The sequence below is a fragment of the Akebia trifoliata genome, chromosome 6, assembly GCF_017979445.1.
Source record: "Akebia trifoliata isolate Shusen 1 chromosome 6, ASM1797944v1, whole genome shotgun sequence".
Taxonomy (NCBI): domain Eukaryota; kingdom Viridiplantae; phylum Streptophyta; class Magnoliopsida; order Ranunculales; family Lardizabalaceae; genus Akebia; species Akebia trifoliata.
The window spans coordinates 20315061-20387149 of record NC_141380.1 but is presented as its reverse complement, the minus strand read 5'-3'; the positions used below and the strand labels follow the sequence as shown (position 1 = coordinate 20387149).

Here is a 72089-nt window from a genome sequence, read left to right as displayed (position 1 = left end):
AATGAAAGACTGATTAAATATTTTCACTAAGTGCTTAAAAGATACAAGCTAAGACTTTGAGAAAAATACAACAAAGTTGCCAACCAAATATTTTTCAAATTTTTTTTTTGTATAAAAGAAGAAAATAATATGTGGAAATCCAACCTATACACCCACAAACTTAAACATTATATTGTCCTCAATATTTCAACATATACATGCAAAGGTAAAATTGAAATTGACAAAATGAAATGAAGTGGGTTAGATAACACCTGAGAAAGACCTTATAGTCCTGTTGATATTTAACACAATGTCCCTTGAAGTGCATGGATTGTCTCCCAGAAGCGCTAAGTTTAACGTCTTTAGCTAGACGAAAACATAGTTAATTTTGATAGACGGGATCATCGAGAAAAAGAACTTCCTCCTGCGGAACATACTCGAGAAACGGTTTGAGACGTTGGCCATTCACTTTGAAAGTGGATCCGTCCTTAGGATTAAGGACTTCAACAGCACCATGGGGGTAAACTGTTTGGATAATATATGGGCCAGTCCATCGAGACTTAAGTTTTTCAGGAAAAAGGTGGAGTCTATTATCATACAATAAAACTTTTTGATTAGGAATGAAATTCCTCCTAAGAATGTGCCTATCGTGAAAGAATTTGGTACGCTCTTTGTACCTTTTGGCACAATCATACGAGTCATTTCTAATATCTTCTAACTCGTCTAGTTGTAACTTTTGCTTCTCACCGGCTTTATCAAAATCAAAGTTGAGGCGTTTGGTCGCCCAATATGCACGATGTTCTAGTTCTACAGGGAGATGGCAGGCCTTGCCAAAAACTAACAGGTAGGGAGACATCCCTATGGGTGTCTTGAATGCAGTCCTATAGGCCCAGAGTGAATCACTCAATCTCAAAGACCAATCTTTCCTTGAAGGATTGACTATTTTTTCTAAGATAGTCTTTATTTCCCTGTTAGAAATCTCCACTTGTCCACTTGTTTGTGGGTGGTAAGGTGTGGCAACCTTATGCGTTATGAGGTATTTCTTCATCAACGCAGCAAAGATCTTGTTGCAAAAATGCGAGCCACCATCACTTATGATAACTCGCGGAGTACCAAATCTTGAAAAAATCGTCTCCTTGATGAATTTTATCACAACCTTGTGATCGTTAGTTCTACATGCCACAGCTTCGACCCATTTTGACACATAGTCAACGGCAACTAGGATGTATTGATAACCCTGGGAGATAAGAAAAGGTCCCATGAAGTCTATACCCCACACGTCAAAAATTTCGATGATCAGTATAGGATTTTGAGGCATTTCATTTCTCTTAGAGATTTTTCCTAATCTTTGACATTTATCACAAGATTTGCTAAACTCGTGGGCATCACGAAAAATACTAGGCCAGAAAAAATCGCATTGTAGGATTTTTATGGCGGTCTTCTTACCACTGAAGTGCGCTCCGTAGGCATGATTATGGCAGAACTCTAGGATACTCACTTGCTCACAGGTTGGAATACAACGTCTAATGATTTGATCAGGACAATACTTAAATAAGTATGGCTCATCCCAAAAATACCATTTTGTTTTTGACAGAAGACGGAGTTTCTCTTGACTAGTCATTTCGACTGGGAATTGACCTGTAACTAGGTAGTTGACAATGTCCACATACCATGGAACATTGGCTTGAGAGATTTGCATAAGTTGCTCATCGGGAAAGGATTCAGAGATGGGTAAGGATTCCTCGGATGGCTTGTTAACTATCCTAGACAAGTGATCAGCTACGACATTTTCTGCCCCTTTTTTATCTCGGATCTCGAGATCAAACTCTTGTAGAAGTAGAATCCAACGGATTAACCTTGCTTTAGCATCTTTCTTTGATAGAAGGTACTTCAATGCTGCGTGGTCTGTGTAGATCACGACTTTAGATCCTATGAGGTAGGGGCAGAATTTTTCAATGGCATAGACCACTGCTAGCATTTCCTTCTCTGTTGTAGAGTAATTAAGCTGAGCATCGTTTAGGGTTTTACTAGCATATTGGATAACATGAGGTTGTTTTTCAATTCGCTGACCCAAAACAGCGCCTATTGCATAATCTGAAGCGTCGCACATAACTTCGAATGGAATGCTCCAGTTTGGAGGTTGAATAATGGGTGCCGAGGTTAACTCGGACTTGAGCTTGTTGAACGCAGAGAGACATGACTCTGAAAAGTCGAAAGGAACATCCTTTCCCAATAGCTCACATAAAGGCTTCGAGATTTTCCCAAAATCTTTAATGAATCTACGATAAAAACCCGCATGGCCTAGGAATGACCTAATTTCTTTGACCGTTCTAGGAGGTGGTAATTTTTCAATTAGACCTACCTTTGCCTTATCTACCTCAATCCCTTTAGCAGAAACAATGTGCCCTAGCACAATCCCCGATGTTACCATGAAATGGCATTTTTCCCAATTGAGGACTAGATTGACCTCTTTGCAACGTACAAGGACCAAAGTCAAGTGATGGAGACATTCCTCAAAACTTGGTCCGAAGATTGAAAAATCGTCCATGAACACTTCGAGATATCTTTCTAGCATGTCAGAAAATATACTCATCATGCACCGTTGAAAAGTAGCGGGTGTATTGCATAATCCAAAAGGCATGCGACGATACGCGAAAGTTCCAAAGGGACAGGTGAACGTTGTTTTCTCTTGATCGATTGGAGCAACAGGTATCTGGTTGTACCCGGAATAACCATCTAAGAAGCAATAATAAGAATGTCCTGCTAGACGCTCTAACATTTGATCAATGAAAGGTAAGGGGAAATGATCCTTAGGAGTCATCGAGTTGAGTTTCCTATAATCGATACACACTCTCCATCCATTTTGGACTCGAGTGGGGATTAATTCGTCGTCTTGGTTCACTACCACAGTGATACCAGATTTCTTAGGAACTACTTGTATAGGACTCACCCAACGACTGTCAGAGATAGGATAGATAATACCCGCATCTAGCAATTTCATCACTTCCATCCGAACCACGTCTTTCATGATAGGATTTAGTCGTCTCTGAGGTTCTAAGGAAGGTTTAGCAAAATCCTCTAAACGAATGTGGTGCATCACCACAGATGGACTAATTCCCTTGATGTCAGCTATGCTCCAACCAATAGCTTCTTGATATTCCCTTAATACTCCTAACAACTTTCCCTCTTGGACTTCATTGAGGTGAGAGGAAATGATCACAGGCAAGGTTTGATTCTTGCCAAGAAATGCATATCTCAAGGTCTCTGGAAGAGACTTGAGTTCCAATTTTGGAGGCTCGACATGAGAAGGAACAAGATTGGATGTGCGTACAGGAAGACTTTCAGCTTTTGCGTGCCACTGCACAGAATCTAAGAGTGGAACGGATTCAAGCAAAGCATTGACTTCGCTTATAGACTCTTCTACGTCCAAGTCAAGGCCAAATGAGCCAAACATTTCGTTAGGGGATCAGAGTACCCTAATTCTTGATACGTTTGATTGACTAGCGTATCTATCATGTTCACTTCCTCCATACCATCATCTACATCAATTCCTTGGAAATTGTGGAAGACGTTCAGTTTCACTTTCATATCCCCAAATGCTAAAGTCATAATTCCGTTTCTACAACGAATGACTGCGTCAGACGTGGCTAAGAATGGACGTCCTAAGATGATAGGAATATGACTGTTCGAATTGATGACTGGCTCTGTGTCTAAGACAACAAAGTCAACAGGAAAATAGAAATCTTTGACTTTAACTATCACGTCCTCAACTATACCCTTTGAATTTTTATGGACCTATCGGCTAGACTCAACGTGATATCTGTGGGTTTCAAAACCCCCAAACCTAATTGTTTATAAATCGAATAGGGTAAAAGGTTCACACTGGCCCCTAAGTCTAAGAGACATTTTTCGACCACTTGATTTCCAATATGAATAGAAATTGTCGGACATCCAGGATCCTTAAATTTTGGTGCAATCGTTTGTTGGATGAGTGACGAAGCTTGGGCTGCCATAATAGCTTCCCGAGGAAATGGTGTTTTCCTTTTAGCTGTGGTCAAATCCTTTAAGAATTTCGCATAAGAAGGTATCTGCTTAATGGCATCTAGGAATGGGATATTGATATGCACATTTTGGAAGACTTCTAAGACACCCTCAAACTGCTTACCTTTTTTAGAATCTCTAAGGCGATGGGGAAATGGAGCTTTTGAAATTGGCAAAATGATAGGAGGATTTTCCAAATCTTTCTTCCTCTCTGTTGGAGACTCTATGGCTTCTTTTTGAACTTTGTCCTTTTCTAAGACCTTTTCTCCCGTGTCAATAGGTTGGACCTTGTTGTCTACCTTCTTTCCCGAACGCAAGGTGTGGATAGCCTGGACTGAGTCTTGTGGAGCTCCAGAATGGCTTCCTACTTCGTATTGACCTTTTGATCCGTTTGGAATCAAAGGTTGACCTCTAGGGTTAGGGATAGTCTGACTAGGAAATTGACCTTTCTCTCTCCCACTCAAGGAAAGAGCTAACTGCCCCAACTGAACTTCCATCTTAGCTATGGATTGCGCAGTGACCTGGTTAATCTGAGTTTGATTTTGATGGGTTTGCTGTTGAGTTTGGATGAACTGCTGTTGCTGCCTCATCAACTCGGCAATCATAGATTCTAAGGACGACTGTTGTTGGGCAGGCTGCTGGTAATTGGTCATGGGATCTGGTATGATGGCTCTGCAATCGGTAGATTGTTGGGGTTGATAAGGGACTTGAGGAACAATGGCTTGGTTTGTGGAAGAACCAGATTGCCTAGGAAAACTCCTATTGTAACCTGACGGACCACTAGATTGAATAGGTTCGTTCTGTCTGTATGAGAAATTAGGATGAAACCTATTATCTGGGTGATACGTTTGGCTAAAAGAGTTTGGAGTTGGCTTCTTAAAAGCACTATAGCCATTAATCGCATTTGCTTGTTCAGCTTTGATTTGAGGCAAGGTGGGACAACACTCGACCAAATGGTCATTGCCGTCGCATATGACGCACAAAGAACTCGGTTCTACAGTCACTTGCGAAATTGTACGAGGGTCTAGGTGAGGTTTGGATGCTGAGATGGTAAAGGCATCTAACTTCTTCGTGAGATTATTCATCCCACTCACTAGACTACACATGACATTTTTGAGATCAGGGTCTGCCTTCATCTCATACATGCCTGTCTTCCTAACCGGATCATCTCTATCAAAATCTTCTTGGTTAGTACTCCAGTTTTGAGCACTCTCAGCTAACTCTACGAGGAAATCATACGCTTGGTTGGGAGTCTGGTTCATGAACTGACCCTTATGCATTGACTCAACTAAGGTACGTTGATTCATTGTTAATCCTCTATAAAAACTTTGCACCAACTGTGCTTTGTCAATGCCATGGTGTGGGCATTTGACCAATAAATCATTGAATCTTTCCCAAGTTTGGAAAAATTCATCATCAGGACGGGCTCTAAAATTTCTAATAGAGTCCTTCATTTTCTCAGTTTTGGCCACGGGGTAGAATTTGGCCATAAATTTCTTGGATAGAACATCCCAGGTAGATATGGAATTGGGTGTTAGGGAGTTCAACCACGCAGTTGCGTGGTCTTCCAAGGATAACGGGAACAGAATAAGCTTGATACTCTCCTCATCTAGATTCTGATTTCTAAAAGTTTGACATATAGTCAAGAATCGATTAAGATGGGTGTAAGGTTGTTCACGCTCTAAACCGTGGAACTTAGGGAGAATATTGATGGTGGCAGCCCTAATTTCAAACTGAGGTGCATTGTTCAACGGTAAAACAATGCATGTGGGAGGAGATGCGGAAGCTGGAGCAAAGAGCTCATTGAGAGTTCGCTCTCGATCACCCATCATAACTACTGATGGTGTCTTGCGTATCCTACTGATGGTACGTTCGATCTCAGGATCAAATGGTTCTAACACGTTATTTTGTGAACGTCTACCAAGCATACAAATCACACAGTCGATCAAACAATCACGAAAAGAAAAGACTGGACCTAGATAGGTTGCCTAAAGCTAGACAGCTCCTAACTGGGTAGAAATAGCGCAACTAGCCTTCCAACTCGGTTCTATGAAGTCAAGTTTGAATCATTCGGATCTCCAGATCGGAGGAGGCGCATAATGCATAAGCAAGAGCACGCTTAAATACCTTCCTTTCTTAATAGACTGAGTCTATCCCCTCAAAGGGTAAGATCTTACTAGATACAAAAATGACCAAGAAGCACAATTGGCACAACTTGAAGTGGAATTTCTCCTATTGAGCTCGTGGGCCCTATAGTCAAGTCTAATTGATTTTAATTAATTTGATTGGATGACTAGTGAATTGATTATCCTAATTAGAGCAAGGAATTAGTAATGACTTCCAATCCTTATCTTATCATGCCATCCCTAGGAGAGGGGTGCTCTTTACTACTTAATTAACTATTCCAAGTGTGTGCAAATTGGAAAAATAACATACAAAGGCAAGGAGTAACCCACTAGCAAAGAGAGGCGTGGGTGTTTCGGGATTACCTCCCGTGCTAGACGGGGTGAAGACGGTTTGAGTCGACTTAGGCCACCAACTCCAATTTTGGTGTGCGAACCTAAGGAGCCGTGACGGTATTGTCCACCCGTCGTCCTTCCTTAGTCTATTACAATCCAAGCCTTCTTGGATAATTAATAAAAATTACAAGAAATCCTATACAAGAGTTTCTAAAATAGAAAAATAAACCTAACTAAAGATTAAAGGAAATTGAAATAAAAGAAGAAAAAAGAAAAAAAAAATGTTCACCTACAAGAAGCAAAACAGAAATGTTAGCAGAAATGATAGTAAATGGACTCAAAAACAGAATCTGACTTACCGCTATCTTGCTGACTATGTCACATTTTATAGAAAATTTCGTTCTACCCCAAATCGATATACACTAATAGATAATCGAAGATCGGAGTAGAAAGTTACAGTCAGTTTAAGTTCTACTGTCAAGGGTGAAAAAGAAAACGAGAATGACCTTTTTTTTTTTTTTCAATGTTTTTTTCTTCTTTCTTCTCTCTTAAAATCTCAAGAACACTTGAACTTATAGAAAGAAACAAAAAGAAAAAAATAAAATAAATTAAAAATGAAAAAAAAATAAATTTTAAATCAAAACTTACCACTACTACCTTTACCTTTCCCCGGCAGCGGCGCCAAAATTCTGATGAGACTATCGTTGTTCTTCTCACCGGAGTTAATAATAATCTTAGTTTTACCTTACTTGTGGGGCAAGTAGGGGATCGAACCCAAGAGAAATGAGGAATAGAGCTAAGCTAAGAAAATAAAATTCAAATTAACTAAAAGGAATTAAAACTGTTTTTCTTTGTATTTTTGAACTTATAAGAAGATGTAAAATTGCTAGAAAATAAACTAAAGTAAATGAAATTAAAAGCAAGTAAACTTATGAATTAAAACACCATTGGAGGTGGATCTACCTAAAACATGTTAATGAGCAATTTCTAGTCTCTAGCCTTTTTATAACTCAATCATAAGGGCTTGGGACAAGCTCCTTAGATCGGAAAGTTTTGCAATTAAAATGAAATAAAGGAACCAAAACAAAGTAGAATTTCTTGAGAATTTCTTACTACAAATTATCTAATTTAAGCATACTTTATCTTGATCTAATCTAAGCATAAAGTATCTATATTAAGAATAAAATGTACAAGAAACTTAAAGAGAATTCATAAGCATTTTAAATAAAAGAAAGGCATAAAATTAGAAATAACACAAGAACTTGCTCTAGGCTTTTCCACTCTCCAATGGAGGGGAACTTAGCCTAATGTCATTGCAAGAGAGGGAAGATAAGAGATGAAAGAACTTTTCTTCATTTCATGGAGAAAATTACAACTTCTTCTTCTTCTACTTCTTACAAGACTATTTAACCAAAAGAAAATAACTAGAAAATGAAAATACAAAAAATAAGAGAATAGGCTAAGAGCCTTAGATTAAAGGAGTCTTGGATAAGAGAACCAAGATGGGACCCTTTATCTAGAAATGAAGGCTCTATTTATAGAGAAAAATGTGTGTAGAAGAGTCTAAAAGTAGCCTCCACTTTTCTTTGCACAAAAAGACAAAAGAGGAGAATATGAGTTAAGGATTAGGGCATTCCAAAGTGTTAGGGCATTCCAAAGTGGGCCCAAATGCTTTTGCCTTGAGATTTTGATTCCAAATTGTTGATTTTCTGCACAAGAAACACACGTAATTAGATTTATCTAGTAAATGAATTTATTTATATATAATTAAGCCTAATTAATATGCAACGTGGTGGTTTGAGGCTTATCATGATTATTATCTTAATATAGAGAAATAGGTATAAAAATCAAGATAAATATCCAGAAAATGTGCGTATAATTGAGTGTTTGGAGACACTCATCAAAGGGTCTTTAGTAGAACATCTTATATTCCTTTAGGTGTTAGAAAATAAAGAACCGATAAAGGGTTGCAAATATGATCACCATTTTTCCTAAATTTTTCAGGGTATCTTCTAACCTCACCATGAGAGGGGCTTTCAATTGACCTAAAATAAAAAAATATATATAATAATAAGGTTATCATTTTCTTGAAACTAAAAATGGATCTTTTGTCTTTTTCTTTATATAAGGTACCTACGCTTCAAAGCAATTTTTTGTACTAAGGGTGCAAATATTGGGCATCTAAACAACAGAGGATTGAAAAAGAGGGGCTATAATGCAAATTCGATATCATCTCAGGTCTAAGATTGCCAACATGGAGCCAACAGCTATAACTGAACCCTTCAATTATAGAAAACCAATTTATTATAGACAATCTGGCTGGCAACCATCCGGTTAATGAAGAAGCATTTAAAAAACTGATTGCTCAAATAACATCAATTGGGAACATGTTATCAACACTAATTCAGATTCTGGGGGTTACTTAAACTGTTTAGAATCATGCAAACGGTTTAGGACGTCTAGTCAGCAAACACCCATACAGACCAATCCAACAATGGTACCTCATCCAATGGCACCAAATCTTGATCCTACGTCGACACAAGTTCAGAACAATGTGCCAGTACCAGTATCGGCACCAGCTTAAACCACAAACATTCCACCCTTCATCTTTACTCAATGTCCACCTTTGCAACACGTCAAAATAACACATAAGGGAGAGTCAAATTGGGTTAGAATGCCCGAGAGGAACTACGCTAAGGACAAGCTGTCAAGTTGCATAGATGCGATTATGGAAGACTTGAACTGACTAAAAGAAGGAGATTCGCAAGATAGCTTCGGGTTTGATGATCTATGTTTCTATCTCTATCCAGACTTCGTATCACCCATGGACTTCAAGTGTCTAGAGTTCGAGAAATACAATGACATTGGGTGCTCATTTACCCATTTGAAACTGTATTATGGCACTATGTGTTAATATGAAAGAAATGATAAGCTCCTAATACAAATGCTCTAGAAGAGCTTGACCGGGATAGCACAAAGATGGTTCACTCAGTTGAACCATAATAAAATTCGATGTTGGAGAAACTTGGCCACCGTCTTCATGGGTAACTACAAATTTAATATAGATGTGGCATTAAACAGATATGGTGTAGCCAAGATAGCAAGGAAGCCCAAAGAGACCATCCTCGAGTATGCTCAACAATGAAGGGAGTCCACTTCGTAGGTGAGGCTGTCTATGATAGAAATCAAGATGAACACAATTCTCATCTCAACATTAGGGTAGCACTACTATACTCATCTCATTAAGCATGCCGCGTCCAATTTTTTCCTCATTGGTTCAGATTGCTAATAAGATAGATGATAGTTTGAAGTAAGAGATGATTATAGATTGGACAGCTCCACAACAAGGTGCTTCATCCAGTGGAGTAGTACAAAAGAAACTAGTAGCTGCGACAAAAAAAATGATGAAAGGCATGTTAATTATGTGCAACTAGCTCAAGTACCATTTCATTTCCTAACTACAGCATCAAAAACACCTGTGACTTTTCAAGTACTACCGAATCGTCTGTATCAAACACAACAACCCCAAGCAAGGCCATACAATAATCAACAATAGTTTCAGTTTCAAGCACAACTGCAATAGCAATATTGACAACCTTGCAACAACAATCAGTACAATAACAACTAGCAACAAAGAAGAAGAGAGTTTACTCGATTGCCAATGAAATTTTCGGAGCTCTTGCCTTCCATCGTCAATGGAGGTTATGTTACACTGAGATAGCCACATCCAAAATCTAAGAACACATTCGAGTATGATCCTACCACCAACTGTAAGTTTCATATGGGAGTTCCCGATCACCCCACAGACTGCTACTGGTAATTAAGAAATGTCGTTAAAACCCTTATAGATAGAAAGCTTATAGTTCTGGATCCTGCACTAACGTAGTAGAATATCAATAAAATTCCATCCAGCTCATAATGATAACAATAATGGAGTAGGGCTAGCAAATGCAGTAAACATAATCATCGATAAAGAGTTAGATTTTGGTCCCTTACAAATAATCATTCCTTTAGGGTCAAAGGTCAAAGTTTACTTGAAATACAACACCTTGATCACCTCAATCAATACTATCCTCCCTCAAAGTCAAAATAACACTCCTATTCTTATCTCCACCTAGTTCGGAGGTCTCTTCCTAAATCCCTTACCATTTGCTCTAAACCCACCACCTCTCATTTTATCCTCAAATTCTATCACTCCGTCCAACTTCATACCATTCTCATTACCTTCAAATCCTCCACCATTCATCATTCGTACACCCATTTCTTCTTCGTCCACTACATAACTACCACCTCTCATCCTTCATATTGAACTAGAGTTTTCTCAACTCACTTTCAAAACTCTTAAAACCTTCCTTTATGTATCCAACAAGGTTGTGCCTTGGAGTTATCAAACGGGTTTAATATTTCTAAAAGGAGGAGGAAAAGTTAAGGAGATAGAAAAGACTAAGAAATTGGAGAATGAAGAGGAGTCCAAGGATGTAGATCACATTGTTAGGGCAGACGGTAAAATGGTGAGAACAACTGAAAATGGGGCAACATGAAAAGGGAAAGACAATGGGAAGAAGACTGAGAAAGAGAAAGGGAAGTAGATAGTGACAGAGGTTGGTCAGAGCAGCAAAGAGGTACAGAATGAATAGATTAAGAGGTACAAAATGAAAGTCAGCTCAGTGACGCACCCAAACTTCGGACAAATCAAATTTCTTTGACCTCCACTCGATTAGTAGGTCACCCATGTTCATAGTGCGTGTACCCTCTTGATCGACATCACTTAATCCATGGATTTTGGTGATTCGGGGCTTTCGAATTCGAATTTGACCCAAATTAGACTTTGTCAGCTGTAATCTTCGTAATTTCGAACTCAATGTGAGTTCTTAGTTTTATTTCTCCATTAATTTCATTTATTTGTACATTGCATTGCTTATTGATGGTGTACTTTGGTGGGTTTGGGATTATTTAAGTTAAAATTTGAATTTTCAGATTGGATCTTTAAGGTGATTTTTGGGTGAAATTGGGTTGGCTAACGGGTTTGGACTGGTGTGGGGATATTGTGGTAGTGAAATGGATGGACTGGATTGGGTTGATGGGTATAGCATCAGATTTGAGAGTTGATTTTTCATTGGCACACCACATGCTCGATGGAATACTTGAATGGATTTTTAGTAATGAGTATGGTGTGCTAGAGGTTAGATGGGATAATGGATTGAGTATGTTATGGCTTGGGATCACTTTAGGTAAGGTTTTTGGTGGGTCGAGGTAGTATGGCATTGAATTTGGGAGATGGTTTTCTATGGTCACACCATATGTTTGATGACTTTATTCAACGGAACTGAGTAATGCATATGGCATTGAAATCGCCTCGACCCTTTTTCCACTAAACAATGAATAAAGGTCCGATTGGTAAATTGGGGATTTTTAGGGAATTGGGAGTCGCCACCTAGTTTAGGTCTAGGAACTATAAATAACTCCAAAATGGATCGAGTCGGTCCATGAGTAAGAGAAATGGGTAAGGGGTCAGATTATGGGTTTCGGAAGGTGTTAGGCACCGAACCCACCCGATAGAGATGTTCAGTCTCTACTATGATCCAAACTATCCTACGGTCAACGAGTAAAGACTAAAGTCAGGCTGGGGTCCCATCATCATCAAATTATATTAAATGTGCTAAAAAAATCTTATGACTAATATTCTCTTAAATATTACATGATTATCGAATTCCGCACAAAATGAAAATATTTGAAGAAGCCTTAATTCTAACCTATGCTCCAAAGTTCACATGGCAATAAATTTCAATCACAAATCTAAATCTGTGAATATTTTCCAAATCAACTAAAATAGGAATTTATGAAAGTTTTTCAAATTGAAAAGTTATAAACGTGAGATTTCTAAATCGGGGATGTGAAATTATCCAAATTAGAAATATATTAGATATGACTTTCCTAAAATAAAAAAATTCAGATATGACGAGTCCCAAATTAGAAGTTTGTAAAAATGATTTTCTAAAATAGAAAATTATTCACAAATGATAAATTCCAAAATTAGGAATTCACGAATACGAATTTTCCAAAATAGAAGGTTATGAATTTTCAAATTAACTTGACAAGGACTTTTCAAATTAGCAACTTGCAAATATGAATTTTCTAAAATAAAAAACTATGAGTATTCATTTTTCACTTCTACTTTGGAAAACAAAGAATTACTATGCGTGCCACGTGCCAATTTTATGGAAAAAATCAACTTTAAACCCCCCATATACACAAAAAAAGTGAGTTGACTCACATGACAAGTTAATAAAAAAAAACTCGATTTTAAACCTCTTATGCGCACAAAAAATCAGTGAGTCAACTCACGTGTATATTTTATTATAAAATCCGATTTTATTTCCTATGTGTACCAAAAAAAGTGAGCCAACTTAGTAGCCAAGGCTACGCATCAAACAATTTTTATTGATCCCTTACTCACACAAATTCACTGACTCGACTCACTACTTTACAAAAAATCGATTTGATGGATTTCATGCTTATGAAAGATTAGTAAATCACCTCCTAGGACATTTATGAGGAGTAAGGAAAAAGAATATGAATTTTTTTTTCTTCCCGATAACCGAACATCAAGTCGACTCACGAAAAAAACAAAAGGGTTGAGTTATTTCTTTAACACTCTGAGCCCATGGTTATTATCAGGTTGACTTGATAACTTAGGCTTTGTTGGGCTGGGTCCACCTCATGTGGGCCACCCAAAAAAAAATAAAGGAATAAGGGCAAAGCCCATTCAACTTAACACAAAAAAAAAGGGGACAGCAACTAGTTCTTTAGTTGGGGTTGCTATTTTTGGGTTACAAGAAGGGAGAAAAGAAAAGAGCAAGGTTGAAATAAAGGGAAAAGGAAGAGGGTGGACTTTGGAGAGTTAGGGCAAGAAGGTTAAAGGGCAAACGTTGCTCGATTTGGCTCAAATTTGGAGTAGAGAATCCTTGCAATATACTCTACAACTCTACCAAGTTATTTTTCCAGATTAGCTTCTCTTTCTCATCTCTATTTAGAGATTTCATTGGTGAGACCTAAACCTTCCCCTTTTTTGTTTTCTTGTGAAATCCATCTTTATTAGATGATGTTTATTGTATTGTTGAACCAAGAATATGTATTCTTGATGTTGATTGTAATCTTGTGAGCCTCTAGATTGATCTTGACAGAACTTTGGTGTAACCCATTATTGTTGATAGTGGAAGATTTTGGTGTGGACTACCGAGACAAGTCCCGTGGTTTTTACCTTCACTTTGAAGGATTTTCCACGTTAAAACCTTGTGTTGGTGCTTGTGATTGTTTATTTTGCTTGGTTGGATTATCTTGCACTTAGATTGGTATTATTCGGTATAATGGTAGTGTTGATAATGGTTGGATACTTTTAGCCTATTTTTGTCACTCAAAGAGGGAAAAGGTTTAATTTTCGTTGTGATTATATTACACATTGTGTGGTAGTTTTCCCAACAACTGGTATCAGAGCAAAAGGTTGTTTGGAGTTAATTTCTTGAGTGTTAAAAATGGAAGGGACAGATGGCATGATCAAATTAAATTCAACCAACTATTCCACTTGGAAATGTATGATGGAGGACTTGCTTTATTGCAAGGATTTGTACAAGCCAATTAAATTGGGTGATGTAAAACCAGCCGAAATGTCTGATGGTGATTGGGAAGTTATGCATAGAAAAACTGTTGGTCACATTAGACGGTGGGTTGATCCAAATGTATTTGAGGAAATTTGTGATGAAACTAAAGCCGATGTTTTGTGGAAAAAGCTAGAAAATCTCTTTGAGAAGAAAACTGCAAGAAACAAGACTGCCTTGATTAGAAGACTTGTTAACCTGAAATATAAAAATGGGAGCAGCATGGTTGAGCATACAAGTCAATTTCAGAGCATAGTGAACAAGTTGGTAGCCATGAAGATGAATCTTGATGATGAAATCCAAGCATCTTTACTTCTTAGTTCGTTGCCTGAGAGTTGGGAAACTTTAGTGGTGACAGTTAGCAATTCGGCACCAGATGGCAAACTGACCATGGACTTGGTTAAAGACAGTCTGTTAAATGAAGATGCTAGAAGAAAAGAAATGGGTGAGTCTTCTTCTAAGGTGCTCATGACAGAAAAAGAAGATAGGCGAGGAAGAAGCCAAACTAAGAACCCACGTGCAAACTTTAGAAGGAATAATTCTAAGGGGAAATCCAAGTCTAGACCGAGAAGAAACATTACTTGCTTTCACTGCAACAAGCAAGGGCATATGAAGAAAGAGTGTAGATTCTGGAAAAGGGAACAAAGTGAAGCCAAGAATAATGAAAAAGAACCAAACATAGCCATTCATGATGGTGATACAGTGATTGTTTACGATGATGGTTGTGTTAACCTTGTCTACCAAGATAGTGATTGGGTAGTTGATTCGGGTGCTTCATTCCATGTAACCTCCCACAGTGAATTCTTCATATCCTACACTAGTGGTGATTTTGGGAATGTCAGAATGGGTAACAGTGGTGCATCTAAGATTGTGGGCATTGGTGATATCCACTTAGAAACCAACATCGGCAACAAATTAATTCTCAGAAATGTCAGACATGTTCCAGATATTCGTCTCAACTTGATTTCACTGGGAAAACTTGATGATGAGGGCTTTACTAGCCATTTAGGTGAAGGTAAATGGAAGCTCACCAGGGGTTCTCTAGTGGTTGCCAAGGGACAAAAACTGAATACTCTCTATGTCACGCAAGCTACACTTTGCAAAGGAGAGGTGAATGCTATTTAGAAAGAAGCAAATGTTGATATTTGGCACAAACGGCTTGGCCACATCAGTGAGAAGAGACTTCAAACTCTTGCTAGAAAGAAATTTGTACCTCAGTTGCAAGGTATGACATTTCTGAAGACTTGTGATCATTGCATAATTGGAAAGACTCATAGAGTTGCATTTCATACACATCCTCCAATTAGAAGGCCAAATGTTATTGATCTAGTTCATACGGATGTTTGTATTATGCAAACTAGAACGCTTGGCGTTGCTCTTTATTTTGTGACTTTTATTGATGACCATTCTAGAAAAGTTTGGGCTTTTGCTTTGAAATCCAAAGACCAGGTACTCGAGACTTTCAAGTATTTTCATGCTCAGGTTGAAAGAGAAACTGGAAAACAGTTGAAGTGTGTTCGAGCAGATAATGGGGGTGAGTACAGAGGTCCTTTTGAGAGTTATTGCAAGAATCATGGTATCAGGCTTGAGAAGACTGTCATAAAGACCCCTCAACATAATGGTGTAGCTGAAAGGATGAATCGAACCATTGAAGAAAGGGTTAGGTGTATGTTGTCACATGCCAAGCTACCTAAGTCCTTTTGGGGGGAGGCTATGAGAACTGCAGTTGACTTAATTAACCTTTCTCCATCAGTTCCTCTAAATGGTGATGTACCCGATAGAGTTTGGAAAGGAAAAGACGTATCTTATGATCATTTGAGAGTGTTTGGTTGTAGAGCATTTGTTCACATTCCTAAAGATGAGAGATCCAAGCTTGATGGTAAAGCAAAGTCGTGTATTTTCTTGGGGTATGGTCATGAAGAGTTTGGGTATAGGTTGTGGGATCCAGTAAACAAAAGGATTGTTAGAAGTCGAGATGTTGTGTTTCTTGAAGATCAAGTTGGGGAAGATGTTGAAAAGGCTGAGAAGTCTAATCCCTCCACTAGCATTTCTGTTGATCTGACACCAATTGCTCCACCTCCAGTGCATGTTGATTATGGGGGAGGTGGTCAAGAAGACAATGATGGTAATGTTGATGAGAATGATCAAGCTGATGAAGAAGTTGAGCCAACAAATCAGATTGAGCAAGAACAGCCACAACCAGTTGTTGAAACTGAATTAAGAAGATCTACAAGAGAGCGTCAGCCATCTACTAGATATCCTCCTCATGAGTATGTGATGCTTACTGACGGAGGAGAGCCAGAAACTTACGAAGAAGCTATCTCACTTGAGAAGAAGAAAGAGTGGTTGAAAGCCATGCAAGAAGAGATAAATTCCTTACATGAGAACCACACTTATGACTTAGTAAAGTTACCTCAAGGCAAGAAAGTTTTAAAGAATAAATGGGTTTACAGGTTGAAGACTGAAAGTAATAGCTCACAAAAGTACAAGGCTCGGTTGGTTGTGAAAGGTTTCAGTCAGAAGAAAGGTATTGACTTTGAAGAAATTTTCTCACCAGTGGTGAAGATGTCTTCTATCCGAGTTGTTCTTGGTTTAGCAGCTCGCTTGAACTTGGAGATTGAACAACTTGATGTAAAAACTGCATTTCTTCATGGTGATTTAGAAGAAGAAATTTTTATGGAGCAGCCTGAGGGATTCAAAGTCAAAGGAAAAGAGCATCTTGTGTGTAAACTGAACAAGAGTTTATATGGGCTTAAGCAAGCACCAAGGCAGTGGTACAAGAAGTTCGACTCTTTTATGGTGAGCCATGGGTACAAGAAAACAACTACTGATCATTGTGTGTTTACAAAGCATTATTCTAGTGATGATTTCATCATTCTCTTGCTTTATGTCGATGATATGTTGATTGTTGGCCATGATGCTATTAAGTTGAAAAGTTGAAGAAAGAGCTTAGTAAGTCCTTTGCCATGAAAGATTTGGGATCGGCAAAGCAGATTCTTGGCATGAAGATTTCTCGTGATAGGAGAAATGGGAAGCTCTGGTTATCTCAAGAAAGCTACATTGAAAAAGTTCTCGAAAGATTCAACATGGGTAAAGCCAAAGCCGTGTCATCTCCACTTGCAGGTCATTTCAAACTTACTATCGAGCAATGCCCTTCAAATGAGAAAGAGAAACAAGAAATGAGCAAAGTTCCTTATTCATCCGCAGTTGGAAGTTTGATGTATGCTATGGTGTGTACGAGGCCAGATATTGCTCACGCAGTCGGAGTGGTTAGTCGATTCCTATCTAATCCGGGTAAGGAGCATTGGGAAGCAGTGAAATGGATACTTAGGTATCTCAGAGGTACTTCAAGGGTGTGCTTGTGCTTTGGAAATGGTGAACTTGTATTGGATGGTTATACAGATGCAGATATGGCAGGAGATGTTGATACCAGGAAGTCTACTTCAGGACTCTTGATGACTTTTGCAGGGGGAGCAGTTTCTTGGCAGTCCAAGTTACAAAAGTGTGTTGCTCTATCCACCACGGAAGCTGAGTATATTGCAGTGACTGAAGCTTGCAAGGAAGCTTTGTGGATGGAGAAGTTCTTACAAAAACTAGGCTTGCAACAGGGGAAATACATTGTTTATTGTGATAGTCAAAGTGCAATCCATCTTTCCAAGAACTTGACGTTTCATTCGAGATCCAAGCATATTGATGTTCGTTATCATTGGATTCGGGATATGCTTGATGCTAAGGAGTTACAGTTGGAGAAAGTGCATACTAGTGAGAATGGCTCGGACATGTTTACAAAGATTTTGCCAAAGGAGAAGCTGGAAGCTTGTAGGCGAAGAGCGGGCTTGGTAGAGCCCCCCACATGAGATGGAGGGGGAGATTTGTTGGGCTGGGTCCACCTCATGTGGGCCACCCAAAAAAAATAAAGGAATAAGGGCAAAGCCCATTCAACTTAACACAAAAAAAAAAAGGGGACAGCAACTAGTTCTTTAGTTGGGACTGTTGTTTTTGGGTTACAAGAAGGGAGAAAAGAAAAGAGCAAGGTTGAAAGAAAGGGAAAAGGAAGAGGGTGGACTTTGGAGAGTTAGGGCAAGAAGGTTAAAGGGCAAACGTTGCTCGATTTGGCTCAAATTTGGAGTAGAGAATCCTTGCAATATACTCTACAACTCTACCAAGTTATTTTTCCAGATTAGCTTCTCTTTCTCATCTCTATTTAGAGATTTCATTGGTGAGACCTAAACCTTCCCCTTTTTTATTTTCTTGTGAAATCCATCTTTATTAGATGATGTTTATTGTATTGTTGAACCAAGAATATGTATTCTTGATGTTGATTGTAATCTTGTGAGCCTCTAGATTGATCTTGAGAGAACTTTGGTGTAACCCATTATTGTTGATAGTGGAAGATTTTGGTGTGGACTACCGAGACAAGTCCCGTGGTTTTTACCTTCACTTTGAAGGGTTTTCACGTTAAAAATCTTGTGTTGGTGCTTGTGATTGTTTATTTTGCTTGGTTGGATTATCTTGCACTTAGATTGGTATTATTCGGTATAATGGTAGTGTTGATAATGGTTGGATACTTTTAGCCTATTTTTGTCACTCAAAGAGGGAAAAGGTTTAATTTTCGTTGTGATTATATTACACATTGTGTGGTAGTTTTCCCAACAGGCTTAGACAACTAGAACCAAACCTGATATAGAGGTTCTTCCCTGTACATCCAGCAATATGTTAGCCTCCAATACATGACAAGAAATAAAATAAGCATGACCTCTATAGGTCCTATGACCATGGAATTAGATTCAACATCATTCATGTGGTAATCATGGGTCTACAAGTGACGAGAACCTTACCTATGAGAACAACGAAGTTTGCTTGATATTGAATCTGACTCAAAGTGCAATTGTCACCTCCGAGTATAACAAAATATAATCGTCATAGGTTACTGTAATTTTCTTCAAGTAAACTCACAACAACGTGAGACGTCAGAGAAGGTAGGAAGATGACAAGGTGATAGTTGCTGTGGGTGATTCAAGATAAGAGAAAATAAATAGAGGATGAGTTGTGCTGTTGTTAGGACATTCTTGAGGAGAAAAGAGAATGGCAATGGTTGCTGTGGGTGGTTCAAGATAAGAGAAAAGAAATAGAGGATGAGTAGTGCTGTTGTTGGGATACTCTCAAGGAGAAAATGGGATGGCAAGGGGACTGGTTTTGAACTGAAATGTGACTGTTAATCGACTATTTTAATGGCCAAAATAGGGACTAGTTTTGGACTGAAATGAGGTTGTTAAGGGACTATTTTAATGGCCAAAATAGGGGTTGGTTTTGAACTGAAATGGGGTAATTAGAGGACGTTTAGGGCTGTGATCAATAATGGAAATTACAGGTTAATGGAGAAGAAGAGGGGGCAGCAAGGGGGATGTGATCAATGGTGGAAGTTGCAGGTTTATGGGGAAGAATAGGGGGCAGCAATGGTCAAGTTTCTTTCTTTTTCTTCTTCTCTTTTCCTCTTCGTTTTCCCTTTGGTTACTGTCCAAGAAGAGAGCCTCTTTGCATAGATGTGAATGAGAGAGAGACCAAAAACCTCTTGCTATTTTTTTTTCTCTCTAATATAAAAATGTGAAAGTTTTTTCTTTCTTTAAAAAAATGTCAGCCACCTCCTTTGGTTGTCCAAAATGTCAGATTCCTTCTTGTTTTGTTCAAGAATGTCAGCTCCCTCTCTCTTAAGAGAAAGATAGGCTTTTTATAGATGTCTTCTAGGTTTTCCTTTTAGCAACTTGCTCTTCTTTTCTTTATTTGTTTCTTCTTTTGTTTTATTTATTCTTTCGTTTATTTGCTTATTCTTTGACCGAACCAAAAAGAGAATATCTCTCTATTTGAGTTTAGAAGGAATGGGACCATGATCCCATGCTTCGCAACCTATGGAACATCAATGATCAATTTTTTTTTTATTTTTTATTTTTAATTTTGGTTTGATTAAGTTAAAATTTATTTTGATGTGTTTTTCTTTTTGATCTTGATTGGTTAATTAAATTAAAGTTTCCATTCAATTGGTAGATTGAACTTTGATTTGAATGTTGATTGGTCGAGTGAATTTTAAATTCAATTTGATTGATCGATTAGGTTTTAATTTGAATGTTAATTGGTTGATCGAATTTTAATTTGAATGTTAATTGGTTGATTAGATTTAATTTCAATTTGTTTGGTTGATCGAATTTTAATTTGAATGTTGATTGGTCGATTTTATTTTTAATTTCAATGTTGATCGATTGATTGAATTTTGATTTAAGATTTTCAAGTTAATCGTTTGAATTTTGATTTTCCTAAGAGTCAATGTCTCTATGTTCAAGTTGGACATCAAGGGGTATTTTTGTCATTTTAAGATTTTTTCATAAATTTTTTCGATTTCATCAATTTGGGTCCTGTTAGACTTGAAATCCCATTATGAGTGCAATGGAGGTACTTTCGAGACTTTTCATAAATTTTATGAGGGGTATTTTCGTTATTTTATTAAAATTTTCAGATTTTGGTGACTTTTGGAATGAGGTTTCTTTTAGTCCCAATGTGATTATTTCTAAGTCTTGAGGTCACATTTGTTTAGCATAGCGAGGTTTCTAAGTTATCAAACTTTGTAGCGAAGCTAAGCGTATATGCTTGCTAAGTTGGATGGAAAGTTTAGCGATCCTGAGCGTGTGTAATTCTATGTCACATGGTTAAGAGAAAGAAGAGAATAAAATTAGAAGATAGAGGGAATTGAAAGAAGACTTCTCACAAGCTTTCGAGTTCTTTGCGTTCATTATGAAGAATCAACAGCAACTGGGTGACGGATCACCAAGTCAGGCGGATGCAAAAAAATGGGGTGTTTACAAGCACGTTTGAGGCATGGTGGGGGCATGCTTTTGAGTGAGATTACTTGGTGGGATTTTATTGGGTTAGGGATATGGAATGGGCACACCGAGTGTTTGGCAAATTTTCCCAATGGCTGGAGGGTGGTCGGCTATGTATCTTGGAAAACTATTATTTTTGCATAGCGTTCATCTTTTATTTTTATTTTTTAATATATATATATATATATATATATATATATATATATATATATATATATATATATATAGGGAGCGGTTCAACAGCCCCTTATGGTGCCCCATATGGTGCCATGCATTTTTTGTAAATCACTTTTGATGGGGTTATAAGTTTTGGAATAGGCTGATTTTTTGTGAGGATGATCTCTACGGTGAAGAGATCATCTTCACAAAAAATCAGCTCATTTTGAAACTTCTAACCCTATTTTACAAGTTGAAGAATTGTGGACCGTCCAATTTTTGTAAATCACTTTTGACGGGGTTAGAAGTTTTGAAATGAGCTGATTTTTGGTGAGGATGATCTCTCATCATAGAGATCATCCTAAAAAAAAATCAGCTCATTCCAAAGCTTGTAACCCATGTTTTGAAAAATGCATGGCACCATATGGGGCACCATAATGGGGCTGCTGAACCGCTCCCATATATATATATATATATATATATATATATGGGTCAGGTTCAAGGGCCATATGAGAAAACATATGTAAAAACTTTCGTTTTTAATAAAATTTTAAAATATGGGTTAGAAATTTTGGATTGAGCTGATTTTTTGTGAGGATGATCTCTATGATGGGAAGATCATCCAAAAAAAAAAAAAAAAAATCATCCCAATCTAAAACTTCCAACCCCATTAAAAGTGATTTAGAATGTGGACCGTCGAATTTTTACTAATTTTTATCACTAATTTGTAAATCACTTTTGATGGATTTAGAAGTTTCTGATTGAGCTGATTTTTTGTGAGGATGATCTTTTCATCATAGTGACCATCCTTGCAAAAAATCAGCTCAATCCAAAACCTCTAACTCTTATTTTGAAAACGAAAGTTTTTTCATATGTTTTCTCATATGGCCCTTGAACCGCCCCTATATATATATCATATGGGAAATGTTCAGCACAAACATTTTGGCAAAACATTTTTCAAAACATGGGTTAGAGATTTTGGAATGGGCTGATTTTTGGTGAGAATGATCTCTACGGTGAGGAGATCATCATCACCAAAAATCAGCCCATTCCAAAACTTCTAACCCCATCACAAATGGTTTATAAAAAATGGACGGTTCACGATTTTTCAACTTGTAAACTGGGGCTAGAAGTTTTGGAATGAGCTGATTTTTGGTGAGGATGATCTCCTCACCGTAGAGACCATCCTCACCAAAAATCAGCCCATTCCAAAACCTCTAACCCATGTTTTGAAAAATATTTTGCCAAAATGTTTGTCAAAATGTTTGTTACTGAACGGGACCATATATATATATATCTATATATCTATGAATTCTGATGAGTCTATTTTCTTCCTCTTATTTTCAGATGCCTCACTTCAATCTGATTAAATGAGGAAATGGCTCTTCCAGTAAGTCTCGTGGGAAGAAGGCCGCCCTTCCTGAAGATGACGAGGATCCTGATAATGAACGACTTTGTGTTCCTCAAGAGGACTATGAGGCCATCCTGGTTCCTCACATTGAGGAAATTCCTCCTAAGGTAAAGGAGCATGCAGAGCCAATAGATGAAGAGGGCACGAGAGAGCTACATGTGATTATCTTTATAAAGGTGGTAGCACAGGTACATGATACTCCACTATTGATTGGTCTCCGATGTCATATATATAGTGTGCTCATACTGGGATTGATGTACCCTATCCAAATGGGTATTTCAAGGGTAGCTGGTATACCTTTTGCAATACTTATCACGAGTCTTTAGATGCTTTGAAAGCATAAATGGCATTAGCGGGCTTTGACACATTTGTGAAAATCTTTCATTTTTTAGTGGACCGTACTTTAGTAAAGTTGTTTTGGGAGCAATAGTTTCCACATACACACATGTTCCTCCATCCGAACGTCGAGCTCGGGATCTAGTCATATGAATTTGTTAACATTGTTGGCATCACCATGGAGGGTCAGTCCGTTCTTGTGGCTGTCTTGACTTTGGATAAGGTATGTGAGTTGCTAGGTTTGACTTGCATCCCTCGAGTATGTGGGACAGGAAGCGCCGAGTTAATTTCCCTTGATAGTCATCTATATATCTTGTTGGCAACCTTTACATGACTGTTACTCGTGACCATCCTCACTTTATGGTTATGTTTAAGCAGTTGTTTTTGCTCATGCTGAGTATTTTCTTCTTTTTTGACGATCGAACTTCTATGGATACTACCTTCTTATCTGCTACATATGACATAAAATGTGTTGGGCAGTATAATTAGGGGAGTCTCATATTCGGGATCTTTGGGGAGGGGGGGGGGGGGGGGGGGCATGACTCGTATAGTCTAGGATATCATGTCCTAATTTGGAGACAGGATGTCCCGCTCATTTCTTTTGGCCCTTCTTAGAGGTATACCTTGTGCATTATTTTCTTATTCCTCTAGTTGTTATATTTTCCTCTTTCCTGCTATGTGTTAACCTTGTAGTTGTTCAACCACCGTTACTTCTAGTTCTATTGGCTCAAGATTCCTTTTAAAAGAGCCAACCCCATAGGTCACAAGTTGGATGCACGGCCTAAAAGATCGTAGAAAAATCAGGGTTTGTCTGCCCAGTCCCATCTTGATCGATGTTTTTGAAGAAACGTGAGTGCTCTTTTGCCTTGTAGCTCACTTATTTCTTTTTTTTTTTGTATTTACCTCTTGCCATATCTTTTTTTTCCAAATTTTGAATCCCCGACCACATGAGCTTCCCCTCATGGTTTTTCGACATCTAGACTATACCCGAGCTTGACATATGGATTTCTAGAGGCTGATTCTCCGTGTTATATCGTAGGATTGTTGTATGTGTACTATATGGGAAAGGGTCATTCTTTCTAGTGCCACAGGAAGCCACGTATCCCTTGTGATCCTCTCAAGAGGATATGCTAAGGAGTTGACAATGATGAGGTGCCAATTGCATATTAAGGGGGGTGCCTGGGGAGTGATTAGTCCCTCTAGGCAACTACGATGAGTTGTTTAGCCTGGTGTCAATCGGATGCATCCTTACTCCTATAATTATGCACCAGGGACTTCTAAGGAGCTTATTTGTTGAATTATGAGGGCCAGGTAATCTTTTGCTCATTTTCGTTTTTTCTACTTATTTCCTTTGGAAGTTCTCATTCTTTGTTTATCAAATATTCCCCAGGATGTTATGTTGCGGGAGGCATAAGATGCTGCATTGCATGAGCGGGAGGAGCATAGAGAGTTGAGAGTAACTATGCAGGCTTCCCAGATTGCTTTCTTGAAGCAAGAAAGGGTATTCCCGTTATATCATTCCTTTTTCCACATTCTTAGCTACCATTTGGACTCATAATTAATGTTTCTTATAGGATTCTCATAGGGCTCGTAGGGGTGCTAGCTCGTCGTCTTAGCCATCTCTCGCACCATAATGGGTAAGTAAAAATAACGTAATTGTTAGCATTCAATTCTTCATGCATTGTGTCGTTATTTATTTATTTATTCTTATTTTTTTTCTTTTTTAAGGAGCTTTCGGAGTGGTGCTTCCTACTCCCACAGTTATGGGGATCAGACTCCTTATATCCCCGAACTTCTAGTCGAGCTGTTTCGTGCTAGTGACTTTGGACCTATGAGGTATCTGCATTTTGATAGTAGGTTCATTTGGGAGGTGGCTCGAGCCACTAATTTTGGATGTGTTGATTGTTGGTTTCTAGGGTTTGAAATATCCCAATGTACTTTTGTTCACGAGGAATGAACATGTAAGCTCCATTTCGAGCCTGAGCTAGGAATCGCAGTGGAGAGAACTACTTTACCTCCACAAATGATTATTCCTAAACTACATTATACATTGATAAGACTATCACATATCGCCATTGAATTAGTAGGGGTCCTAATTGGGTGAAGAAAAAGCGACCTTCTTACCTCTTTTGTGATTTTAGTGGTGTTGTAGGTTGAAAGATGTACCTATACTTGGATTATTAATGTAACCAAACTTGTATGTGTGCTCTTACCTATTGTTTTGGTTGTTGTACTTTTGCGACTTTACCTTGCTTGCTTCTTCTTATTTTTGGTTGACTTCCAAATGATTGATATTTTGAATCCTAAAATGCTTGTTAACTCTTTAAGGAAATTATTGGTTAGATAACGCAAATTCTATCCTCTTTTGAAAAATGCGAAGTCCCTGGGGATATTTATGAAAATGGCCAAATAGGGGTTCACTAGGGGAATATGCAACATTTCAAGATTCTTAAAAAAGGTAATGAGATGGGGGCTTCGGTCAGGCCTCGAAAAATGGCTAAAATTTTCCTTGAAAGTGTCTTTTCCGTACCATAGTAGTGAAAATGCAAATTTTCTTGTAATTTTTCAATTCATTTGCCCTAGAAGTTAACCATGGAGCCTATCAACCCCAAGAACAAACAACTATGAGATTAGGAAGGGATCTAACTCTCCTAGAGTTCGACTCCCACACTTGGATCGGTATTCTATCAACAATTCTTTTACCACTTGATGAATCAAATCTATTATTAAGAAGAGAAAGATAGGTGGGATGAAAATAAATTAGGGTTCACCCCTTCTTTATTTGAGGTCAAGGTTAAGTGGGACTTAATTGAGGCTTTGATAGCTCTTTGGATCTTGGAGGGGAATGTTTTGATTCGGGGAGCATGAACTCACCCCATCCATTGAAGAGTTCGAAAGGATTCTAGGGTTGCGTTATTCCACTAGGTGGTTTTCCCACTGCTTCGTGATGGCTATCGGAATGAAGTGGTAAGGTTTCTTGGAATCCCATGCCCTGAATTGGAGAATCTAGATAGTTCTTCCACCTTAACTCACCTAACAAAACTCTTTAATTTTGAGAAAACCTTTGCAACCAAAGATATGAGGCATCAATTTACTTTGACCATGATGGTTGAGAATCAAGTTTTATTCCCTTGATTTGACGACTTAATGGATCCCTCTCTCATGGACATCATCGTTGAAGTTCATGGGGTCAAGTTGGCTAGCTCCAATGATTGTGGTCGAATTTTATATGGCCTTGACATCTTGTGTTGTTAGGCGAAAACACTTTTTCTCAAGTTGTGCACCCTTTTTATAGGCAAAAATGCTACACTTTTTATTGAAAATTTTGCTATTTGATTTTCTTTTTTTTGGTTTTGGAAGACATTTTCAACTTTTATAGGTTTTTGGTTAGATTATGCTATTTATTAAATTACTTCCTTGCCCAATTGTAGCTTTGGGTCTTCGATCATTTGTCCGACATGAAACCAATCAAGCGTCCCTTTGCTACTAGCATCAACTTAGTACAATTGATGTCGAAGAGGGACTATCTTGAGTTCACTTTCGGGAAGGAGAGTTGGTATGGCTTCTTTGAGTCTTTAGAGGAGAGCTTCATCAACTGGGTGGGCTACTTTCAAGCATTGATTGAGCCACTGTAGTGGGCGTTTGCATCTCAATGATCGATCTTTCTTTAGTCGAGTCTAATTCAATTTCTCTTCTATTGATGATGAGGCCTAATAATTTTCTAGAGGTTGCCCTGAAAACACATTTCGAGGGATTAAGCCTCAAGCTATAATTTCTCATTCAGTTGAAAATCTTGCGTAGATTGACGAGGTGGTCTTCTTCCAAGATGGATTTGGCACACTACAAAATCGTTGATGTTTAGCGACAAATTTTTAGCAGCAGTTAAAATTTCCATCACTAAAACTCAGGTTTTCCACTTAACCAACGCTGCTCCTTATGTACCAAATCACTTCTCCGTAGAAAAATTCCCAAAATCCTTCTCGCGCGAAAATTATCGATTCGTTTTGAAATCGAACGTCTCTCTCTGTTCTCTCTGCATCTTCTCCTCTAATGGTGAAACTAATGGCGAAAATTTGTTGAAGACAAACGTCTCTCTCTTCTCTCTCTCTACATCTTCTCCTCTAATGGCGAAAATTTGTTGAAGACGATCGTCTCTCTCTGCTCTCTCTGCATCTTCTTCTCTAATGGCGAAATTAATGGGGAAATTTTGTTGAATATCTTCTTTCTCTCGGTATTAATGGCGGAAATCGATCTACTTTTGCTGACAGGTATCGTCTTCTTCGTCTCTCTCTCTGTATCTTCTCATTCGATTTAATCAAATGGAGATTTAATCAGATTGATTTGAGATCAAATCAATCTCAGTTGTTCCAGTTTTTAGATTGGCGATTTTCACTTAGTTTATAGATTGAGATCAAAATGCTCAAATCAATGATGAACTAACTAGTAAACATTAGATATGATTTAATATACTAAATCGCTATTTCGAGGCATCTGTGCTTTTAAATGTGAATAATATACTAGATTGCTAATTAGATTTTGTTGATTTCACACAGATATAAAACATGGATACAGTGTCCAGCTAGCTAAAGACGAAGCTTGATTTTACATGAAGAAGGTCAGTTCTATTTTTTGCTTTCAGCCTTCAAATGTAAACATATATTTCAATACTACTGAAAACAATGATCATGTCAATCTGGATTGTTCATTGCTTTCTCTTCTAGAAATTAGCACTAAAGGTTCAATCCATGTCTTTGTAGAGTAAATTTTCACTACAAAATTGTGAGTTTTTAGCGACAATATTATAGTGGCGACAATTTGGTTTAATTGCCATTCATTTGAACGGATTTATTAAGCAAAAGGCTTATCAGCAGATGTCTACATAAAAGTCTATTTCCTAGACAACTTGGATCAACTAATTGGTTACAAAGTCTATTTACAAGACAACTTGAACACATTTCATAAAACTAGATTAATTTGATTAAAAAGCTTTTTGTATTAACAGAATTATAATAAATATCCTATCCACAAGAAGATCATCTCCAAGAAACTGAGTTGCAATCTTGTTTAAGGCTGGCCTTTACGTCATTATTCTTTTGTTTCTGTTGGGAATCCATTTCTTTGATTACATTTTAATCAAATGGCCTTTACATTTTTAATAATTTGTTATCCTTATGTTTTAACATTTTTAATAATCAGAAAATTGAGAAGTTAGTAATCCCAGGATCATTGACCTGTTAGAATGAACATATAGAACAATTATTGGAGTACAATGTAACTTACCTTACGGAAATTAGGAACACAAGTGAACAAGATTTTTATAGAAGCATCCATGATTTACACCAATGTGCAGTTGTGTAGAAGCATCAGAGATTGGTGCCAAGTTGAAGGATTCCATGTCATAGCTATTGCTATCCAGATTTAAACTTTTTATTGTCTCTCTTATGCTTAAAGACCCATGTGGTGGTGGTGGTTGTGATAATTCCTATGGGACTTGGCTGAGTGTAAGAGTACATTGTGAACTTTGTGGATTCATGGTTGAATAAGAAGATTGATCAATTGATTTTTTTCATCTTTTGAAGAAATATTGGCATCCAAATAGAGCCTTACACTTATTGGTGATTGAGATTGGTTTGGTTTGATGAATTTGATATCAAAAGGAGTTCGATTCAATCACCACATAAGTTGCTGCTATTGCAGCCAAATGGGACCAAAGCACTAAAACAGAGATATATAGCTTTGTTCTTTAAAGAGCTGAACTGAAGAGAAGAGACTAGAGATAGAGAGGTGTATTATTTCTTAAGTTTGTGGGTGGGTCACAAACTTATATTTGTGCCAATTTACTTTTATATTCTACTTCTCATAAGAATAGACACTTGCTTCAGCTTTTCATCATTACATAGACGTTATATGCACCTACACAACTACTTAAAAGCATATTGTTTTATAGCTATCTGACACATAAGGATACAAAACATGAATATTTACTTGGCAGTTGGCTTTAGTGTATTGTTGGCATAGGATTTGACTAATTAGTTATACTACAATTAAAGAAGACAACAAAGCTAAAATCTTCACCAAGCTAGATAGTTTGATGAAACTTAAAGCACATGTCTAGGCCTGCTTTAGTCCCTAAATTTCAATTTTTTCAATATGTTTCATAGTTCATACACATGTTTGCCAGTCTATTTGGTAATTTTCACGCTTAAAACTAATTGGACCAACTCTAAGCTGGTCATTGAACACTACAGACATGGTTTGTAGATCCGATATTCAAAGAGCTACCTAAGGTCCTCTCCAATAAATATGAGCTTTGAAGTCATCAACACCCAAAGCTTATAAAACCAGTGGGGACCTCTTTAGAAGAATAAGCACTCATACATTTCTATACTGCAAATGTTTATTCGGATAATTAGTTAAATTTCTTACTGTTTCTCCAACATTTGCTTTATATGTTCAACACTTTTTACTTGATGTATTTTAGAGCAGGGACATTAGCCAACATTTGTTTAACCTGTTGTAGAACTGTACTTGTTATCATGCATGTGTTACCAAATTCGGCAGTAGATTTGATATCACATATTTTTGTGTACAACTATACTCATGGACTCCCAATCACTATGAATGTGCTATCACTGTATAAAATTCAAAAAATTTAACTTCTTTTGATGAAAGTGTAAAAAAGGATCCAACCTGCTGTAATGATGTTGCTATTGCAATTACAGATTACATCATGTTGAGAACTTCGCCATTGATTGGTTCTAGAATTCAAGATGTGTGTTCATGTGCATATGCCATTTTGCACCTTGTGTTGTATTGCTCATATTATAGCACATAATAATATTTTCTTTCAAAAATGTGTGTTCTATGTCATATTGTTTTGATCAATAATCACTTCAAATGCATGATGCCGTGTGTATATTTTGTATATGGATGGTATTTTTATGCTTTCCTCTTAGAGGTTTTAGTGATATTCTTGTAATCCTTTCAGATTACAAAATGATTGAATTTGCCTCTTTCGTTTATGACAATGAATTTTATAGTAATAACATAAGTGGAACGATTCCTAGTGACCTTGGAAACTTGACAAGCTTAGTGAGCTTGGATCTTTACCTAAACAATTTCACTGGTCCCATTCCAGAAACCTTGGGCAAGTTGACAAAGCTGTGTTTCTTGTATGACCACTTATCCTTCTCATTTACTTGGATCTTTGAATTTTTATTTGTCTTTGCTTTCTATTTTTGTATTTTTTTCCTATTTTCTGACTTTGTTTTCATTCGAAGTCTCGTCATCTTGCAGTAGGTAAATTTTACCTGGTGATGTATTTTTTATTTTAGCAAATGTGATTAGAGCAACATTGTTTTTGCTTTGAGGTAGGGGTTTCGATTCTTGTTTATTCATCAAGAAAAACCTTCATTATTGTCCTGTTTGATTAAAATCTGAAATGAGAAGATTGGTTTGTGAGCATCATCATTATTGAAAGCCCCTACCGTGTCCAAATAAAGCTGGGAATACACATTTACTTGAAACAGTTCCCAAATAACTGTTTTATGTATTTGAGAGTGCGTGGATCCTTTGATTAGATCTCGACAAAAATCCGATTGTTTTACATAATGTATCAAAAACATCTCTTCCATTTCATCTTGATTACTGTTATAAGTTCTACTCTCATTTTAACTCATTTCTAAGTTCTAATTTACTTTTTTTTTTAACAATATACTACATATTCTTTCCTTCTACTCAAATCATCTACATCACGCTTAAGAAGCAAAAGTCAAGAATCAAGGAGCAAGATTTCAGGGTTTTCGCAGCATTCAAGGAGCAAGGGTTTTCTATACAAACCTCTTTCATTGGAGTATGAATTATGTGATTGCATGATGTTGCTAAAGAATTTTATTCCCTTTTTGAATGGAGATTTTTCTCTACATCCATCTTGTGTGTTTGTTTGTTTTTTTGTTTTTTGATCGTTGATAATGACACTTCACTTTAAACTTATTTCCCGCAAATCCTTCCCTTTTATTCCCTTTACAACCACACATTTTTATTTTTATTTTATCTTTGCAATATTTGTTGTTGTATATGATGTGCTACTCCCTCGATTTATAAATATTAATTTATTCGTAAAAATATGAAATTAATGAAGTTCTAATAGTTTACAAGTTAAATATAAGAATTTATGAACCACGGGCATTTATAATTTCATCATCAATAATCAATTATTAACAGCCATTTTTAAAACCTTCATCTAATCAACCCTTTAGGAACACCTTTTTATTTTTCATGAATACTTTTGAGTAGATCACTTTGTTTCTCCATTTTAGTATACATTTATGAATAAAACAGGATTCAGATCATGGTTTACAGATGGTAAAAAACAGAGGGTTGTATATCAGAATTCAAAATAACTTATTTCTGTACTTATTTCTCCATTTTGCAGATTCCAATTCGAATATTTGGGGATAGATGAAGATGTCGAAGCCTTGGAGAGGGTTACAATCTGTTTGAAGAAGCTAATAAAGGTATGAGTTACTTCTAGTTAATTTTTTATTTGCTAATGTTCGCTACAAGGATCATCCATCAATTACATGCCAACATATGTTGTCTTCTTTATGTGTCATGAGGCATGCTAGCCAATGTACCAACTAGTTGTTGTAATCATGTAAGGTAGTGTATATTCAGATAACTTTCAAAGATAGGATTACTTTATTATTAACAAATTGAGTTATCATTCATTTACCCGTATGCTTATTATGACAGATCACCACCACATTTAGAACGTCTTTGAGATTTGAATGCTTTCAGAATTCCAACATAGGTAGGCATGCTTTGAAGATATTTGACTTGGTGTGAACTTGGCTAACTAACAATTATTACGTAGAGAATTAAAAATCTGTTGTTTCAATTTTAAAACGACATTTGTATTTTAAACAGGCTTTCTTATAAATGCACGTTCTTTTTTATCTTTTTTCCAGTTTAAATATTATTGTGTTTCTTATAAACTAAATATTATTTAGTTTAGATATATAGCTTGAGTCTTCCATGTGTCAAAGTATATTAAAGTAATGCATTTGGAATCTCTTTCCCTTAGGTATTTGTCCATAGCTACCTCATGGATAGGAGTTGGATCATTAAGTCAAGGCTTAGTCAGGAATACATTGAAGGAGTGAAAGGCTTCATTGAGTTTGCAATTACTCACGGAGCAACTATCAACGGGATGTTGAAATGCCCATGTCCCAACTGCAATAACGTGTTGTATAAAGATCAAGTAACAACATATGATCATATGATATGTGATGGTTTTGATAAAAATTATACTATATGGTGGTTTCATGGAGAAGACATAGCACAATCCTCATCCGATACGCATGTGGAGGATATTGAACCCGATGTGAGAGGTGAAGAAATGGGACATTTATTGCACGATTTGTTTGGTATGCACAATGCAACTAGTGATATTAACGTTTCGACACAGACAACAAGAAGTGGCAAGAATGCAGATGCTGAGAAATTCTTCAAGCTAGTAAATGATGCTGAACAGGAATTGTACCCAGGGTGTAGGAAACACACCAAGTTGTCATTCATCGTGAGATTATTTCACATAAAATGTCTTGCTGGATGGAGTAATAAGTCATTTACCATGTTGCTTGATTTGTTGAGAGAGGTACTCCCGGAGGGTTCTACATTGCCCGATAATTTCACCCAAACTAAGAAAATTATTACAGATTTAGGGCTCAACTATAACAAAATTCATGCATGCCTCAACGATTGTATGTTGTATTGGAAGGAGGCTAATAATAAAGATGTTTGTGACATTTGTGGAGTTTCAAGGTGGAAGGAAGATGACTCACTAGGTGATAAAAAGAAAACCCCTGCCAAGATTTTACGTCATTTTCTGTTGAAACCAAGATTACAAAGGTTGTTTATGTCATCAAAAACTGCTTCAGTCATGAGATGGCATGATGATGGTTGCATTAAGGATAGGATGTTGAGGCATCCTGCAGACTCTAAAGCATGGAAACATTTTGATAACATTAACCCTTCTTTTGCTTTAGAACCTCGCAATATTAGACTTGGATTGACGAGTGATGGGTGCAATCCATTCCGGACAATGAGTATTGCTCACAGCACATGGCCTGTGGTTCTAATTCCGTACAACTTGCCACCTTGGATGTGTATGAAATAGTCTTCTATGATGCTATCATTGCTTATTCCAGGTCCCCTTGGGCCTGGAAATGACATTGATGTGTACTTAAGACCACTAATAGAAGAACTAAAAGATTTATGGGAAACTGGATTAGATACTTATGATGTCTCAAGGAATGAGACATTTTTGATGCGTGCGGCATTGATTTGGACCATTAGTGATTTCCCAGGTTATGCCATCTTGTCTGGTTGGAGTACGAAAGGGAAGCTTGCATGTCTTAACTGTCACAAGAACACATGCAGTCGTTACTTGTACAAGGGTCGAAAATACTGTTACATGGGGAATCGTCGATTCTTATCAATTGATCACAAATTTCGACGTGATAAAAAATCCTTTGATGGCAATGTAGAGTCCAGATCTGCTCCAATTCCAATGTCTGGGTTTGATGTGTTGAATCAACTCGATGAAACTACCTTTAACTTAGGTAAACATATTGGTAGTAAGAGATCAAGACAAGCAAGTGAGAATAACATGCCATATAATTGGAAGAAGTTGAGTATATTCTTTGAGTTATCTTATTGGAAGCATAATTTATTGAGACACAATCTAGATGTGATGCATATTGAGAAGAATGTATGTGATAATGTACTCGATACATTGTTGAATATTGAAGGAAAGTCAAAGGATAACTTAAAATCTCGTCTCGACTTGGTAGATATGGGCGTGAGACACTCTCTTCACCCACGAATGCTACCTAGCACAAATAAAGCTTATCTTCCTACTGCTTGCTTCTCTATGGATAAGACTGAGAAGGAATTATTTTGTAAAGTATTGAAGAGTGTGAAGGTTCCAGATGGTTACTCTTCAAATATCGCAAGACATGTCAATATCAGAGAACGCAAAATATCAGGACTAAAGAGCCACGACTCACATGTTATAATGTAGCAATTTCTACCATTGGCTGTGAGGAAGTCGTTACCCAAGAATGTCAGTTCAGTATTGATTGAATTAAGTAATTTCGTTAGAGAATTATGTTCCAAAGTCCATCAAGAACAAGATATGATACAATTGGAAGAACGCATTGTACTTACACTTTGTCATTTGGAGAGGATTTTTCCACCATCATTTTTTGATATTATGATGCATTTGCCCATCCATTTGGCTATGGAGACGAGGCTCGGTGGACCTGTTCAATATCGTTGGATGATCCCATTGAAAGGTCTTTGATACCTTTTAAGTTATCAAAGATCTACCTTATACTTTATAAGTTATCAAACATCTATGTGACTTATCGTACTTCCATATTTTCACCTATTTTACATTTGTGTGCATATAGGTACTTATACAAACTAAAGTGTTATGTACGTAATAAAACACAACCAGAGGGGTCCATTGCTGAAGGTTACTTGGCAGAAGAATGTCTAACATTCTGCTCAAGATACTTACATAATGTTGAAACAAAGCTCAATCGACCGATACGAAATCTTGACGAAAGTGTGATAGGAAGTACCCAACCATTTTTCTTGAGTGAGATAGAATGGCAACAAATGCATCGTTATGTATTGTTCAACCACGAAAAAGTTGCAGTATATCTAGAGTAAGGCGAATTATCATACCTTTCTCATTCTCTAAATGTATACAAATCTTAACACGTGCACTACCTTGTAGACAACATGTTCGACAGCTTAAGATGCAAAATCCTCGATTACGATCACGTGTCCGTGATATACAAAAAATGCACACTGACCAATTCATAGATTGGTTCAAGAATCATGTAAGTCACACTTAATACATATAAGTTAACTGCTTAAGTTATGTATCAATAGTTATATTTATTTTCTTCATTTCTTTATATAGGTTCAACTAATACAACAAACAAATAGTATGGTACCAGATGAAATTATATGGCTTGCTAGACTCAATAGCTAAAAGGCTCAAAGGATATGTTCAAAATGGATATAGGTTTCGAACCGTATATAAAGAAAAGGGACGCATGACTCAAAATAGTGGTGTTGCAGTCACTGCAAATACTACAAGCTATGCAAGTGCTAGGGACACAAGGCCTGTTACAGGAGACTTAGTGTATTATGGGCGTTTAACTGACATTGTGGAGTTGACGTATTCTCAACGTCTTAAATTGGTATTGTTTAAATGTGATTGGGTTGATGTGAGGGCCCAAGGAAGAGGGATTAAGGTTGATGAGTTTGGATTTATTCTTGTGAACTTCACACGATTATTATTCGAAGGATCTCATCCATCTGATGGACCGTATGTATTTGCATCTCAAGCAAAGCAAGTTTTCTATGTGCAAGATCCACTTGAACTAGATTGGCAACTTGTGATCAAGACTAAACCAAGGGATTTGTTTGATATGAATGGCGAATATATTGAAGATGATGTGGTTTGGGAGAATGAGCCATTCAAAAATCAACACTTACGGGTTTTGGAACGAGATGATGATGCCGATGTTAGTTGGGTTAGGGAAGATGTGCTTGGAGAAATAGTGGATGCACATCCTCAATTGTTCTATTCGAAACCTGCTTCTTCTATTGAATCTGTTGACAATGAAATTGATTCAGATTTTGATGACGATTGTTGATACTAGAATATTTGTTGTAATGGTGACACTTGTAATGATTGTTGGTTTATGTTGTAGCTTTTTTTTTTTTGTTTTGAAGTTCTAATCTTTGTTGTAATGATGAGGAGAGTTTGTGGTAAAAATACTTGGTTTGCACTCTACCTTTTGGGGTGTAAATTAGATTTTAGAATTTGTGTTCCCTATTTACTCAACCATCTCTTATACAATGTTTGTGTGGTCATTCTAATTTGAAAAGATCAGCATATTGAATTTTTTTCATCATTTAAAGACTTTTGGCTTGATTGCTTGACCATTTGGTTCATTGTATCTATTGCAGTTGAAGGATCTTTAGATTTTCACTGTTGTGCGTGTTATCTTCCAACTTGCTGAAGAGATCCCTTGCATTTTCACAATTGTAGTTGCTCTACCTTCTAAGGTATGCCTAGCAAACAAATTTTCATATAATTATCCTTAATTATTTAGCATTCTTGTTTCAAGCAATCAAGCCAAAAGGCTTGCTGTGGGCATGAAATGGCAGCAGGTGACTGCTGTTATGAATATCATTGTTGCAAACTTAAGGCTGTGTCAAGTAAAGAGCTGAACAAACCAAATACCAATGTAGACTTGTCAGATAAGACAGAATCAGTAACATCTTTTGCATTCCATGCATTCTTGTCATTCAATTTTAAGAATTGTTTATTGGGAGGACCTATCTGAGACAAAGAAGGTCAAAGTGATAAATCTTGAAGAAAGAAATGATAAGTTTAATTGGGTCTGATCTGATTGATTGCCAACTTTATAACCTACATATTCCTTATTTCCTTTTTTCTTTCTCTTTTGTTCAATTTAACAGGCTTATCTGTCAGACGAAGAGTTCCAGACTGTTATGGGCATGGCAAAAGAAGCTTTTTACAGGCAGCCCAAGTGGAAGCAAGACATGCAGAAAAAGAAAGTGGATCTCTTCTAAAGTGCAAAATCATCGAACAAAGGTGTGACCACTTTATTTTGTTTAATTTCAAGATATAAAATTTGAAGGTTTCGAAGATTTAAAATAGAATCTGGTAGTACTTCTAGTGGGCGGGTAGTTGAAATCCACCTCTGCCACCATTTGTCTTAAACAGAACAATACCTTACTTATGTTCTCTCTCACACACAATTACAATAGAAATCACACAAGAATCAAATTAAAATGATGGAGGCCATTTTAAAATAAGCCTTCTCATGTTGACTCAACATGGACCCATCACCCAAATATATACTTATATACCATATGATACATTAATACTACCACTACTTCTACTACTAAATATAGAGGAGGTTCTGTTATTTTAGAGGTGGGGGAGGACTCTAATAGAACTGTCCTCCACTAAAAGTCTGCCCAAAGGACCAGCAAGCAGTACGCCCATCACTTGTGGTGACCTTGAAAGAGAGGCTTTGCCCATTAAGGTAAGTGTTGCTCTGCCAGTTTTGGCCCCAATTCCTTGACAATGGTTGCCAACCAGTTTTTGAACCTTTGATTGAAACAGCATGCACATCACCAACACCTCCAACTTTGGTTATGAGGACTAGATTGAAATAAGAGTGACCATTGATGGTGAACCTGATTCCTCCCCTCTTCTTCCAGTGTACCCTACAAATCCAAAAGAGTAAAAATAAATAAATAAGGCTTTAGCAATCTATTAAGTTAAAAATCAATGGAGAGGTTCAAAAAAAAAAAAAAACCACAAGACCCTTGGGAAAGAAAGGAATCCCCATTCTAACATGAAAACAAAGGAAAAAAAGAATATGAGAAGATTCACATATAAGACAAAACTCAAAATGTAACCCCACAAAAGAGTCCAAAATATGAAAATAAAAAAACAAACAAGGGTGTGAACTGGTTTACATGAAATTAAGGCTACCAAATAAGTAATCCAACATTAAAAATAGGGGGTTTTAGACCTTAAAAAAATAGGATGTATTGGAAGGGTCACTTGCTTAGAAATAAGATGTGTACTTTAGTAATAGACTCAGACCCAAAGGTCACTATGCATGATACACTAGGACTAGAGAACCCCCACAAGAAAACATTAGGGCCCAAAAGAGAAGAAAAAGATACCCACACATACCTTCTGTAAGACACAGGTACAATTCCAGCTCTATATTGAGTAATATGTTATTATAGGTACTTTGTTGCAATTAGAACCATTGTTTGTGTTATCAAGTGATTTGTAAAGGACTCAAACACCTAATTAATAAGCAAACTAATTCAAACTAGTACTCTCTCATCTTCTCTTGAATGATAACTAGAAGTTAATGATCTATTGCTGTTATCATAGGTACTTTTGTGTTATGGAAAGTTGAGAGCCTTTGTTGAATTCAGGCTTAATAGGTGGTTTATGGATATTGGATGGGAAATTAACTCACTGTGAAATCAGGTTTTAGGTCATTCCGCACATCATAATTATTTTTCTCTCTTGTTATTTTACATCATGTATTTCAATTCAGATTGAAGTGAGAGCGAGTGGATCAAGTGTCAACACATATTCTGAGATATGTACTATGAATTATTTTCCTCTACATGACTGTAAAGGGCCCATGAAGGGATTTTATGCCCGTGATGTTAATTATTAAATCTATGATAAAAAAAACTGTGTTTTTGCACACTATTCTAGATTTGATTTTGTATGCATGCATGTATCCAAACACAGTTGATTTTAAAGTTAAGGATATCCTATAGAAATGCCATAAGTTGGAAAATACTTTTTCACAATCAACATGTAACCATGAAAGGGGCATTATAAGTGGCATTATTATTATACTCCCTTTTGAACATTCTGTTGCACTTTACATTTGCAGATGGAACCTGGACAAAGTTCATCTGGTAAGAGGACAAAATCGAAGAGAAAAAGAGGCCGCACTCGATGCCTTTCATTACAGAATCTAAAGTCAGGAGAAAGGTTTGAAATAATGCGAGATAGCCATGGACAGCCTGTGGGGAAGCATATGGCTAAGCTCCAAAGATACTTGGGTATATTGGCTCGAGATGGCCATATGTTTCCCCTTGACATCCTTGATTGGCATGCAATGCCAGAATCAATGAAGGAAAATGCATGGCAAATAACATTGGTATAAATTAATTATAATATAATATTAGATAATTTATGAGTTTAGCATTGAACAATTTCGACTCATAATTTTCAATTGATTTTTGATACAGGCCAAATTTGATATCCCGCCCACGCTTAAACAAGTTGTGTTACAATCTATTGGCAAGAAGTGGAGGGATCATAAATGTAAGTTGAAAATCAAATTTTATGATAAATACAAAGATGATGCAATTCGATGTGCCAATCGTCCATCCTATGTTTTGGAGGCTCAATGGTATTCTCTCGTAGCCTTTTGGAATTCAGGGGAGGGGCAGGTACATTTATATTTGAAATTTATACATATTGAATTATGAAAAGTTGCAAAGAAATTATAAAGTACTCTATATCTCATATATTTAACTTTTCACAAATTATTTAATGTACAGTCTCGAAGTCATAGAAATAAGGCAAATTGTGCTCAACAGACAATGACCCATACAATTGGGACGAAGAGTATAACTTCTATTAGATATGATGAGGTATATGTATATTTTTATTATGTTTTCTATCAATTCCGTGCCCAATTATTTATATTATAAACTAATCTTGTTGTCATTATCTTAATGTGATGCACATAGAAATTAAAGAGTTCAACAAATACTGAGCTAAGTCGAGCAATCTTATTTCTCATGACACACAAGCCCAATGATTTGGCCACGGCAGAGAATATTGTAAGTTTAATTTTAGATAATTTTCATCAAGTATTAATCAATTATATTAATATCTGAATTTAAAGATACTAAGAATGTTTAAAATATTTTACAGGACAAGATAAAAGAACTTTTGAGTTTATTACCAGAAGACTCTCAAGATATTACAGGTCGAAATGATATATTATCTCAAGTCTTGGGTCCTGATAGACATGGTCGTGTTCGTGGTGTCGGTTTGGGACCGACTCCTAGCAAATTATTTGCATCATATTCTGAAAATTCCTCTAGCGATTCTGCTGAGATACATAGGTTGAAACAGAAATTAGAGTCTTTGGAGCAACAACAGATTATGAGAGATACTGAGGTGGAGAGACTCAAGGAATTGATCATTACTCTAATAAGAAAGGTAAATTCTCACCGATAATCGAATATGCTGTGCTTTAAAATATTTTATTAATAAATAAATGTTTATTTATATGACTAATTTGATTAATGTATATGAATTGTAGGTTGATGAGCAGCACAATCAACCTGACAATGATCAGTGTCCACAACAACAACCATGATAAATAGCTTTTGTTTTTTGAGTGATAAACATGGATTTATAAGCATCAAACATGGATTTATAAGCATTGACTCTTAATTCAATTGACTTATTATTTTGTTGTACTTGTCTCTTAACTAATTTGATTTACTAAGTAATTGTGTTTAATTAACAGGTTGTATAAAAATAGGTATTTAATTACAAATAATTTTAAAATAAAAGAAATTAAAAAATAAATAAATCTTATTAGCGGTGGCCATTATCACCACTATAAGTATTCAAAATTGTATTTATTGCTATGGTAAAAGACTAATTAGCGACGGTTTCTGACTGTCACCATAGGACTCGCTTGTATCTATAAAGACGGTAATATAATATATTAGCGGCAGTTTCTGACCGTCACTATAGGTCTCACTCATATCTATAGCGACGGTAATATAATCAATTAGCGGCGGTTTTTGACCGCCACTATAGAGCTTCATAGGTGGTGTCACACGTGGCCATCACTATTACTAATAGCGGCGGTTTTTGACCCTCGCTAAGAACCTAAAATTTTGTAGTGGCAATTATGTCATATACATAAACTTTCATTTCCTTATGTATCATATTTCGGAATAGCACAGTCATAATCAGCTGATAGGTTGACCCGGCATTCTTCAGGTTGAAATGTATCATCGTGTAATGGAAATTTCCCTAGGGTGTGATGAAGGATGTCTTCTCCTGATTTTCTTTCGTCATTTTGATTTGATTTTACCTGGAAAATTCATTCATGAATGAGAACATGCCGTGTCCTATTGTATTATCAATGAGAGTGTCGATATGTGGAAGTAAAAAACCATCATTCAGACTGGTTTTGTTCAAGTCTTTGCAATCAACACACATTCTTACTTTACCATATATCTTTAGTGCTGGCTCTATGTTTGCAAGTCGTTCTAGATACATAGAAACTGCTAGGAAATTGGCTTAAAATTACTTCATAATCTCATCTTTCACTTTCATAGTCCACTCTGATTTTAACCAACGAAACTTCTGCTTGATGGGCATTGAATAAGGAAGGATTAGTAAACGATGAACAACTAGATTTATGTTGAGCCCAAGCATGTCTTGGTAAGACCATGCGAACATGTCCTAGTACTACCGCAAGAACTCAATCATTTTGTTCTTCTAGTTAGATGAAGAAGGCTTCTAATTCTGTCAATCTTTGGGTCCTCTTTAGACCTATTGACTGAATTTCTCTCATCAACCTTCGGTTGACCACCCTCCATGTGATGCTCTATTAACTTCTTGATCTTATTTAGTACTTCTACTTCTTTAAATTCAAACTTTCCCTCAATCTCTATGAGATCAAAGTAAGGTGCAAGATCAAAGCTTTGTTCATGTTCCTTTCCCTCTAACTCAGGCATTTTTGCAAACTTTTGATTTTCTGAATTTTTTGAAGTTTTGTTAATAAAGATGTTGGACCTCTTAAAACAAATCCTCCCGAGGATGGAGGTCCATTAGGATCCTTGGGAAAAAAATGAGAATTTAACAAAGATTTTATTTAGAGGCCTGGATGACCTCACGTGTCACTAAGGTGATCTCCTAGTTTCTCAGGGAAAAGTCCTTTGTGAGATAGATGGTGGTGGGAAGAGGGTCCTCCCTGAGTCGGTGGTGATAACCATCACATTATTGTAATAGTTGTCTAAAGATGGAATCGCTTCGAATAGAGGTGGGATGGTTACTAAATCCAAATCAATATTGGATGTGAAAATGGGGTCGCCATTGCAAGCGTCATCCACTTTCAAGAGTTCTTTTTTCTCAAATTCCTCCTTGAATAAATTTCAAAAATCATCCTAAAGGAATCGTTGGGATTTGAAGAGAAATTTGGGTGTTTCATGACTTTGACCATGGAGTTGCTGCTTTAGAAGCTAGCCTTGGGATGGTTTCTCTGATGTGGGGAACTTTCCCCATATCCAAATCTCCGACTCACCATGCTGAAACCTAGACAAATTCAATTATTTATTTTTTGCGTTCATTATTTGTCTGTCTATCCAGGTAGGCTTTGATCCTAATCCTAGGTTTGCTTTGATTCTTCTTTCTCAGACCTCTTCTTGGACAAAACTCAACCTTCTTTATTACCCTACAGATCATCATAACTATCAGTGATAGGCTCCCCTTCTCAATCTTCTTATCCCTCAGGATGTAATTGACAGACTCAAGCTGAAAGGAGTGATACATGAGATGATCACTTGAGCCTTCATATCTATATATGGCATGCCCGGAGATATGTCAGCGGGTGCTAGCTTCTCTGCCAATACCATCACTTGATCTTGGATTATGATGAATTTGACATGCTGATGAAGAGATGAAGGTATGCCCCTATCATGTAAATCCACGGCCTTCCTAGAAGGGAATTGAAGATATTTAATATGCTTGTGACTTCGTAGGTAATCTGAAAAGTGTACGGTCCAATTGTAACCGATAAACATATCTTCCCTATTTACTCTCTCCTCAAGCTATCGAAAGCTTAGATTTTTCTGTTGTTGGGTTTGAGTAGTGTTCAATCCATGCCTAGTTTCTTCAAAGTCGATAGCGGACATACATTTAGTGCAGACCTGTTGTCTATCAGTACTCGAGCTACTACCATCTTCTTAAACAATACTACAATATTTAGTAGTTCTATGTGGCCACACCCTTCTGGTATAAGCTCATTTTCAATGAATGTGATGGTGTTGGATGTCGTGATCTGACCTACCAGTGTATTTCTGTTTGATGGGAGGGAGAAAAGTAATGAAGTAATTTTATTTTTTTCAATTATTGGATTTTATTCTTCATAAGATATTTGCTTGAATTACAAAGTAAATTTCTTCTTGACCCTACTCAGCTTCAATCTCAATCTGTTTTGTCTCCTCTGCCTACTCTACTTCAATCTGCACCCCACTACTTTGACTTGCCCCGACCTGTGGGATGCTCACTGTCTCAGTTTCCTTCCCTATGCACCTCCATGTCAGCGAAGTATGAATTTTAAAGTCACTACATCACGACTCTAAATTTTAATGAGTGATTTCTTCTTTATTGTTTTCATGATTTCCTCCCTTCACCTTGGGTCCCACCAACAATATTAAATAAGGAATTCATATACGGACGCTCTTTTATGTACGTTTACAAAAACATAAATCTTTGTTCTTATGTATCCCAAAGTAAAGATCTATTGTTTTGTGAAGAGAGCGTAAAAAAAGAGCGTCTGATTATCAAAAATATATATCTTACATATTGAAAAAGGTGAGAAAAAAAGAGCAGGTTCGGGTTATGCTTACAACCAAACCTACCAGCTCATATCCTTGAGGCCATTAAGTTTGCCTTGTGCATGGACAAAAGCTCAATCAACCCCACCCCCCGCATTACTTGGGTTTGGTCTATGCATTGATTGAACCTATTTCATTTATTTAAAGGCGTATATTGATTTGGATATGCACAAATAAACTATTTAATGATATGATGATCATGGGTGGGGCAATCTAAATCCACAATCTTGATTTTATAGAATTTTATAGCTCCCCATTTTTTTCTCATTTCTTTAACATAGAAACACCCTAGGATATGCATCATATTACAAAATAATAAATCAAAAAAATTGTTCGCATGAAATTTTAACAGTAAGATTTAAGGTGTTTGATAAAAAATTCATCCCAAGCACCAATTCCATTAATTGTTGAAAGTTTTAACAATTCTCAACACATGTGGTAGGAGGCCACACACCCAAGCTATATTGGATAGTGATGAGACACCTCCTTTTCGTCATACTATTAATTAATGAGACAAATTTTTAATATCTATACTATTTTAGCAACCTTCTTTTAAATTTAGGTTTCTTTTGTCAAGATCTTATATTATAATATTTGAGTATCTTATAGTATAAGATTAAATGCACATGGATAACTTTTAAAAAATTAATTAAATATAATTAAATTACTAAAATATCATATACTACAAAGGTGGCAACGTCAGTGTAATAAGCTGCTGCTGCTGCTTCTCTCTCCGATTTTGGATTTGGTTTATCTAATAAAACTATTTGCAACTTGAAGAAGAAAACGTGGGCGGTGGTAGGAATATTTTCTCCCACTGATTTATTATAATATAAATTTTCTTTTACCACTCCTTTTTTTAAGCAAATTTGTGTGTGTGTGTGTGTGTGTGTGTGTGTGATTTAAATATATCCCTCCACGTTTTGTTGAATTTTTTAGCATTCCCATTTTACATTAGTCTTTTCAATGAAATATGCCCTAGATGGTGTCATCTTCAACAAAAACAAAAAACCCTTGATTTTTCTTCTCCAATTTACCCCTTTTTTCTCGTAGTATGGGAAAGTATTTTACCGTACTCTTTAAACATTACGATTCCATCTAACTGGAAAAAAAAAAAGGAAAATATTGAAACCTTGAGAATAGATAAGATTTTCAAAAAATCTAGAAATTGAGAATGAAGGCACCAACTTAACTAAGTTGATGAAGGCTTGAGGAGTGTTGATCCCATTACCTAGGTTCAAATCCTATTGAACTCATCTTCACCTCCTAACCACTAACCTTTGCTTGTTAGCAAAACAAAATAAGAAAAAATGGGAGGGGAGGGGAAGATAAGTTCAATAGATTAAAATAATTTATAATAGATGTTAAGAAAAATCAAACGTATTTGTTTACAAGTTGAAGATGAGGACATCTAGAACATTTTCCATTAGCTTAAAAGAGAAGATGGAGGTAAAATGAGCACTTACTAGTTTGGAAAAAAAACCCAAACTGTGTGTGTCGGAATCCGATGAATGGCTTTGAAGGCCCCAACCCAGATCGTTCTGAAGTCTCTCCTCACTCCTCCCTCCTCACGACGGCCTGGTACCTGTCACAGGCACTCCGATGCTCAAGTTAGAAGGACCCAGAGACTGTAATCAGTGTCCCATCTTATAGACACAGAATTTCGTCATTACGATGACCACATCTACAATGGTTTGGAGTCGCCACCATTCATATTATAAGTGGGTGTGAATGGTCACCCGATGTGCATTTTTTTGAAAAAATGACATTTTTGACGTTTTAGTGACTCTCGATGTGTAGGAACTAATCAAACAATGAGATTCGGGGTAAGTCGCTCGATTGGAGAAAAGGGAAGGTGTTAGGCACCCTTTTCTCCCCACTAAAGAGTGGTAACCTCAACTAAACTCGGTCAATTTTAATTTAAAAAGGTGTGAAAGACAACGTGCCACGTGGGTGCATTTGTACCCTAGATAGGGATTCATTTTCGGCTTGATCATAGGGTCATTCCATTGATGGAAATGACCCTTATAGACCTTTAGCCTTGGGGTCCATTCATCCTAAAAAATAAAATGAAGGGGAGAGGGGTGATAGAAGAGGGATGAGGAGAGGGTGTAGAAGAGAGAGGGGGGATTGCCTTGAACCCACCTTGTATCTTCTTTCTTCTTTTCTTCTTCTTCTTTGAGTCTTCTTGAGTCCTTAGTATTTTAAGCAAATACAACTCTTTTTTGGTTGAAGGAGTAGAGAAGAGATGATGAGAGAGATGAGTGTAGTATGTGATTTTTTTTTTATGAGACTTGGGGGGGATTAGTGTGAGGGAATTGATGAGATTTTTCTTAGTGAGAGGGGTGATAGTTGTTAGTAGAGAGAGAGTTGGGGAGAAATTTTGTAGTGAAAGTTGGAGCATTTTTGGGAAGAGGAGGAGGGTATTTATAGATATTGAGGAGTTATTTTAGGGATATAATGGGGTGAAGTGAAGAAAAATGATAGAATGGTTATGAGTTTGAGAGAGAAGTGGGTGTAATTTAGAGGAGATTGGAGGGTATTTAGGTAAGGGGGGTTAAATGGGTGAGTTTTGACCCAAATGGTTTGGATCCTACCCAACCCATTTGGGTGGAGTGTTTGGTGAGGTGAGTTTAAGATGGTGGTTGTGATTAAATGGTATTTGATTTAAGAGAATGGAGGATTTAAAGAGGTGGTTGATGATATTTTGGGAGGGTGAGGGAGATAATGCCATGTGTCAAAGTGGGTGGAAATGAAGGGTTGAGATAAGTTGATGGGAGAGGTTGAATGTTTGACTTGAGAGGATGGTGTAGGTTTAGGTTGTAGATATGGATTTTGTAGGGAATGATGAGGGTAGATTAGGGGAGATATAGGTTAGGGATGTGGGTAGATGTGTTTGATTTGAGAGAAAATGTGATGGGTTGATGTGTGGGTAGATGGGATTTAAAACAAATTAATGGGGGAAGGTAGTTGGGTGAGGGAGGTGAGATGGGGTGATGACATTTGTCATCTTTGATTATCAAGATGGTGATTGGTTCATGTGGGTAGTGGTTGATGGGTTAGGGTTGTGGGTTGGATATGAATTGGATATGGATTTGGGCTTAGGGGTTTTGGAGTGTTTGGGCTTGGGTTATGAAATGGTTTTGAATTTTAGGAATTGATTGGGGGTTATTTTGGAATGGATTTTGAGGGTGTAGATTGGTATTAGATTTTTAGGTGATGTGGGATTGAGTTTAGGTTAGGGGGGTGAGAAAAATGGATTTTGAAGAATTAAGGATTTATGGGCCTTAGGTGGGTTTAGATTTTTTTGGATTCGGAGATGGAGCGGTGGAAGGTATAGGAGGTGGTAGGCTTCCTAAGTCTCGTTTTTTAATTTTATTTATTTTTTTAAAATTTTTGAAATCATTGGTTTGATCGAGATGCCACGTGTTGGCAAATTGGGCTTTTTAGGCCAATTGGTGAACTTTATCGAAAATTTGACGTTTTTTATTTTGGAAACGGAGTGGTGAATATTGGGAAAGTGTAAGGTAGGCCGAGTCCTTTTGGTGGCCTCCTAAACCATTGAGAGGTCTTAGGGGCCTCGGTTTGGTCAAAATGTCACTTTTCAACGACTTGGGCCCTTAAGGCCCGTTGGCCCATTTATTTAGAAAATCTGTATTTTTGGGCCTTTTCGAGTAGTGACCCGTTCAAATTGGGGTGTCTACAGCTGCCCTTATTTGTAGGAATTGCTTGCAAAGAACTGAAAAAATAGACTAAACCCCTATTTGTACGGGAAAGAGAACTTTGTAAAATACGACTTCGAATTTCATATTAAATTGATGAATTTTGTGAAAAATGGCGCCTCAAGCACGGGGTCTAACAGAGTTTTGCCTTATTAATTCCTTGATCTCGATGGCGCGGAGCTCGTGTTAGATCTTGGATTTGATGAAAATTTGATAAGTTTTGAAATCCGACTTTTTCTTCGATCGTGTTTTGACAAATCAGAGTTGAGTGCAACTCGAAAGATTTTTGAAATTCTTTTAATTTTTTTAGTTTTTTTTTCTTCATTGCCTTCTTTTGTTGATCTTGCTCTGTTTCTATCATAAGCTAACCCTCTCAATTCATGCATTGTCCTTTGATACCTTTGATCCTTTCAACGGTGCAAGTACTGAGGTTGTTAGCAGTCGCCACAAATCCAAGAGAGAGTTTTGCAGTTGGAGCACAAGCAATATGGTTGTTAACAGCTGTCACTGATCCAAGAGAGAGTTTTGCAGTTGGAACACAAGCAATATGATTGTTAACAGCTGTCACTAATCCAAGAGAGAGTTTTGTAGTTGGAACACAAGCAATATGGTTGTTAACAGCTGTCACTGATCCAAGAGAGTTTTGTAGTTGGAACACAAGCAATATGATTGTTAACAGCTGTCACTGATCCAAGAAAGAGTTTTGCAGTTGGAACCGAATCGACCAAGACCTGTTGCATCGGTGCTACTCTCTTGTAGTATCAGCATACTCTTTCGTACTTCTTGATTCATTATCATACCAATATCTTTAGCTGGCATGTTACTAGTCATAACACTTGCAAGGCATTTGCACTGTCAATCTAGGGTAGCAACCCATCACTTTGTTCCCAATCCAAGGTCAGAGTTAACCAGTGTTCTATATGTACTGTGAACTGTTTTGTCATCCACTTCTATAAGTTCGACCCATATGACCTTGGAGTAACCATTTGACATTTTTTTTTGGATTAGTCACCTTGATGGCCTTCTTCGACATCTCCATATCGGGCTTGGACACAAATGATCCAAGGAAATATCGACTACCATTCAAATCCCCTCGACATGTTGTTTACAATACCTTACAAAGAAATTTTCTCAAATCAGAACTAGAGGTGAAGGGACTTGAAATTCTGTTGTCATCACTTGAAGGGCTCCATTGTAGTTTTCTGCTATGCTTGTTGACACGACCTCAAGAGTCATCGCCCTTGGAACAATGCTAGAAAGTACGGTGGACTACTGATTCACATCCATAAGGGTCTCAACAAGGTTAATGTGATTTATGATAACAACGGCCATTTCTCGAGAAGCTTCTGATTTCAATCCAAATGATTTCGACCCAATTCCCCTCGGGAATGTTTTCATGTATTCATCTTCAGTTAGAATCTCATAAGCATCGTTAAGGCCACGCATCCATAAGGATTTCCCTAGTTAGATCATTCTTATAAACTCTTCCATTGCTGCAACTGCGAGTTCGATGATCAATGGTTTATCTACCTCAGTAGGCCCGGAGAGTGATCTTAGGAGGGGCTTGCTTGCGGTCCCTTCTTCGATGCCTTTGCGTCTTGTCTAGTGAGTCATGATGATGAGTCAGGCTGAAAAATTGATGATGAGTCGGGCTGTCCGGATTCGTGCTTTGTAGGAATGCCTTGACTCTTTTTTCATGATGTTTGATTGATTTATTTTCATTACAAAATGTTGAAAGATTAATGCAAAGAAAATAGGTTTTGTACTTACTTGGCCTCAGGTGTATCTAATGCTTTGAAAACTTGAATTTTGAATAAGTCCTAGAATTTTCATCATCGGCCAAAATAGTAGTTTTTCGTTTTTGAAATTTTATGAAATATCTTTATCAAATGAGTACGATAAATTCAAAGTTTGTAAAACCTTTGGTTGCGACGATCTTGGTGTTTTTGCCAATCACAGAGGATATAAATGTCAATTATTCTTTTGATTCCTTTAGAGTCATTCCCAGTACCATGGTATTGGAAGACTATTTTGGGTCTCGGGATTTTGAAAAGATTTTGCCGTTCATAGTTTATACTCTTGCGGGTCAGGAGTTGTTTTTTTTTTTTTTTGTTAACCTTTATTGCCCCTGATGCCAATTACGGTTTTCATCAGACCCGGTTTCCACATTTTTATGCATCGACGTTCTTTTTGGAATTTTCATCGTGCTGGTAGCTTTGATCTTGCCATAGTCTGATTCTTTTACTCATAGCGCCCTTTCAGGTTTTCACTATGCCCTTTCAGACCATGTTTGTATTTTTCTAGATTTTTCATTACAATTCTACTCGGAGTCTCTGTGTCTTTGTGGCTTGGTAACTTAAGTTGAGCTGCAAGATCGACGACTCTACTCTTGTAGTGGCACTTTTTCTTGAGTAATAGATCTAAATTCCCCTCTCTAGCTTGCTGACGACTATTCGTGGGTAGACAACTCAAGTTGAGCCCCGAGATCGACTACTCTACACTTTGAGTACTCTTTTTTTTTTAATACCCGATCTGGATTCTCCTATCAAGTCTTTCAACGACTAACAAGACTTTGAGGTCCGGACCAAGTTGCAAGATCATTGGTGTTACCACTGTCATTATGTTGCCTTAGAACATTTCCTGATCAAAAAGGACTTTAAGTAGGACGAAACGTTGGCTTAGGCTTATGGTAGTGGAAGGTTACAAAAAGGTTAAGGTCTGGGTCTTAGTTTATCTAAAGTGGAATAAACATGGGGTTCGTCTATTTTTGTTTTCGAAAAATGGTCTATGTCTCCTCCCAGCGTCTCTCGAACTTGTTTAGGCTGGAGATTTGGGTCGAGCCAAGATCAAGTGTTCGAGTTTTTGACTTTCTTGATTTTTTTTATATTTTTAACCATTCACAGTTTATCCTCATGCGGGCCAGGAGTACTTTTGATGCTTTTGATTTTTCTATTTTTTCTGATCTTTTTTTTTTTTTTTGTGTAGTTGTTGACTTGCCCCAGTCTTAGGTTAAGAAATGAACGTGATGGCTCAAAAGGATTGACTAGGGTGTGATGGTTTTGTTTGGGATAGCAAAAATGACCTTTCGTCATCTCAGGGTCAGGTCTTAAGCGTAATATTTGTTAATAGTGTCAACATTGATCGGTTGCGGGAAGACTTGTCCATCCATTTGTGTGAGAATCAGAGCTCCTCCCATCATTACCTTCTGTACGATGAATGGTCCCTCATAGTTTGGTCTGAACTTTCCTCTAGCATCTTCTTGAATTGGTAGAATTTTCTTTAAGACCAGGTCTCCTAGGCTTAACTTTCTTGTTATAGGCATGAGCTATTCGTCGTTGATAGATCTGTCCATGACAAATGGCTGCAAGGCATTTCTCTTCAATCAGATTCAGCTGATCAAACCGAGCTTGAATCCATTCAGTTTCATCTAACTCTGCTTCTTTTAAGATTCGGAGGGAGGGAATCTCAACCTCTACGGGCAAGACTGCTTCCATTCCGTAGACCAATGAATACGGAGTTGCCCCAGTCAAAGTTCTGAACGAAGTTCGGTAGGCGTGTAGTGCAAAGGACAACATGTCGTGCCAATCTTTGTATGTAACTGCCATCTTCTCGATTATTTTCTTGATGTTCTTGTTGGCTGCCTCGACTGCTCCATTCATCTTAGGTCTGTAGGGTACAGAGTTGTGATGGGTGATCTGGAAGTTTTCGCACATTTTGATCATATCTTTGTTCTTGAAGTTCTTGGCATTGTCAATTACCAATCCACTTGGAAGTCTATACCGACAAATGATGTTGTTCTTGACAAACTTCATGACGTTGCTCTTAGTAACATTGTATGATGCAGCTTCTACCCATTTTGTGAAGTAATCGATAGCAACAAGGATGAAACGATGCACATTTGCAGCTTTTGACGAGATCTGCCCAATGACGTCCATGCCCCAGAGTAAGAAGGGCCTAGGAGTAGTCATATTATGTAGTTCTGAAGGTGGGGCATTAATCTTGTTGGCGTAGATCTGACATAGGTGACATTTGCGGACATGTTGATAGCAGTCACTCTCCATTGTCGACCAATAGTATCCCATCCTCATGATCTTCTTAGCAAGCATATGACCATTCATGTGAGGTCCACAGACTCCTCCATGTACAGTCTCAATTAGTCGTTTCGCTTCTGTTTCTGCCACACAGCTAAGTAAGATCTCATGGTGCGACTTCTTGTACAGAATACCGTTGCTCAAGAAAAATTGTCCTGCTAGCTTCTGAATGGTCCTTCTATCATTTGGCGTTGCGTCTGAGGGGAGTGTTCGATCTTCAAGATATGCCTTGATGTCAGAACACCATGGCTTTTCTTCAGATTCTTCTATTTCAACGGGTAAGCAATAGGCTGGCCCATCTTGAATTCCAATCTCAATAGGGTCGATGATTAGGTCTTTCGAGATGTTGATCATAGAGGCAAGTGTAGCTAGTGCATCTGCAAACTGATTCTTAGCTCTCGGCATGTACGTGAATGAAATCCTATCGAAGCGTGAGCTTAGTTTTTCCAGATACTCGTGGTAAGGGACCAGTCTTTGCTCTCGGGTCTTCCATTCTCCAGTCGTGTGATAGACTACTAAGTTTGAATCTCCGAAAACATCGATTTCATCTACCTCGAGATCCAGTGCTACCTTCAACCCTGCAATGCATGCTTCGTATTCATCCTCATTGTTTGAACATTGAAATTTTAGTCTGATTGCGATTGGCTCGTGGGATCCATCTGGCTTGATCAAAAATGCCCCTATTCCGTTTCCTTTCTGATTGACTGCTCCGTCGAAGTACATTTTCCAGCCTGGTTCATCATTATCGTCTTCAACTTCAGTGATCAGTATGAATTCATCAGGAAAGTTCGTTTTTAATGGCTCGTAGTCAGGCAACGGGTGCTCGGCTAGGTGGTTGGCGATTGCTTGCCCTTTGATGGCTTTTTGAGTAACATAGGTGATGTCAAACTTAGATCACAATAGTTGCCATTTTGCAGTGCGACCTGTTAATGCTGATTTCTCGAATAGGTATTTCAGGGGGTCCATCCTTGCTATTAGCATAGTCGAGTAACTCAGCAAATAGTGACGTAGTCGTTGAGATGCCCAGACTAATGCGCAGCAAGTCTTCTCAAGCGTTGAATATTTTGCTTCGTATTCAATAAATTTCTTGTTGAGATAGTAGATGGCCTGTTCTTTCCGTCCTGATTCATCGTGTTGCCCTAGCACAAATCCCATTAACGTTTCTTGCACCGAGATGTACATCAGCAAAGGTTGCCCTAGAGTAGGAGGGATTAGGACTGGTGGATTGAACAGATATTGCTTAATCTTGTCGAACGCTTCCTAACAGTCCTTGTTCCACTTCTTCGGTGTGTCTTTCCTGAGTAGCTTGAAGACTAGCTCACAGATAGGCGTGAGTTGAGCAATGAAACGACTAATATACTATATTCTTCCCAAGAATGCCCGAACATCTCTCTCTGAAACGGGTGCTTTCATCTCGAGGATATACTTGATTTTTGTCGGATCTATCTCGATGCCTCTTTTGCTGACGATGAAGCCCAGTAGTTTGCCCGATGTTGCCCCGAATACACATTTTGCAGGATTTAGCCTTAAACTGTATTTCCTCAGCCTGTTGAACAACTTCTTTAGATTTACCAGATGATCTTCTTCAATGCCGAATTTAGCAATCATGTCGTCTACGTAGACCTCCATTTCCTTGTGGATCATATCGTGGAATAGTACGGTCATTGCCCGTTGGTAAGTCGCCCCTGCGTTCTTCAGCCCGAATGGCATGACTTTGTAGTGGAAAGTACCCCATGGCATGATAAATGCAGTCTTTTCCTGGTCTTCTTCCGCCATTTTTATCTGGTTATAGCCTGAAAAGCCGTCCATGAACAAGAACATGCCATGCCCTGCTGTACTATCGACTAGAGTGTCGATGTGTGGAAGTGGAAAATCATCCTTAGGACTGGCCTTGTTCAGGTCCTGATAATCAACACACATGCGTACCTTCCCATCTTTCTTGGGTATTGGGACGACATTAGCCAACCACTCAGGGTACGTAGAGACTGCAAGAAATCCGACTTCGAACTGTTTCATGACTTCGTCCTTGACCTTGAGGGTCCATTCTGACTTTAATCTTCTCAATTTCTGCTTGATCGACTTGCTTCCGGAGGTAATTGGTAGCTTGTACACGACAAGATCTGTGTCCAATCCCGGCATATCATTGTACGACCATGCGAAGACATCTTGATAATCTTGTAAGAGTTTGATCATTTCTTCCTTTTGTTGTGACGTTAATAAGGCTCCGATCTTGACAATTCGTGGGGTCCTCTTTCCTGATGCTTACCCCCTTTTTTGATATTTTTTTGTATCGCCCTGCCCTTGTCATATGCCCAATGTCGGCCACCATTGCTTTCTTCATGGTTTCAACCCCGGAGGTTGTGGTGATGGTTGTCTCGTAACTCCAGGGAACTGCCTGGATAGAGTTATAGGGGAATGGTTTGGGTGAGCGTATGGTCATGGGAGGCGGCTCGGGTTTTACATTGAGAATAAGGGGTGGTGGCGATGATTTGGATGAAATGATAGTAGGAGTAGTTGATGGAGTGTATGGGAGGATGAGTGGTAGACGTGAAGATGCGGTGTATGGTATGTGGAGAGGGGGTCGGGTTGATCCTTGAGCATTTGGCAGTATGTAGGGGATAACAAGAGGAGGTCGGGCAGAGTTTTGGTGGTTTGGTGATCCATAAGGTATAACTAAAGGCGGTCGGATAGTAGTATTTTGATGAGTGGGATGGATGGTGAGGTCGGCCAACCTGAGTGGTGGTAGTGAATTTTGGGGTGAGCTTGTTGTATGATGATTGATTGTGTTGATTGTTGGTGCTTCTGATCCCTGAGTTAGGTAAACCCTGATTTTGGACCCGATAGGCGCTATTAAATCTGAGGGATTGAAGTCGAGTTCTCCACAGACAACATTTACCCTGTGCCCACTCCCCTCTCCATTGTGAGTAGGTAGGGGGTTTTGGTTGATGTTCTGTTGTTGGGGTGGGTTGGCAGGTCCATCCAGGATGAGGGTCTTTTTATCGATCAGGTTCTGTACTTGATGCTTGAGCTGCCAGCATTGATCCGTGAAGTGCCCTGATGCACCCATGTGGAATTCACAAAACAAGTTAGGATTGTACCCTGGCCCTTTTGCAGCCTCAGGATTTGGTGGACGTTTTACCAGATATTCGCCTCTGAGTAAGAGTGGCAGTAATTCTAATAGTGTCATGGGCAATCTGGTAAATACTCTGTTTACCCTGTTAGGTCGTGCCTGCTGGTTTTGCCCATACTGTGGTGTTGGTTGTGCTTGTAGAGGAACTGTCTGAAAGGGATTCTACGGTGTTGAAGCCCAAGCAGCTCGAGGTATTGGCGCCCAAGGGACTTGTGGTGCCTGCGGCCTCTGAACTGGTGCCTGAATGAAAAGAGGTTGGCTGGGTTGTACATTGTTGACTTGAGTTTCCTCTTTCTTTTTGACAAAAGGCACGAACTTCTTCTGTGTCGATGTCCCTGTTGCTGCACTTAGGGCTGTGAAGTCAAATATTAAACCAGTCCGGATCCTGTCCTCGACCCGGTCTGCCACTTGAACTAAATTTGAGAAGGTGCCTGTGGTGTGTCCAACCAGATGAGTATAAAAGGCATGCCCTTGTGTTGAGATGAACGTGGTGTTCATCTCTTGTTCCGTTATTGCAGGCCTCACTTGTGAAGTAGACTCCCACCATCTCTGGGCGTACTCTTTTACTGTTTCCCTTTGTTTTCTAGTCATCTTGGCCATATCATTTCGATTCAGATATACATCTGTGTTGAACCGATAATTATGCTAGAACATTTCAGCCAAGTCTTGCCAACTTTTGATAAGCATATAGTCCAATCCGGAAAACCATTTGAGTGCTGGCCCTGTCAAGCTTCTTTGAAACAACTGCACCAGTAGCCTGTCATCTTCGCCGTATTGGCACATGGATCCGCAGTATAGTTTTAGATGTGACAGAGGACACCCCACCCCACTGTACTTCTCAAACTCCGGACATTTGAACTTGGCCGGCAACTGTGCATTCGGATAAAAACAAAGGTCCCTGAATTTTGTCCCTCCTAAAGTATTTGTACCCTTCATTCGTCTCATTTCTTCTTGGAGAGACGCTATCTGCTGGGCCATTTTGTTATCAGTGGCATTTTTGGCTCAGGCACCCTGAAGTCACACTCATCATCTGGGATTACCACCGGAGGTGGTTGATTTTGTGGGATGTAAAGTGGAGGGCCCTGATACATTGACACCATAGGAGGTGGGGTGGTCTGTTGATCTAGTCGTGTCTGTTCAAGGGGTTCTGGATTTGATCCAGATGCTTGGTGCTGAGCGGCTTGCGCTTGTACGAAGTTAATATTACTAAAAACAGCCATCAACATTTGTTCTTGTCTTTTCGTTGTTTCTATTAGCTTCGCTATCATTGCATTAGCTTCGGCAAGTTCACTTGTCGCAGGTTGTGGATCCTCTGAGTTGCTCATAGTTGATGTAGATCGAAGGAAATACGGAGGCTTCTCAGGGTGTTTGTACTTCTTTCGTTTGGCCACCTTTGGGTACAGAAGACCAAGCATTACTATCTTGTTTACAAAAAAAAAATGCCTGACATTTTATTAGGTCGGGTAAAGTTATTTATTTTAAAGCAAACGAGTTTTAAAGAAAGAGTTCTTTGGTTCGGAGCCGACATTAACGCGAAGTTGGCATCAACACGGGACTGGCAAAATATTTTGAAAAAGAATTATATCAGCAGGGGCTGGCATCGACACGGAGCCGGTGAGAATTGAAAAGATTTCATCAACACAGAGCTGGCATCGACATGGAGTCGGTAAAATTAAAAAGATTTCATCAGCAAGGAGCTGGCATCGACATTGAGTCGGTAAAATTTAAAAACGATTACATCAGCACGGAGCTGGCATCGACATTGAGTCGGTAAAATTTAAAAACGATTACATCAGCACGGAGTTGGCATCGACACGGAGCCGATAAAATTAAAAGTGATTACATCAGCACGGAGCTGGCATCGACACGGAGTCGGTAAAATTTTAAAAACGATTTCATCAGCACAGAACTGGCATCGACATAGAGTCGATAAAATTTAAAAATGATTACATCAGTACGAAGCTGGCATCGACACGGAGTCGGTAAAAAAAGGATTTTGAAAAAGAATTACATCAGCAGAAGCTGGCATCGACACGGAGTCGATAAAAAAGGATTTTGAAAAAGAATTACATCAGCCGGAGCTGGCATCGACACGGAGTCGGTAAAATTAAAAGTGATTACATCAGCACAGAGCTGGCATCGACACGGAGTCGGTAAAATATTTTGAAAAAGAAATTTCATCAGCACGAGACTGGCATCGACACGGAGTCGGTAAAACATTTTGAAAAAGAAGATTACATTTTGAATTTTGTACACCAACCAATTAAACAATTCATTTATGCCATGATTATCCACAAATAAACTGAAAGAAATTTCATTGAACTATTGAAAATTTGTTTGACAAATAGGATTTTCATTGAATAACAACTTTCAATAACTCTGACTTAGACTTTTTTACATGGACAATTGGATTTGTTTTGATCGTCATCAGGATTGCTGGGACAGTTAGGCTTGCTTATTTTAGTTCTAACGACTGACTCTTTGAACTCTGCTGGTCTATCTGGATATCCTAAGATGCGCTTGTTCCAAGCCTTCTCAATGAGATGCACTAACTTTTCAGTCAATGGTTCGGGAGAAAAGAATTGTTTGTGTTGAGGTAGCGAAAACTCTATAGGTACTCCGTACTGTTCTGGGATCAAAGTAGGTTGGTAAAAAGATGTCTCCTCCAATCCTATCAAACAGACATAATAGGATCCTTTGGTACCTAAAACAGGGTAGTCCGTCATCCACCAAGGGCATCTCAAACCAATATGACGTGCAAGACGACAATCCAACCATTCGCCCCAAGCCTTGACTGAGTTGTGACGCACTAACATGTTTCTCCTAGAAAAGTGCTCTGGCCTATACTCGAGGGTTGAAAGAATGTCCACAATTTTGAGACGGTCGCAGAGCCACATATAAAGTAGGTGAGGGCTTCCTTTGAAATCCCTTCCCTCACCATTTTTTATGAGATCCAAACCTGAGAAGGTTTCAGCTAGAATAAGAGGTACGGGATTGACTTTTCTAGAGAGTTAGGAAGCTATGTCTATGAAAGACTCAGGAACAGTTTGACCCTCACTTTTGGAGGTTAGTACGTATTGGGCTAAGATTCCTAAACACAATCGATAGTCTCTAGTGGCTCTCCAAGCTTCTGGCTTTACATTGATGGGATGACTGCGGGAGTGGTATGGACTCAATAAGGGTACTAAATCCAATCTCCCGTTACGGACTAAGGCCTTGGCTTCTTCCTTTGAAATGTTTAGGCCTGTGGCGAGGTCACCCGAATATCCTATCTTCAATGAAGGCCTGACTAGAAGACCTGAAGTAGATATCCCCATGATGCCACAATAGTCTTCATGGGTAGGACACAAGTGCATATGCCCAATGTGGAAAATGTGAAGATAAGGGTTCCAACGTTTAGCCATGGCACGCAAAAGATTCCAATCTATCTCAAACTCGTGAAAGTACAGGGCGCATCTCAACATGAATTTTGCAAAGTTGAATTTCTCTACGGTGTGCATCCCCGTGATGGTTGTTTTGACCAATTGGTCGATTAGGTTATTGCCTGCAGCCAGCATCCTGAGTTGACACAAGAGAATAGTTCAGTACATTTCCAAGGTCTATGTGAAATTACTTTTCTTTTGAAAATCTCTGTTCTTCATGGAAAACACTTTATTGAAAACACTTTTTGAAAACATTTTTTTCCTAGAGAACACTCCTTTTGAAAAACCTACTTTCTGGAAAATATTTTTCTTTTGTAAACCACTTTTCTTTTTTGAAAATTTGATTTTCATTTTGATTTAAATGGCCCGGCCTATCATGATCATTGGATCGAGATGGACTGGGTCATTATTGAATTCTTGTAAGAAATGGATTCTTTATTGGGTCGGTGCACCCATTTTTATTTCTGAAAACAAAATTTTGATCCTTGAGGACAATCATAAACTCTGATCTCATCATTCACATCATTCACATACATCAATCAACAGGTTCCATTCAACAACTCGGGAACACCCGTGATAAGTTCGAGTTGTGACTTATAGGGAAGGTTTCTAGACTCTAAGCTTACTACTGCCATGCATTTTTATCTGGCCACTCTTGCCCAAACACACCTATATACCTCTCAAGCGTACTTAATCAGACGGTACGTAGTAACTTGGTTTGATATACTGTATAGGGGATAATCTAAAACTTTAATTCACTTCTCTGAAGCCAAAAACAGCTAGTTTGATCCCTAATTGAGAGGTAGCGCATGATGCTAAGCAAGGGCCCACTTAAGTACCTCTCGTCTAGAATAGACGTAGTCTATCCCCCTCGTATAGTAGGGTACAGCGGGGTAGGATCTTGCTTAGGCACTAGTTTTGATCAAGAAGTGGAATTGATGTACTTGGATTATCTTTTATATACCTACAGGTACGAGTCAGGAGTTATAGCTTTCATAAATGATTTTCGCATCCCGCGAGGGGACCGACCACGTACTAGTACTACATTGGCAATCGGGACATGTGACCGTGCGGCTTACAATAGGACAAAGGCTCAGGTCGCTCCAACATGGGTGTATCAATATACCTTTCAGAATCACCTAATCAAATAGTATTGATGCCCTAGTTTTATATACCTTACGGTACGTGATTGGATTTGTGATTTTCATGAATGACGTCGCATCTCCGAGGAGACCGGGCCACGCACTAGTGTCACGTTGGCTATTAGAGACATGTAAACGTGCAATACAGTAAAGTAAACGTGCTAGTGGTATGTGCAAATAGGATAGGGTGTGCCCGGGGCATTTTCCAGATGAGTGGGCCCGTTGGCCAAATCATAGCTTTTTAGATAATTAGTCCATAAGGGTTGTACATTCATAGTTAAACATCAACCAATCGATTTATTTTTTTTCATCATTTTTTTTTTAATTTTACGAATGATCTAATCATAAAAGGACTTCTCTTTTTATTTTTATTTTTTATAGTCCAATCGATGATCACTTTGGATTTTAATTTTGATCAATCAAAAAGTGGCAAGTGGTACGCCCTGAGTTTAAAAAAGATGATCCGTTTGATCTTTTGAAACTTTAAAACTTAAAATAAAAATAAATTCCAAGAGGAAAGTTTCCAAGACTGGTGTAATGAACAAGTTGAGCAAAAACAAAATTTTTTTTTATTTAATTAATTTTTTTATTTGATTAATTTTTTTTTTGTGCTCATTTTGAGGCACATTGCCTCTGGTTTTTGGCTTGGGCCAAATTTTTTTCCTTTTTTATGCTCTTTTTTCCTACTCATTTTGTATCGCGACGAGACGTCAAATGGAAATGATAGCGTAAACGATAGTAGATGAGCTCAGAAATCGATTCGGACTTGTCAAAATATTGCTGACCATTTGGTAGAAAATTTTGTTCTACCCCAAATTGATATGCACTAATAGCTAATCGAAGATCGGACGAGAAAGTTATGATTAGTTTAAGTTCAACTGTCCATTAGACCAAAAAAGAAGAAAAACGACTTTTTTTTTTTTTTTTTTTATACCCATTTTGAGGCACATTGCCTCTGGTTTTTGGCTTAGGTCAAAAAAGAAATTTTTTTTTCATTTGTTTGATGATATACATGCTTAAAAGGACATAATCGGATAAATAAAGTAAAAATCAGATTTTTTTCAAGTGAGTAAATAAATAAAAGAAACCTACTTAAAAAATAAATACAACAACCACAACAAGTATTGTTAGCTTGCAAATAAAAATTTTTGAAACCTTTCTTTTTTTTTCAAAATAATCGAGTTGACACGAGGGTAGAGCCTTTAATCCCCAGTGGAGTCGCCAAGCAATAGACACGGGATTTCGTCATTACGATGACCACATCTACAATGGTTTGGAGTCACCACCATTCATATTATAAGTGGGTGTGAATGGTCACCCGATGTGCATTTTTTTGAAAAAGTGACATTTTTGACGTTTTAGTGACTCTCGATGTGTAGGAACTAATCAAACAATGAGATTCGGGGTAAGTGGCTCGATTGGAGAAAAGGGAAGGTGTTATGCACCCTTTTCTCCCCACTAAAGAGTGGTAATCTCAACTAAACTCGGTCATTTTTTATTTAAAAAGGTGTGAAAGACAACGTGCCACGTGGGTGCATTTGTACCCTAGATAGGGATTCATTTTTGGCTTGATCATAGGGTCATTCCATTGATGGAAATGACCCTTATAGACCTTTAGCCTTGGGGCCATTCATCCTAAAAAATAAAATGAAGGGGTGATAGAAGAGGGATGAGGAGAGGGTGTAGAAGAGAGAGAGGGGGGGGATTACCTTGAACCCACCTTGTATCTTCTTTATTCTTTTCTTTTTCTTCTTTGAGTCTTCTTGAGTCCTTAGTATTTTAAGCAAATACAACTCTTTTTTGGTTGAAGGAGTAGAGAAGAGATGATGAGAGAGATGAGTGTAGTATGTGATTTTTTTTATGAGACTTGGGGGGATTAGTGTGACGAAATTGATGAGATTTTTCTTAGTGAGAGGGGTGATAGTTGTTAGTAGAGAGAGAATTGGGGAGAAATTTTGTAGTGAAAGTTGGGAAATTTTTGGGAAGAGGAGGAGGGTATTTATAGATGTTGATGAGTTATTTTAAGGATATAATGGGGTGAAGTGAAGAAAAATGATAGAATGATTATGAGTTTGAGAGAGAAGTGGGTGTAATTTAGAGGAGATTGGAGGGTATTTAGGTAAGGGGGGTTAAATGGGTGAGTTTTGACCCAAATGGTTTGGATCCTACCCAACCCATTTGGGTGGAGTGTTTGGTGAGGTGAGTTTAAGATGGTGGTTGTGATTAAATGGTATTTGATTTAAGAGAATGGAGGATTTAAAGAGGTGGTTGATGATATTTTGGGAGGGTGAGGGAGATGATGCCATTTGTCAAAGTGGGTGGAAATGAAGGGTTGAGATAGGTTGATGGGAGAGGTTGAGTTTTTGACTTGAGAGGATAGTATGGGTTTAGGTTGTAGATATGGATTTTGTAGGGAATGATGAGGGTAGATTAGGGGAGGTATAGGTTAGGGGTGTGGGTAGATGTGTTTGATTTGAGAGAAAAGGTGATGGGTTGATGTGTGGGTAGATGGGATTTAAAACAAATTAATGGGGGTAGGTAGTTGGGTGAGGGAGGTGAGATGGGGTGATGACATTTGTCATCTTTGATTATCAAGATGGTAATTGGTTGATGTGGGTAGTGATTGATGGGTTAGGATTGTGGGTCGGATATAAATTGGATATGGATTTGGGCTTAGGGGTTTTGGAGTGTTTTGGGCTTGGGTTATGAAATGGTTTTGAATTTTAGGAATTGATTGGGGGTTATTTTGGAATGGATTTTAAGGGTGTAGATTGGTATTAGATTTTTAGGTGATGTGGGATTGAGTTTAGGTTAGGGGGGTGAGAAAAATGGATTTTGAAGAATTAAGGATTTATGGGCCTTAGGTGGGTTTAGATTTTTTTGGATTCGAAGATGGAGCGGTGGAAGGTATAGGAGGTGGTAGGCGTCTCAAGTCTTGTTTTTTAATTTTATTTATTTTTTTGAAAATTTTGAAATCATTGGTTTGATCGAGATGCCACGTGTTGGCAAATCGGGCTTTTTAGGCCCGTTGGTGAACTTTATCGAAAATTTGACGTTTTTGATTTTGGAAGCGGAGCGGTGAATATTGGGAAAGCGTAAGGTAGGCCGAGTCCTTTTGGTGGCCTCCTAAACCATTGAGAGGTCTTAGGGGCCTCGGTTTGGTCAAAATGTCACTTTTCAACGACTTAGGCCCTTAAGGCCCGTTGGCCCATTTATTTGGAAAATCTGTATTTTTGGACATTTTCGAGTAGTGGCCCGTTCAAATTGAGGTGTCTATACATCTAATAGTGCTTATTGTGCTATTTTAAGCCCCTACCCCCCTAGGGTTTCCCCTTTCATAGGCTGCAATATATGCTATAATCATGGGATTTCTACAGGTTCTGTGGGGTTATTCACCTAATTGGGAAACTCTGAAACGATTGAACTTATTTGCAATGATCCTTTCTGGGATTGACGTGCACGCAATAGTATCGCGGTTTTCTCGAGGCCTGGCCCGTCTTACTTGGCTAGGCTGGCCTTGCTTAGTGTTGTGCTGCCTTGTTGGCCAGACTAGGGAAGTCTCTGCTTTGACCTGCCCTGCCTACTGGACAACGCCTCATGAATTGGTCTGTGCTAGGCACCTCTTGACCGGCATGGACACGTGTACGGCTAAGATTAATGTGCAATTATTTTCCTTTACAACTACCCCTTCTCGAGGAGGTGTAAGGTCTCTTCGTCTCCTTGAGACGTAATGCTACTTTTCTACTGGCTAATTTGACCTTTCATGATTACTACTGCTATTTTTGAATCGATGCATTAAATGCAACATTGCTTCGAATCTCTGTCGATGACTCAGATGGATTCCTCTTCATCTGTATTTGTCCACGTGTCCCTTCACCTCTTTGCACTACCCCCAATCTACGACGCTTCGACTGGATTCGAGCCATCCTTTAGGGCATACGTAGTTTCGCCCCTTGTTATAAATAGGGGACTTAATGCATTTTTCATCTACTATCGTGTTGAAATTCTGCAAATTTATTTCTATGCTTTTCTGCGAAGGCTCTTTCCCTTTTTCATTATATTTTACCATGACAGTTACCTTTTTACTTTGAGGTAATCTCTTCCTTTATCTATCTGTTTTGCTTCCTCTTCTACACTTGGCCTTCCCATGACAGTCACTATATCCCAACTCTGATGAAGCCTGTACATTCCTACTTCGATGCACCTTCGAGTTGGCAGTGACTTTGATACCCATGGCGACTATCATCAGGGATAAATCTTTGTCTATGCCGACCAAATAAAGGTCGGCCTTAGCTTCCCTCTCTCTATTTTTCTCAGAGAGGTATTGAGTAAGATAAATTGGTCCCCTAGAAAAATGTCTGGAAACTTCTACCGTCTGGTGGGGTTATGGAAAAATAGGTGTCACCCTCAACGACTTCCTCTCCCGATACAACTTGAAAGTGATTCCCAATCGACTAGGACTCTACTCGTTGTCTTCCAAGAGTGCAGTAGTGGCTCTGACCCCCTCTCTCCCAAGTTCTGATAAAGAGTGGCATAATGACCCCTTTTATTTTTCGAAGACTAGAAATTTGCCCCTGGCACTCCTTACAAGGGATTTAGAGTCCCTCATGTATTCCAAGGTAATACTGTCTTGGGATATTCCACTCTAAACTTTACCCATCTACTTCTTGCTTTTCTTAATGACTCTTTTGTTATTTCTACAAATTCTTCTACTTTGGTGGCTACGAAGGTTAGGAAGATACAACGCAGAGCATTTGAAGGTTGTAAGCTAGAGGTAGTGGACCTCTGAACCAGGGTTGTGGAGAGAGCGGTGGTGGACGATTTTCTAGGTGACGTTCCTTGACCACCTGCATGACGAGCTCTTTTTGGCCGTATCATGGAGGTTCTTGATCCACTTTCGTCAGCTCCATGACGAAGAGATTCCAATCATCTGATTCTTTCCTCCAGCATATGAGACTCGGGTCGTTTGATCCATTCTGAGTGGGGCAGTTCTACGTTTGAGGTTCTGCCTGGGCCTTCTAACGTTATGAACATCAACCTCTCGGAGTTTCTACTACTACCAGGGTTGTTTCACCACTTGTCCCAGCTAAGGTGTAGAGGAAAAAGAGAAGCCATTCTACTCGCAGTACCAACCTTTTTAGGGAGGCTGTGCCGATTAGGGAACCTACTATCCTTGCTCCCGTCTCTACTTTTGCCTTTACTACGGTTACTGCCAACTGGTCAGGAAGAGTCTGAGGAGCCCTTTCCTTTCTGAGGAGTTTGATGGTGAGGATCTCCTACTGCGCATGACCCCTATAGAAGAGGCTACCTTACTTAGATGGGCCATGGAGCCTATTTTTAGGATGGGAACGAAGACATCCTCTTCCGTTCCCCTTGCGACGTCTACAATAAAGGTTGTGGGATTTAGGACCTATAACCGCTGCTTCCCTGCTCTCCCAATCCATTTCTCCTATGGACTAGAACGTTGCTGATCGGGCTAATGCTGACGTGGGCTTCAGTCGTTTCGTTCATGGCCTTCATCAGGTAACTACTGCTCTTATTGTTATGCTCAACTATTTTTTGATATCTATGCACTAACATTCTATTTCCTTATTCGTAGGCTCACGTGTATGAAACCGTAGCCTTCCTGAAGTGGCGTGAAATCGCCTTAACCCATTTTCACTAAATAGTGGATAAGGGTCCAATTGGTAAATTGGGAACTTTTAGGGAATAAGGAGTCACCACCTAGTTTAGGTTTAGGAACCATACATAACTCCAAAATGGATCGGGTCAGTCCACGGATCAGATAAATGGGTAAGGGATTAGATTACAGGTTTCGGAATGAGTTAAGCACCGAACCCGCCCGATCGAGATGATCGATCTCTACTACGATCCAAACTACCCTAAGATCAACGGGTAGAGACTAAAGTCAAAATTATGGTCTAATCATCATCAAATTATATCGAATGTGCTAAATGAATCTCAAGGCCAATATTCCCCAAATATCATATAATTTCTCGAATGCTACATAAAAATGAAAATATTTGAAAAACCCTTAATTCTAACCTATGCTACGAAGTTCACGTGACAATATTTTCCCAACTCATCTAAAATAGGAACTCATGAAAATCCTCAAAATAGGAAAATTATAAATACGAAACTATTAAATTGGAATTTATGAAGCTTCTAAATTAGAAATCAGAAATTTTCCAAATTGGGATTTGAAGAATATATAATGAATTCTCAAATTAGAAGTTTATAGAAATGAATTCTTCAAAATAGGAAGTTCAAAAGAAAAAATAAAATTTTCGAACTAGAAAATCCCGAATTCCTCTATTTTTAACTGCTACAACCATATTACTGATTTGAAAAATATGCTATTCATGGCAACATGGTATGCATTCAAATATTACGTGAGAATAATCAAGATATTATTAACATGGTAAGGCAAATCCATACACAAAAGCAACAATTACGTGGAATTAATTATCAACATGTAACACCTCAACAACTAATATTCCATGGAATCGTTTACAATTAGATGCAAACTAACCACAAGATCACGTGCAATCCTAAAGTCGTTAAAAATCTAGAATATGCAACACGTATTGAGATTCATATCAAAGTACCAACACCGAGTTGACTCATCATAACAAAACATCCAGCTCACTTATTTGATGGAAGTCCAATGTTGAGGCTAAAAGAAAACAGAACCTACATTAAAATTCAGCCTCAACACATATTCAGAATTTTTTACCAATCATTCGGTATCGAAAAAAAATTTAGAATAGGTACACATCAAATTGAAATTCAGCATATAATCGAATTCACCTTGGATTTTTTTAAATAGAATTGGGAATTTATTTAAGCCAATTTGGATTCGACTTCAATCCTTGCAAAATTGATATGAAGCAATCATTATGAAAAGAGACACAAAGAATATTACCTGCTACTAAGTCGTGCCAAAGAACATAAGAAAGAAAAATCTGAGCGGTAATAATCCAAACACGACGAACATGTTCTTGTCGATTACTACGATTCCTTCTGGAATACTCAGTTACTTCTGCGAGAAAGTGAAAGACCGATAGGGTGCTGGTGGTGAGAGGGGTCTGAGATGAGGGTGAATAGAATTGAAATAAACCTATGGAGGGAGCTCGACTGATGCGTTAACGCTTAAAAGAAGATGATAATGGAGGTCTGTAATGAGGCAGGTATTGGCAATGGTAGAATATGAGTGAGAATTAGGGATGGAGTGAATGTAGAGGACTGGTTTTAATGGTGAAGGGGTGATTGTGAAGTAGATGATGCTTTTAATGGTGAAACGTGAGTGGAGGTAGATGCTGATTTTAATGGTGGAACGTAAGTGAAGGTGGACGTGGGTTTTAATGGTAGAACGTGAGTGAAGGAAATGGCGACTTTTAATGGTGGAATGTAAGGGAGATGATGTGGTGGGTTGAGAACGATGATGATGGTGTTTGGGTAAGGTACTGAACTAAAAGGGCTACAATGGATGGTCGGTATGCACAAGTAGGCCCTCTACCTTTAATTCTTCTTCTTCTTCTTCTCTTATTCTTCTATTTGATCTCTTATTGTTCTTCTCTTATTCTGCTGTGTATTTTTACTTTCTTGTTGTTGTCCAAGAGGAGTGCTCCTCTCCAACCAAATGTGAATCAGAGAGAGAACTGAAGAGGAAAAGCAATTAAATAAGAGAAGATATCAGAGGGAAAAGGGGCGTTAGAGAGAGAAGAGGCAGCATCAGGGTGCATTACAGGCGTGATTACAGTGGGTTATGTTGCAGGTCAAGTGAAAGGAGAAGAAGATGAAATGCAGCAGAGAATGAACACGTTCAAGCACCCTTCTTTGTTATTCTTTCTTCCCATTTTTCCTTCTCTTTTCTTTGTTGTCCAATAGAGAATGTAGATGTACAAAAGGTGAAAAAGAAGATAAATAGGGGGAGAGGTACAAGGCAGAGAGAGAGAGAAGTTGCAGCAGTAGGGTGAAGGCTAGAGTGGATTATGTTGCAGGTCAAGCCGGAGAAAGAAGAAGATGAACTACGAGGGCTGTGAGAGGTGAAGGCTACTATTGTAGCCAACAGGGAAGAAGATAATCAGAGAGTCGAAGTCGAAGATCAGCCATGTCAGAGAGATTCCCTAGAGAAAAGGCGTTGGCTCTCCATATAGACACTTTGTTTCTATTTTTGGTCTTTTGTTTCTAATTCTTTTTTTTTTTTTTACACGTTTTCTACTTCCTTCTTTCTGTTAGGAGAATTGGAGTAGCGATCTCATGCTACTTACCTTATTTTTAGCTCCTTGTTGTCGAGTCATGGTTGGCGAATTTTAGATTTTGTTTCATCGGTTGATTAGTTTTTAATTTTGAGTTTGGTTAAAATATTTAATTTGATTTTAATTTTGGTTTGAGTTTTAATTGCTAATTGGCCATTTTGTTTTAATTTTAATTTTAATTTTTAATTTTTTTAATTTTAATTTGAATTCTTTAATTTTAATTTTAATTGTGTAATTTTTAGTTTGAATTGTATTATTTAATTTGATTGGATTTTTATTTCTTTTTAATTTGTTGATTGACTTTAGTTGGGTTTTACTTTTAATTAGGATTGGTTAATTAGCCTTTAACTTGATTTTAAAATTTATTTTTGATTTAATTTTGAATTTTAATTTGAATTTTAGGTTGATCTTAAATTTTAAATTGTCGATTAAATTTTAATTTTAGTTTAATGGTTATTTTCAATTTGAAATTTTTTATTTGATTGTGAATATTAATTGATTTTAATTTTAAATTTTAATTTAATTTTGATTATTCGAGATTTTTTCTCGAAATATTTTTAATTCTTTAATTGTGTTTTCTAAGTGTCAAGGTTTCTAAGAGTTGGATATCGAGAGATATTTTGTTTATTTGTGATTTTTTTTATAAATTTATTCGATTTCATCGATTTGGGTCCCGTTGGACTAAAAATCATGTTTTGAATGCAATGGAGGTACTTTCGAGACTTTTCGTAAGTCCAAAATTTATGAGGAGTATTTCTGTCATTTTTTTTTTTGTCCATTTTGGTGAATTTTGGCATGAAGTTTCTTTTAGTCGCAACATGATTATTTCTACGTCTCGAGGTTATGTTTTGTTAGCGTAACGAGCTCTTTAAGTTATCCAAATGTGTAGTGAACGTAAACGTACGTGCTTACTAAGTTAGGTGGAAAATGTAGCAATCCTAAGCATGTGTAATTCTATGACGCGTGGCCTAGAGAAAGAAAAGAATAGAATTAGAAGACAGAGGAAATTGGAAGGAGGCTTCGCACAAGCTTTCGAGTTCTTTTACACTTATATTTAGGAATCCAAAACAACCGGGTGATGGATCGCCAAGTTAGGCGGATGCAAAAATGGGGTGTCTACAGATGTCCCTCTTTGGCAGAGGGTGGAAGCAAATTAGATGGCAAATCTATTTTGCTAGATAGTACGACTTCCAAATACCAAAGTCAATGACATTTCATTTTTATAGCCTGATTTGGTGGTTCGTTAGGGTGTCCAGATCCTTGAAGGTAAGTTATCCTTGAACCAAAAATGTCAAATCCTCGAATTTTGAAAAATTCTCCTTGACTTATGCAAATGTGCACATGTGTGCAATGGTTTGATGATCACGGAGTAGTCTATTAGATCATTGAGATTAAACCCTCATTGATAACAAATGTCAGGTCCTAGAGATCTTCTCTCGCTGACGATGATGATTCAGATTGAAATGCACATATGCAATGAAAGTAGTCAAACAGTATTAAATTTGAACACGAGATAATCAGAATCAGGTGATGTAGGAACTTCATTAAATCCTATTTGTAAATTCTTTTTTAGAATTTAAAAAAGTTTGAGTCTCACTTATCGGACACGAGTTAAGGTTGATAAGAACTTCAAAAATCTTGTTAAAAATTGGACTCTCGTTTTTGGGACTCGAACTGAGGTTTAGAAGAACTTAAACCATCCCGTTAATTCATTCTATGATTCAAACAAAGTTGGAATCTCATTTCTCGGACTTTAGCTAAGGTTTACAGGAACTTAAACAATCCTGTTAATTCGTTCTATGATTCAAATAAAACTGGAGTCTTGTTTCTCGGACTCTAGCTAAGGTTTACAGGAACTTAAACAATCCTGTTAATGTTGGAGTCTCACTTCTCGGACTCGAACTAAGGTTTACAGGAACTTAAAAAATCTTATTCATTCTATGATTCAAAAAGATCGGAGTCTCATTTCTTGGACTCGACCTGAGTTTTACAGAAACTTAAACAATCCCATTAATTAATTCTATGATTCAAATAAAACTGGAGTCTTGTTTGTCAGACTCTGACTAAGGTTCACAAGAACTTAAATAATCCTATTAATTTATTTTATGATTCAAAATAGGTTGGAGTCTCGTTTCTCAGACTCAAACTTGTTGGAGCCATGCTTGTCGGGCTTGAATCAATTAAAGACTTAGTATTATCGAGGTCAACGATTGAGAGATTGGGTCTTTATTGGATTATCATGTATTTGGATTCATAACTATCATTGGGCTTCGCCGTACTTTTAGACTTTTGAATAAGATTTTACTTTTTGATCATGGAATCAATAATAAAAACTTCGGAATCAAAGTTATTCTCAAAAATGCCCCTAGTTTCAAGGTTGACTTATATTTTAAACTTAACTATGAAACTGATAGAAAGGATTGTACTTAGAAAGTGGATGAGAAGTTACAGATTCTGACAGACAGAAAGACTGACATTCCTTTAAATGTTCAAGACTCTTAAGATTATCATATGTGCAATTAATAATTGATCATTCTCTTTAGAATTTTTTTTTTTTTGAAAAATGCTTGAGCTAGGCTTTGGTAAATATTGGAATATAAGATCTTCCTCTTTAAAGTGGTCAATGATTCTACAATTCCCATTAGCAGATACTATTAAAGATCTTGCAATTTTCAAAAGAAAGGCTTATGAGTTTCTTCAACATCAACATTTTAATTGTCAAATGTGAACTCTCAACTGAAAATGAATGTTCTGACTTGAACGATTTTTAACATTCTCCAACTTCGGATTTAGCTTTTTTTCCTTAATTTTCCTTCTCGGTAGGATCTTCCATTCAATTTGATGTTGCCATAATTCTTGCCTAGATTGCCTCTTCAGATTTTCAATCTAGCGGATTTGGTTTTTCTTTTTCTGAAGATGCCTTGATTTTTGTTTAGGTCGTCTTTTTAGATTTTCAACCTAGCAGGCTTGTTTTCTTTTTTTTGTTATGCCCTAACTTTTGACTAAGTCGTCCTTTTGAGTTTTTAACTTGGCAGGCGTCTTTCTTCTTGATGATCTCGGATACTCAAGTCGACAACATTTGTTTCTTTGGACCTTAATCAAATCAATTAACATTCAGGAGGACTTAGTAGGTGTGCTTAGGCCATGATTTAGAAAGAAAAAGTATAAGGTTCAACTTCTCAAAATGCCCCTAGTAAGACATTCTTTATTTTTGACAACTCTTTTGAGTCTCTTTCTTTTCTAATGCCCCTAATTAAGCATTTTTTATCAATTTTTATTATTCTTTTTTCCAATGCCCCTAGTTTGACATTGTCCTTTTTTTTAATCTTTTAGTAGGATATTTTTTTTTGATAATTTCTTTGAGAGAATGTATATTTTATTTTTTTGTTGTGATCGAGCCTGAAGTAACTTCTCAGGTTGCCTACATACCCCAAATCATTATTTTTTCTTTTTGGGATCAAATCTAAACGTAATTCATACAAGATTTCCCTCCCAAGGTTAGTTGGTGTGGTTTAGAAAGAAAAGGTTATTGGTTTTTTTTTATAAAGGTTGCAAAGGGCTAAAAAATGTTACATTTTTCTTGGTCAGATAAGATAATGGTTTGGCCAAAGAAGGCCTCCTTTAATGAAAGTTACTTGATTTGGTCAAGATTTTAGAAACTTGATATCTTGATTGCTTTTTCGAGCAAGATGTTCTTTTGATAATGAACCGCTTTCGATCTTCTTTTGTAAAATTGAATATGATCGAGTTTTTCGCATTCGATTGTTCATTTCTTTTATAACTCCGAGAAAATCTTTTATCCTTTATGGTAGATCCTTTCTTGAAAATCTTGGCACCTTTGTCAATAGTTTCCATTACATCATTCTTGATGATATTTGATTTTAAAGTTCACTCTCAACTGTAAATCTTGATCCATTTTGGTGTAAATCGTTCTGATGAAAGGTAAAATGGTGTTCATGTTCAACATATCCTCATGAGACCATGTGAGAACAATGCTAAATTTCTTAAGTGAGTTCATCATTTTCTCATGTTCTTTTGAGCATCTGTAATACTAGTTTGCACTTCTTGAGTGTACTCTCCTATTCCAGTATTTATCAAGTTCAATTAATGAGCTCTGAGCCATTCTTCATGCTAGATTTTATGTTCAAATTATTATTGTACGCATGATAAGCAAAAGCTTCCTTACTTTATTGGAATAGAAAAACATGGATTGGCAAAGTTGACTGAAGGTTAAAAATAATAAATCCTAACATAAGGGAATTAACCAATTGAATTTAAAGAATGACGCAACTAACACTTAAAAGAAAACTCAAAAAGGGGAATATGATTCTAAATGGTGGGATACAACATTAGGGTTTATGCCAGTTTGGATATCTTCACCATAGATGATTCGGGCTCGTCCGCTCTTGCCACCTCTTCACGTCCTGATTCAAGTTTGTTTGATGTTGGATAACCCATTGCTTCAACACTCTCCTTACTTTTCAATTTGGTTACTATCTCAGGATAGATGGGCCCATTCTAGCATGATAAGGATGTACTATCAAGACCATTCAAACGGATAAAATAAATTGGATCAACTGATTCAGGTTTGGATATGGATATTAGGTTAAGAGTCGAAGGGGTTGATTTTATAAGGTAGGCAAATGGATAGTTTTAACATTAAACGAGGTAGGAATAGGTATGGTAACTGTTCCTTAATCGGTAAGGTCTTGGATAGCATGACAGAGGGTAATGCACCTATCAAGAACATGGCCGAGCATCTGATAAAATTCACAAAATTGGCCATTGTCCAAGTTTGGAGGGAGAGGGTTAGGCAACGACTTAGGTTGTAACGGTATCAATAGTCCCCTTTTCATCAATTTTTGATAGGCAACACTAAGGGACATCCCAAGATTGGAGAATTGTCTCATAGGCATCCTCGACTTGGTTTCCAACTTTAAGAAGAGATTGAAAGGTAGGCAAATAATGAGGCATCAAGTACTTGGCATAATTGGGAGTTAGATTCCTGAGGATGACATTAACTTGTTCTTTTTCTTGAGGTCGAGCCCATAACTGAGCAGCTTTAGCTCTCCATCGAGCAATAAATT

General features: G+C 37.7%; 1 protein-coding gene across 1 annotated transcript; it reads left to right on the top strand.

Annotated features, from left to right (window-relative positions):
• Positions 1–19509: 19509 nt before the first annotated feature.
• Positions 19510–39072, top strand: LOC147400381 (uncharacterized). The gene is made up of 8 exons (XM_086444581.1): positions 19510–19563; positions 22558–22761; positions 24449–24546; positions 24638–24745; positions 29866–30081; positions 36482–36617; positions 38467–38723; positions 38828–39072. Exons 1-8 carry the CDS (start codon positions 19510–19512, stop codon positions 38910–38912), a joined length of 1158 nt encoding a protein of 385 aa, XP_086300707.1. The 3' UTR covers positions 38913–39072.
• Positions 39073–72089: the final 33017 nt, after the last annotated feature.

Excerpts from the sequence above, each read along its gene's own strand:
- LOC147400381 (XM_086444581.1), top strand. The coding sequence starts at position 19,510 with ATGGAGAAGAAGAGGGGGCAGCAAGGGGGATGTGATCAATGGTGGAAG. Across the intron at positions 24,547-24,637 it reads CATCTCTCGCACCATAATGG|GAGCTTTCGGAGTGGTGCTT; the intron begins GTAAGTAAAAAT and ends TTCTTTTTTAAG. Across the intron at positions 38,724-38,827 it reads TCAATGAAGGAAAATGCATG|GCCAAATTTGATATCCCGCC; the intron begins GCAAATAACATT and ends TTTTTGATACAG.